At 31.6% G+C, this 72,089-nt stretch overlaps 2 protein-coding genes across 2 annotated transcripts in view; both read right to left on the bottom strand.

Moving 5' to 3' along the window:
- Positions 1 to 3,819, bottom strand: part of p (WD40 repeat domain-containing protein pink) — a 15,421-nt gene extending 11,602 nt beyond the window's left edge. Inside the window, exon 1 of the mRNA XM_088234938.1 lies at positions 3,619 to 3,819. Within this exon, the coding sequence (XP_088091064.1) occupies positions 3,619 to 3,717 (99 nt within the window). The 5' untranslated portion in view covers positions 3,718 to 3,819. The remainder of the gene's footprint in view (positions 1 to 3,618) is intronic.
- Positions 3,820 to 11,752: 7,933 nt separating this feature from the next.
- On the bottom strand, positions 11,753 to 70,552 carry Sox102F (transcription factor Sox102F). Its single transcript, XM_088234939.1, has 5 exons — positions 70,409 to 70,552; positions 22,971 to 23,186; positions 17,696 to 17,935; positions 15,930 to 16,074; positions 11,753 to 13,489 (listed from the first exon to the last, which is right to left on the bottom strand). Exons 1-5 carry the CDS (start codon positions 70,550 to 70,552, stop codon positions 12,840 to 12,842), a joined length of 1,395 nt encoding a protein of 464 aa, XP_088091065.1. The 3' UTR covers positions 11,753 to 12,839.
- Positions 70,553 to 72,089: the final 1,537 nt, after the last annotated feature.

The following is a 72,089-nucleotide window of genomic DNA, read 5'->3' as shown; positions in this document are numbered from 1 at the left end:
ACAAAACATTTGTAATTTTATACTTATTTTGTCAACAATTTTTTTCGATAAATAAAAAATATATACAGACAAAGTCATTCTTAGATTATCCCTCTTTCTATCTATTCAATAATATAGAAATACTGTACTTGAAGTTTTCATACATGCTCTATTCATAAGAAAGGTTGTAAAATTTTTATTTACACAGCTGCATTCTGCTAATGCATTTTAGGCAAATTATTAAAGCGCTCTAAAATTTTCTCTTTTCTTGAAGAGATAAAATCCACAGATCTTTTTTCATTTTGTCTGTTATGATAAGTATGTAGAGTTATTAATGATGAACTATATATTTATAGCCTTATAATTGAACAGGTTATGCCAAGAGATCACAATATAAATAGTCATGTCTTATGGCAATAGTTATGCTTTAGGTTAAAAGCCATTTACGTATCTAGCTATAGTCTAGAATTCCATTGTTGGACGCTTATGTCAAGAAAGTTTATAATAATAAAATCATTTTGTAGAAATTCTTAAGCATTTTAATTTGTAATGTCCATGTTATTATCCATATTATTATTAGTGATAACATTAGGCGTAGTCTGATAACAATAAATATGTGGATTTATATAGATCAGAGGTTCCCAAACTTTTTTGTCTCGTAGAGCATGTGTCGATTTTTTTGTTTTGGGTAGAACTCTTACTTTCCTAATATTGATTTTAGTTTTCAAATTCATCAACTTTACATGTGTTTTTAAAGCTACACAGAATTACTGACATTGACAAGATTTACTGTAGGTGAAAAAATATAAATATTATATAAAAATATAAATATAAAAAAAACAAGGCAAAATGCAAATCTAGTAACATTTTTGCACAAAATAAATACACAAAGAAATCAAAGCATGACACGAAAGGATCTGTCTTAGGAGGATAATTACATTTACAAAAGTAAAAATTTTCGTGACGGTTTGCCTAAATGGGATCAACTCTTGTGGACCCCCATTCACATTTCATGCACCCACAATTTTTTTTTTCATTCTCATGGATTTCTTGCAGGTTGGAGTCAACCCTTGGAGGTCGATATAGACCACTTTGGGAACGACGCATACCGTATTAGTCCGAATATAACGCGATATTTTTTACTCAAAACATTTTTCTAAAACACACATTCAAATTATATTATGGGTTATTCTTATTCTTAAAGGAGGGGGTCAGTGCTATACAAGCTCCTGACGTCACTGCCACGTGTGAAGATCTATTGTGACGGGTCCCCGTGAATAGTTCTCGCCCTCCAAGCCCAGGCTTTAAAGAGCCTGGCTACTTTTTATTTTTTTAGGTGGGAGTTGCAATATTATGTACAAGGTTTATATTTCTTAAGGTGGAATTTTTTCGCTTTTTTCGGAAAGCGCAAGTTCTCATTCTGTTCAATCTCCCTCTCCAAGCCCAGATTCGTAAAGTATCGGGCTATTAGGTGGGGGGCGAGCTCTTCAACATCTTCAGGTTTTACCAGTGGTCCCCGAGGATGCAGCTTCTTTTATGATGTAAAGCATCACATTAACATAGAATGTGTATAGGTGTTTCTTCATCTGCACTGCAGAACCTACATCTAGAAGTTTCGGTAAAGTTCATTTTTTAGCAAGGTGTTTGTTCAATTTGCAGTGCCCCTTAAGGGATCTAGTGATAACCCTCGCTTGATTTCGGCTGAGGTTTATTAGGCCAAAAGCAAACCTTTGCGAGTACCTTTTTATATATTAGGGGTTAATATTAGATAATTTTTCTCTTCATTCCGGCTTTAAATATTTAGGTCGCATTATATTCAGGCTAATATGGTAAATGATTTCTGTACAGACTGATTACGATAACAGTAACAGATTGATAACAATAACAGATTGATAACAGTGTCGGTAATTCTAATATCCGGATTCCACTGTATATGGGTTATCAGTGGATTTCTATGTGACTACTATCACAGTAATTATAAAAACAATAAATAATTATTATCTTTAATGGTGTTGCATATTAACATATTCTGACACATATTGATAAAAATATTAAAATGAGAAGTGAGTATTCAATAGTTTCACCTATTTAATTAAATAGTAAAATTTAATTAAATAGGTGCTCTCTTGGTCCTTTTAATGATGCTATGTTTGTTAACAAATGCTGATTATTTTTCTAGATAGAACACAAACAAACAAACCATCACGCCGTTTCCTGTGAGGGTAGGCAGAGAGGATAGAACGCCACATTACTCTATCTTTGCATACAGATCTCACTTCCTCTACATTCATACATCTTCTGACTTTTGACAAGTCCATCTTTCAGTATTTGTTGAATTTGGTCATGCCATGTCGTCCTCTATTTATGCATCCATCAACATTCGCACAGTAAATGTTTTTAGCCATTGTTTTGCTGTCCATTCGCTCTACATGTCGGTAATGCATATCTCAGCCATAATGTCAAATCTCAACATTTGTGCATCTATCGTGCATAGTTTTACCACACAATTCACCTGAGAGATCGCATTTTGACAGCATTCAGCCTTCTTTCATCCCTATTTTTCCAAGTCCATACTTCGCTCCCATACATCAGGGTCGGGACCAGGATTCCATAGTGAACTGCCTCTTGCGACAAACATTTATTTGCCAAGGTTGATTTAAGTGCACCGTTCACTCTGTTCCCGGCACTCACTCTCCTTTCAATATGTTTCTCAGTCATTCCATCCCTAGTAAACATACTTCCCAGATACGCAAATTCCTCTACTTAAACAAGTATAACCACATTCACCGTGATTTCATATTTCCTTTCATACTTTCATCTCTTTCAAAAACCATCACATTCGATTTATTGACATTCATCAGCACATCGCTTCCCTTGCATGCATCGTAGACCTTTGTTACTAAGAATTGCAGTTCCTCTTTGGTGTTAGCAAGAAGCACGGCATCATCAGCATACAAAAGACAATTGACAGTTAAATCATTCATTTTTGCTCAGCCTAATGTTAAATCAGCCTTTCAGTTCATTCATACAGTTATCGATATACACATTGAACGGCCATGGTGACACCACACATCCCCGTTTGACTCCTTTATGAATGTCAAACCACGATGTGTATGATCCATTTACCCTAACACATGCTATGCTGTCTTTATACAGAGAAGCAATAGCTCATGTCAGATTTCCGCTCACTCCATACTCCGATAACACCTTCCATAATTTTTCTCTGTCAACTCTATCAAACGCTTTTTGCAGATAGACAAATGTGCAGACAAGCTTTGGTCTGTTTGGTTTCTAGATAGAGAATTTAATATTCTGGGGTAGCAACTGGTAATGATTTCTAGTTAATTATATAATAATTCAATAATTTAAAAATGATTCATATGGAGTTAAGGTTATTAATAAACATAAACAACATGTATGTATATTTTTAGAGTTGGGAATTTACAATGAATTTAGTGTGGTAAAATTTCAAGATTATTTGTAGGTATCAGTGAAATTGTATTCAGAAAGAGTGGAGAAAAACAAGTACTATATTTATAATTGATTGATGGTGTTTTCTATGTATCTGAAAATACAGCGTCGAAAGTGGGCTAGACGGTATTTGGGGTCAAAATTTTATTTGAAATATTTTCGCCATACCTTTATTCGTTGGGTGCATTTAAGCGGATAGCTTATTATTGATGTAATATCGGGCCATTCCGATAAAAGATACGGTATTTGCCCGTCTATTTGGTCCATTGTTCTATTTTAGGTTTAGGCTTAGGCTGACTACACTAACTTGACTTGTATCTTGTATTCTGTCAATTCTTCATGACAGTTATTGGAGATTGGAGCTGCCATAAAAATGAAAACTTTTACCTTCCTTATTTATTTCATACGAACGGCTAGAACATAACTAAACGAATGTTTTATAGTACTTACCTAAATACCAATAAAATATTTTTACCACGAAAAAGTATTTGATTATTTATTCTTTTTTTTCTAACATTTTAAACAATAATAAGTAATACAAATTATGTTATCCTACTGGGGTAACCCGTGCTGAGGATACTTAACAATATACTTTTTTTTACGTATTGTGAGAATATTATACAAAGAAGACATATAGAGAAACATAACAAAATTTTCGGCTGGTTTTTAAACACTACGTATTTATTTCTATATTTTATTTAAGTATGCATTCATTATTTATATTATAAAACGCACAATCAAAGAACAAAAACATAAAATAAACTATACATTTGTGGAGCAGGGCTGATATTCGGACTGTTGCGCGCTTTTGCGTTCAAAATACCATCCCAAGTGATTCAATATTAGTTTGGGTGAATAAGACTATCTATTTTTTTTCTATCCAGCCTATTTCCCCTAAAAATATAAAAAAAACCGATGTTTACTAGTAAAAAAAATGCGCCATTGGACATTTTCGAGATAAGTAAATAATATATATGTATGTATATATATATATATATTTATCCTATATCTTTTGGTTCAGATAAATCAAAATCACTCAGTGTTTAAGTGTTTAATTGTTTTATTGCATCTATTTATTTATTTCACACTTTATATATAAGTACAAATAAAAGTTATTTCTTCCTACCTACCCAAACCGTTCAGTTTGAGAAAATTATAAGTATGTGGACATACTTTATGTTAAAAAATATTATAAAGTATGCAAAATTTGAAACAAAAATCAACTAAAAATCTACACTATATTATAAAAAGTAGAAAGGGGATGGGAAAGAAGAAAGAGAAAAGAACAACTCAAATAAATATTTGAACAACAACACAAAGCTAGTGAGATTTCAATATTGATTTATATATAAATAAAGAAGAGGACGTCTTTGACATAAGTGGGTATATTATTTTAAAATCGATCAGCTACTGCTGTGAAAGAGGAGGCAAAAATATTAAAGTGGTAAATGGGTATTAAAAGGGTTCTCTCGTTACTAGAAATATCTAAATTTAGTAAACGGGGTGTAGAATTCAACCGTCCATGCGCTCAGTAGCTGCAAGACTTGTTGTAATCTAAGTTCTGTTTTTATCAATTTGTTTTTTATTTCATTTTTTTAAATATCTAAACTTCATTGTCAGATTGATTGCGCACGGATTGATGAGTGAATCAAGCCAAATAGGTAAAATTTGTTTACTGTATATGAAATTTGGTCTACAGGTCTTTATAAATTGGTTATGTTTTTTTATGATTATTTTAGTTTATATTGCTCATTATGTTAATGATAATTATGTTTAATAGATTAATTACGTTTTTCTGTATTTTATTATTATGTTGACTTTGTTAAATAACTAATTTAAGGGATGTTTAACTTTTTGTAAAATGTTTCCCTCGGCACACCCCAGTGAGGGAACATTATTCTGTATAAAAAAAGAATACAAACACTGTAAAAGTATTAATAAAAAAATAAAAAAACATAAATAGGGGCTAGATTTCTTATTGTCCATGCTCTCTGTAGCTGCAAGACATGCTGTAATCTAGCTCCTATATATCATAATTGGAGACGGGGAACTAGAATCCCAACCGTCCATGGGCTCTGTAGCTGCAAGACGTGCTGGGACATTTATTTATTGTACAGCGCCCTTGAGTCGATTTTCACAAAAATGACACATTATGAATTATCCAAATAATATACATATTTAGAGAAAGAAATAACAAATATTTTTTTTACACAATATAATTAATTTATTAATGTTATAACTGAAATTGAGATATACGAGGGTAAAGTCGATGGTAAATGAAATGAAATTATTAACATATAAACAAAGAATATTTTACAATACAATGATATTTGTTCATAAAATTATAAACTCTAATAAAAAAACAGAATTTTGGAAAAAAATTGATCGGAACCAGCATGAACACAATCACAATACTAGAGAAAAGAACAAAATTAGACTTCCATTTAGGAAAAAGGCAAAGTCACAAAATTCAATTTTATTTAAAGCTAATTGCTTTTTTTCGTAATACTTTTAATTAAAAGTATTACGAAATGGAAAAAAATATTTATGAAGAAAAAAACATATCAAAATTTAAAATAATGGTCAAGACAAATGTGATAAACAATTTATAAATTAAATATATTTGCAATGTTATTATTAGAACACACATAACAATATGTACGATATGTGTGCCCTATTTTAAGATTTAAATAAATAAATAAATTTATGGAAACTACTATTTCATGAGACTTCAGTGATCTTTGGTGATCTTTGATCAATGAGTGAATTTCGGTGACCTTAAGAAATTTGTGGACAAACTGCAGAAAAACTCGGCTCATCTGTATCGCCTGGAAAGAGTTCACAATCCGCTTAGGAATTGCTGGAATAACGAGATAATAATAATAATATTTGGCTGATTTATAATAGTGCCATTTTTGAGAAAAATCACCTCAAGGCATAGAAGATATAAATATATGAATGCCTCAACGGCGCTTTACAATTGTATTATACTTAAACTTACATTCTAACTAAGCTTAAGTGACATATTATTTTCACATTATATTTTCTGATTCAAAATTGAGGGAATTATAAACTAAAGTAGTAAAATTTTAGTTGGGATCTGAACTGACTGGGACTGTCGATCATTCGTAAGTTTGAAAGCAATTTGTTCCAGGCAGAGGGGCCGGCGAGATGTGGGAATATTTTTTTACTTGCCTTGCTGCTGCATTAAAAACAGATTGAAGTTTATCAGTTTGGTATTTTGGGAGATTTGCATATAGATTCCATTACAGTAATCTAGACACGAAACAATACAAGCATTCACAAGAGCTTTGGTTGCATCTATGGGAGTATTCGAGAAAGATGCGTGTTTTCCTGTTTAGTCTAGTCTAATCTAGACTCTAGTTTATACTCGGTTAAAATGAAATACCGATTATTGAACTCTTATATTAATGCTAATACTCCTACATGGGTGCAAATTTTAGTACCTTACCAAAACTCAAAACACCAAACTTCTGAGTTTTGAGAGTAAGTGCTCGAGGGGAATATCAGGCATAAGGTGGTTTGATTTCATAACTTATATTGAAGTCCGAGAACGGATTCAGCATATATATATATGAGTGTTTTGAGGATGCGGCAGTGGAATTGGCTTGGATATGTGCTGCGCATGCCTCAGGAGAACCTAAGCCCAAGTTGTCCCTTCTTTACACCTACAGGCTCTCTGGTCCTGGAAGACTGTCAATGATGATCTTTCGGCTTTATTCGGCGGAACTAAGGGACGCGGAACTGATGGGGAGAAGGCAAGAGTGCGGGCTAGTGATAGGATTTCCTGGAGAGGTCTGGTGATGTCCATATTTTCTACTTATGTGTGGATGGATTACAGCGGATGTGGAAAAGAAGACGAATTGTAAGACTTCCCTTCCTACTTACTTGCATCAATTTCTTTCAGTTTGGATATCTAGATAGAAACCTATTCTTACGTCTCTAATGCCCCCAGAAGACGTTATCGCTTATCATTGATAAATGAGTCTTTAATTTCCAAAACCCGCCATCTCCTTACCAGATCACAAGGCATTGACGGATTTTGGAAATAGACGACTCAAATAAAAATGCTGTTTGGTGTTAATCCTGCAACCTCACACATGCAAGTCAAACTTTACTGCTGAAGGTATTTAGTTTCAATGTGCTCTTTTTTAGAAAATGATGGTTATATTCCAAATTGTTGAATTTATTTATTTACTTAAAAAATATCCTGTATTTTCAAATATGCATACTAAATAGTAATTATTCGCTGGGTTGTAGTAGATTTCTTCCATTTAATAAATTATGAAATTTATGATCACCTAATCTTTTACAAGTAATGTTACTGAGAATACCACGTTATACAGCTATGGAGATGCCATTTTGCTCTATTGCATGAACAAAGGCGTTGCTAATTTTTGGTTAGTGCTTGTGATTCTCGACCAGAGTAGCTATGGCTCATTGTTTTGCTGTAAACTATAGATTACTTCGTGATTGATAATCCTAGAATGATTAATGTTTTTAACCGACAATACAAACTATTGATGCTTTATTGAAAAAAATCTGGTATTTGACCATGAAAAGGTTCCTATTCAAGGTAAAGTTAATAATTGAAAAGAAACCGTAAATAAGGTTTCAACAGTTTACTTGAAGCTGTAAACATGAAAATTGTTGAGTTTAAACCAATTGGTCTAAATACTTTTTGTCAAATGCTTAAGTGACTTTGTGTGATATGAATTGAAGATATTATAACTAACTAACTAACCATCACGCCATTTCCCCAGAGGGGTAGGCAGAGAGGATAGAACGCCACACCACTCTGTCCTGGCACACTTCCTTTGCTTCCTTCACATTCATACATCTTCTCATGCACGCACGTCGATTATTCCGACTTTTCACATGACCACTTTCAAGAATTTGTTGTACTTGATCATGCAGATATTATGAATTATGTTTTTCTATTTCTGGGAATTTTCATAGATCAATGAACATGGATGTGGGTTATTACAAAATGTAGTAAATAAAAGAAGTAGTTTTTTATATTGATTATATTTCGTTTTGGCACGATAGACAATTAATGAGCCTTCAAATATTACAATAATCATAATAAATCCCTATTCTTAGACTATATTATATTCTACAACAATATCAGGTCAAAATAAATAGCAACAGAAACATTCTGACTATTTCCAAATACATAATAATAATATACTACATAATTTTTAGCAATAAATTGGAAAGGTGAGGCAAGAAGGTATGTAGATAAAACATATATGTATAGGATCAAATAATTTTTTTTAGTTTTCATTTCCTTTTACAAACTTTGAAATCAACAACAAAACAAAACAAAGAATAAAACACAAGTAAGTAGTTTCATTGTGTAATGCAGAATGTTTTCTTCCATTCAGAAAACACTATTTTGGTAGGGTTTGGAAATGCATAAAAAGGTTATTTAATAAGATATTTTAAAAATAACTCTAAATTTAACTGAATATTATTGGAATTCAAAACGGTAAATAATTTATTTGTAAAGTGTGATATTGTCATATTCTTTTGTGAAAGTAGAAATAACCTTAAATACACATTTATTTGAAACAAAGAAGACAAAATTTGTCAGTGACCTGTATTTTAAGTAGTTTAAAAAATGATCTTTGATAAATAAAATGTTTCTCTTTTTCTAAGAATATTTTGCAGTAAGCCTGGGAAGAATAAATGTTTACAATTATATATATTATGATTATGTATGTACAACTAACATAACTTTTCACTATGGAATTTCTTTTCGCAACCTTACTGAATATTGTAACACCGAATGCTTTTATCAACAATTCCAGATCTTACCAACTAAGTTCTAAAGACTAATTAAATAAGTTGACATTACATTCTACATTTGAGATAATAATCGCACAAATACATTCACTTACGCCTAAATATTCGATAACCCTAGTAAATAAGGTAGTGTGTTTACAAATAATAACAGTGCATAATAATTTTAGATTATTTACAAGAGCAAACTATAAAACTTGTACTCACTAAATGCATGAATGCACCTAAGACTTAATATTTTCTACAGTTAAAGACATTTATTATGCAGAGATCTTGCATATATTATACCTGTAGGTATTAAATATATATTTATATATTTTTATTGATGATTTATCTTTTTTATTTGATAATTGTTAAGAGTTCGGTGCATTGTATTGATGACAATGTCACTTTTGCTATAACAATTTAACATGGCGTTTCAATAGCAATCCATTAAAAAAACTTATTTTAAAATACAAAAAAAAGTTTCTCATTATAGAAAGCCATCTCGTTTCACATGCTGCTCAAAAGTGATAGATTAAAACAAAAAATATCATGTAATTTTAGCAAGTATATTTGGTGATTACGGGCCTTATAAAATAAATGCTTTATTTAGCAAGTCATAAAAACTGGCAAGTGATCACATTTTGGAAACGCTTCCTATATTTTATACATAATTTCTCACTTGTATTATGGCAATATTACATTACATGGCTGCCATACAAGGAATCATACTGGCAAACAAGAATTTATACTGATATAATATTTTTCATCAATAACTATTATTGAACTGAATATGTACAAGAAAATTTCTCAAGAGAAAACAAATATAAAAACTGATAAGATGAATAATTTTTGCAGCAAGTCAAAATTAAAAATTGATGCATACTCAATATTAATTACACTTTATTTTTGTGTAAAAGGTCGACATCAGTGTCGGGGTTTTTTTATACGCTAAATATTTATGTGATCGCTGTTTTTTACAAACAACAAATGAATTATTCTACAATATATTTTTAACAAATCATTCTTTCATACACTAAATTTGTTTCTTGTAAAGTCTACTGCATATCAATATTAAGATTAATAACATCTTAACCTATAAATAAATAACTTAACACATTAACCCAAATTCATGTGTTAATATTAATGAATTTAATAGTTACACGATACAAACTTCTCATATAAAATTCATGATAGTGTTTTACATAATGTTATGTAGAAATTATTTTCAGTAATTACTGGCTTCAAACAATTAATATATTATTTACATCCTCCTTAAAAAAGGCATCGCCGTTTGAAATATTATTGATATTACAGAATACGTCGTATTATTTTTTATTTTTAAGTGTTTTTAAGGTAAATTAAAATACCTAGTGAGGTATTTTAATTTTTTGCAATCAACTTATTGACATTTAATTGTAATCCCATTTTGTTTAAAATTTAAAGTGTCTGCATTTACACCTAGAGCCTCCAAAAAATAATTTGTATTGTTAACTTTCAGGTTATGAATTATATTTCCATAACACAGATAAAACTTTTATTAAATTCATTCTTTTAATATCTCCTATGCGTACTTAGCACAGGATACTGCATTGGTTATATTTATGGCACATTTTCGGGTTGAACGTAGACCCGTCAGGGGCCCTTGGGCGAACAAAGTTGACCTGGGTTCTTGCCCGACGTGCACATGTCATGAAGACTGCCCTGGTTGAATAATCTATATTACACTCGAAACATGTGGATTAGTGATATGACACAGTTATAGAAAAAGTCCTGAGTTCTATTTATTTTTGGTTTAAATTAACCATTTAAGGGACTGTTTTTCTGGTCAAAATTTGACTGATTTCAAGAATAGGCATCTGATGCGTAGAGTAAGTTTACCGTGTTTATCGTTTTCTTTAATTTGGTGAACCAATGCATTATCTTGTGTATAATTTTTGTAGATAAATAAAAATATTTAAAAAAATGATTAGTTATCAAAACATAATTAAAAACAAACATTTTAATTAATAAACTTTAAAAATCAAACATTGTTTAGAGGCCCCACTTTCACTATTGTACATTGTGTTATTATTTTTCTATTTGGTAGATTTAAATTGCACATTTTAAAGCAGATATAGTCTTTAATCTAATTATTTAACTCTAAGGTATAATATTTGTGTAACATTATATTTTTTTGTAATATTTTCTGTAAAATCAATATCATTAGTAAATTGACAGTGAAGTACAAAGTAAATGTTATTTTTTGTTTCTATTGACAAATTTATTAGATACAGCGAAGATTTAATGTAATTTAATTTATAATTGAAAGAAAAATGTGATCTGTATTGTGAAAATTCACACATTTTAAATTATCAATTTCTACGTACATTTATATACTCTATGGTGATGTTAATTTTTATCTTGCTTATGGCATATAAATTCGATTAAAGTAATGTATATCATGTAATTAAACATAAATGTGTGGTCTATTTGGAATGTTTTCAAAATAATATTTTCAGATTATGGTCAGTTTATGATTTGTTGACCAAAGATGCATAAATATTATGTTAATATAACTACGTATATTTTTCTAATCTATGGCACTAGAATATTACTTACTGGTGTTGAAAATCGGTAGCTTTTACATTATTATAAAAAGTACTTATTTGTGAGACCTTTAATATATTATACACCGTAAAAATTATTTTAATTTTCTGTTTGTAATCCTACTTAAAAATTAAGTATTTCGATAAATTATGTACAAAATTTAACACTTGTGAATTTATTCGCGGAAATAGTTAATTAGAAAAATATATTAAAAATTCAACAAAATTAAACAAATTATTTACATAAAAGGTACTTTCATGATTTAAAACACAATCTAACTTAAATAACAAACAGAATCACAACCACTTATATTAAGTAATATAATATAATGAGTATTCTTCAATGAGAATAGAATATGGCGGCAGGTTAACTCATTCAAATTGGAATTAGAACATTTTGCGAGTACTGTCCCTACAATATTTATTAACAATTTGCTTAGTTTAAATGTTGATTACAATTTAACAAAGACATCTAATGTGTCCAATAAGTACGGGAGTTATATACAGAGATTTACCGAGGCAGTGAAATTTATAGATTAATATTAAGTATCTAGCTTTTAAGGGTTATTGTATACATCTATTTGATTTTACCCAGATGGGTCAAAACTATTGTTATTACAAATAATATTACATCTTAATCATACTAGTGCTTACATTGTACGCGATCTAGCTACAATGAAAAGCATACTGCGGTTTGAAACCAATTAACACAATAATTATTCAATGGCAAATACTTGGATCAATAATTTAATAAAAACAAATCGATCATTTCGAAGAACTAAGCCTAACACACCGAGAACTTGTCAAACAATTGGAAAAGTAATAAATATATCTACTTATTATGAAGAATTTGTTGCTAATATCGAGCGCATCTCTTGCGAAGGTCTACCAAGGTTCGGGTCGTGGAGGAAGCTGATGCCCGAAGGCTGTGAATGGTCCGTAAGATCCGGGAAAGGGGAACCAAGGCTGGGGTCTCTCCCGGTAGGCCTCGGCTCAATCGTCCTCTCTTCCCGGACTCAAGTCATACGCTGTACCATTCCCTGGGGAAAACGCCATGGCGTCAGGAGGGGAAAGACTATCAGTCGGGTAGTAGTACGGCCTGTCGCTCGGACCTGCTCCGTTCATCATTCCGGGTGGCGAGGCAGACGGCCTTCCGGATCCTGATGTACCCGGAGATGTCAATTCGTTACCGGGAGACAAGAAGCCTAGTTCTGGAGCGCCATCTCGACACCACAGCTGTCGCATTTCTTGTCGCCGAGTGCGCATCAGAGTCTTATATTCTGATATTCTCATCTTCTTTCCATCTACGATGCATGTTCTTTTTGGTCGTGGTCGATACCTGTAGTCGGGGTGCTTCTCCATGTGGAGTTTTGACAGCCGTGACTGTTCTTCGTAGTATGGTTGCTTTTCAGCATTAGACATTGCCTTCCATCGTGCCCCCAATATTTTTGATATATTGGAGTTGTGCATGTCTGGGCACGCTTTAAGAATCTTCCGCCTCTCGTCTTTTGCCCAAACCATGAAGGCGTTCATTGGTCGCTTGATGTGCGGTTTGTTTTCACCATCGCGTTTCTGCTGTCGCACCATTTTCCCCTTTTCGGCAGCTTCATCATTTGATTTGTAGGCTGTATCAGCACCCCACACTGGAAAAAAGTTAAGGTTAGAAAATTATGCATAAAAATTTCAAACCAGGGTATTGTTTTATTTATTTATTGATATTTTTTTCAATTTTAACTGTGAATAATAAAAATAATGTGACCTCACTAAGGTTACCCGTGCCGAGGATGGTTTATTCGGTTGTTATCAATATGAAACAATATGCTACTTTTTTTGGACCGTCAACTCAAATATTTAAAAACCTAAGCCTATATATTTATGTGCATAACAGAAAGATTTAATATAAAATATTCAAATGAGAGTACAAACGAAAATTGTATGTTTACTTGGTTCACTGACACAAGCACAAGCTATTAAACATTCGAACAAGCTGTACCTACATTATATTTCAATATTTTTTTATTGCTATTATTATCAACTCTTGGATTATTTTTTTTTGAGATGACTAAATTTTTTCCATATATTAAATAATTTATTTTGATGGATGTAATAGCAAAACTTTTTCTACCTACCGGTTACAATGCTAACACAAGCTTCTTTATCTAGATATACTTAACTAATGAATCTTATCCGATTTATTTTATCAGGGATTGCCAAATATTATCAAACAAATATAGATTGAAACATATGAAGCCAATAAGTCAAGTCTTTTTGTCATGTTGCTTTAGTAAAGATGTGAATTGTAAAGTGAGATGGATACGATCATTAAAACTAGACAGGAGTGGACTACAGAAAAGTATTTTTTTTCTTATTATGAATCACATTTCTAATTTCTTAGATTTTCAAGTTGTATAATTTTAAGCTTAAGCTTATAATAGGATAACATTCATTACTAGAGTATTACCTTGATAAAGAAGCTTGTGTAGCTTTGAAACCGGCTGGTAGACAAAGTTGTATTATATTTATTTTATTTTTGATTGAAACAATACTTATATGTTTTTTTTACAGATGCAGTGCAATTAAAGCATTTTTTCGCTACACACGACGACATATTTCTGCGTAGCATCACGTCTAATCACGATAAAAAGACTGGTAAGAGAGCGAAGGCACGTAAGGCAATTACCCACCAAATCAAATGTCAATGCTAGTAACGTGTCTATTTAAATATGCATCACAAACAAACAATGTTTTTTTATATTCACAGAAAAAATATTCAGGGTCGCAAGATTTTAATCTTTTTTTCTTTCTTCAAACTGAAGGAGAATCTTTTTTCAGAAATGTCTGCATCATAAAACATTACATTCTTTGAATTATTATCATCTCGATATAAATCTTTCGCAATACCTCGAACTATTAGGTACAGCTTCTTTTTATTTTTGTAAATAATTGCCACTCTGAATGCACTGCTGATTTTCACCGCTTCAATTTACTGATTCATCCGTATGTATTTATAGGTGGTAGGCTCCAAGCACACGAAGCAGTAGGTATACTTCGCAAGCAGTGAAACGTTTATAGGTCCAGTCGTACGACTGAGATTCGCATTTGATTTATAGTAGGGTCCGTTTGTTTACAGTCCGCTCCGACACCGGAGCGTTCATCTCACATCAAAATAATATGAAATGCGGAAACAGGCCTTCAAAGCAGCGGAAAACGATGCGGCGGACGTATTTCGTAAATTAATATTACTCGCCGTTCGGTAATTTATTACGTCCTACACGCGCAACATCGAGAGTTATTATTAATCGCGCAAACTGCCATTTTGTATAGCATCGCTTCCAATATTGTGACGAACGCTGGAGATGTCAAATTTGCGCGGGGAAATTCAAATTCGCCCGCAGAATGCATCATGGCGGCGCATAACGGGTAGATGCGTCAAGACCCGAGACCATAACCTGATCCGAAATAATATGCTAGGTTTTGTAAATTCAGACTAGAAAGTAGAAAGCGAAGAAGCGTAGACACGTCAATGTATAATTATTTTTGTGCGCACGCTCCCGAGGACAATTTTATAATTAAGAAATACCTAACAATGTTTTCTTGTAATAATTAAATTGAACGCATCGTGGCGGCCAATGTCAACAATAATTTTGTGCTCAGAAAACAGAATTACTGTTTTCATAATGTTGACAACAGAAATTTTGTGAAAAGGCGCGCCGAGTCAAAAGTATGAATATGGTAGAGGTGACAAAGAATTACCCATCTATTTTTTTATAAAAAACTTAGATGGATAAATCATAAATACAAAAAAGTCATTTGTATTTTTCGATTCTTCATGATACAATCCAGTTAAGAGATTGTTATTCTTTTTTATGTAATCACTACGCAATATTTGTATGAATTTACGCAATATTCTTCTCTTGAACAATCTCTCCATCTCTGTTAGATTAATATAATAAATTTATTGGATTTGAGTTGAGCATTTTTGACTAAGGAAGCGAATTTTGCAATTGGATGGATCATTTTATAAATAAGAATGATTCTCACGGATGACTAGACAAAATTGACGTATTGTGACAAGATACTTACTGTTAAATGGTGCCCCATAGTCAGGGTCCTCTTTAAGCTGTTGGGGCACTGTAGGAGCTGGTGCTGGAGCCTCCTGGCGGGGCGTAGGCGCCGACTGCAGGGCATACAAAGCCCTTTGGAAAGGCTCAAACTCTGGAACCTGGGGCTAAAAAATACAATACTTTAGCTTGAAAGATTCGCAATAATCGTATGAAAAAATAGTGCAATAATTATGATGTAAGAAATCAAGAGCATTTCAGTAGGTATGTTCGAATCTTTGTAGATAGGTTTATTCAATCCACTAAAGCGTTTATCAATATTGATAGACGTTTAAAAATACAGAATATGAATATCTAAGGTCTGGGACCTGTTATTGGATGGTTAAGTTGATCACACTGCGTAACATTTACCATTCGGAGAATGTATGAACATCAATGTTTGTTGATACAATTTTTTGTTTCTCAAACGATTTTACGTCCACCCTGCTAGGAATCGAATTCAGGACCGCAAGCATGGTAAACAAACGCACCAGCCACTAAACTACTTGGCAAGATTTTTTCTTCTTTCTTTCCTTTTTAAGGGGGCCTGGGACCATATTACAATGAAAATTTATCTTTATAAAGTTAATTCGAAAATTCTATATGAAAAATGAAATATTCAAATATCCATGTTTTAACATTTTCAATTTCAATAACAGGTTACAGATAAAATTATAGGGCGTTGAATCCAGTCCTTGTCTACAAAAATTTGGACAAACTCAAAACATTGTTGATGAATCCACCTTGTCCAAGAAGTATAACAATTAAAAAATATTTTCAGGCGTTGCCCAGTATGTAGGTGAAATAACTCAATCGAATAAATACAGATGCAACAATAAAGGTATCAGATCTTCAACTTCACAAACGTCAACAGATAGAAGAGCCGAAGGAATGTAGGTGTTCAAATATAGGCAGAATGGTGAATGTTACACAGTGTGTAAAGTAGCCACTTAAACCAGCCAATGACAAGTCGTAAGCCTTGTAGATGCCTAGACTTCTATAGTCCCGTCTGTAAAATGTTATTCATGTTTGTTGTAATACGTTAATAATATTTTGAATTTGCATACAAATATAATACTAAAAATGATAAAGTGTGTTTGTGTTTCCTTCACATCACGATGGAACGACCGATTTACGTGTTTTTTTACATAGGTATAGACGGAGATATGAGAATTGAAATAGGCTACTTACTTTTCATTCGAAATTTAAAAAAATACAATAGAAAAAATTAATAATACATACATAATATCACAATGAGCAACATTATTTGAATATGAATAGGAGGTAAGGTGGGATGTCAAAAATAATAAATTTGAAATAAATAATTAAATTTTTTGTAATTGGCTTTCTCTATGGTCAGTTTGGTTCGCTTTATTTTGGATTTGTGAACAGATTAAAGACGCTTCCTTGCCATAGACAAACGGATTGTCGTATTTTTCCCATAGCTTGCATAGTTGGAGGACCGGCAATCGATACAAGCTACTTTCTATCTGGAAAAAATATATCATTCCACCCGAAAAATTCTTGTGGCAAAACCACAAAGCTAATCAGTAACCTAACCAATTTCTCCCTTATGTAGTAGAAGGAAGTAGACAATAAATAAATTAAAGTAAAATAACATTGCTAGCTTTCTTTGGTTTGCTCAGCCCTTGGTTCTATTTTACACGCGTGGCCTTATTCTTTACAAGCCCAGATACATAACGTTGTTGTAAGTTTAACATAGATAGGTATATTTGAAACAAAATCTACCTGCTGTTGGTGTTGTTGGTGTTGCTGGTGTTGCTGATGATGCTGCTGCCGTTGCTGGTGATGTTGCTGCTGCTGTTGTTGCTGCTGGTGTTGCTGCTGCTGCTGCTGCTGCTGCTGCTGTTGCTGTTGGCGCGGCTTGCTCAGGTTCAGCGGCGTGTCAGGGTCGCGGGGGGGAGACGAGCGTGGGGCCGGCGGGGGGCTGGGCCGGGGCCGGGGGGGTGCTGGCCACGACGGAAGCAACTGCAAGTAAAATAACATTAATCATGATATCGCAATAAAATAACATAACTGTAGTTCCGTGGCTAGTGTCGCGGACTCACGGGTCAGAGGTCCGAGGCTCTAATCCCACTCTCCCCCAACGTTCAACTCTCTCTCTCTCTTTGATTTCTACTGTCTAATAAAATGGCTTCCAAAATTGAAATGTTTGGGTAAATCATATAAACGCAAATGTTACTTAAAAAAAAAAAACATTTGACATGTGCTGCATTCGGTGCGGATGATTATGATCTACAAAAAAATTTAATTTTACGAAAACATCTCTCGGTTCGCTAATTACGTTTTTAGTAATTTAGCTTTTGAAATTTCTTTCCTCAAAATTTTTTTTTTAATTTTTCCATAAACTGTTTCATTTTTTATATCCTTCATATGATACAATCTGGTATTGGATTATAAAATATTATTTGAAATATTTTAGGTGATGTTTCGGAAAAAAACCCACTTGTTCTCTAAATCAATTAAATAAATCCGTAGCACGTGCTAACAAAGTAGATTGTTTTGCTTAAATTACGAATTAAAAAAGTTAAAATTAAATTTATTTATTTTTATAATTACTTTGTATAGCGCCCTTGAGCTGTTATAATACGAACATTGCGCTATCTAAGTTATCTATGATAATAATAATTAAGCTAGAAAACAACATTCCAGGGGGAGTGGTTTTGTATTTTCCGCCTTTCTTTTCGCGAGTGGAAAGCTAGATTCCGAGGACTGTCCTATTGTGAGCCAATCCATTGTGTTCCAGCATTGAACAAAACGCCCCCGCAATGGGACGGATCACTTTGGCAGAGGGAATTGTCTATGGCCACGCCCTGCCGAGCGATTATTTATCGTTTCTCATTAGAAATCCAACAGTAACGGCCAAAAAATATTGGCACGTCACCATTTTATTCTTTCTCTGAACTAGATACAGAGATTATTCTGTTATTCAGGTACTTACTTGCCGGCGTCATAGTGGCGAGATCGCGGAAATAATTAGAACAGTATTAAATATGATACGTCTTTTCTGATAGCTCTAGTGGATTTTTTAACTTTTATCAAAGCAATGGAGAGTATATACAACATAATCATTTATCCGCACAGAATGGTGCGTATTATACCAAATGTAGAATATTTTGATAATGCGTTACATCATAATTGATTATCATGTGATCAGTAAAAACAAATATTTCATCTATTTCATTAAAATTATTTTAAAAAACTGAAGATATTAAAATTTGTAAAACGAATTCCCTCTCTAATATAGTATATATAAACATATATATAGTAAATACAAATATCTACAATAGAATCCACCTATCGTGATCACTGTGGAACCTGTAATCTTTTATGACAATAACTGATAACAATAAGATATTATGAAATAACTTAATAAAGCATAAAAAATAAATTAAGCAAGTTCACAGTACAGCAAAAGTACCTCCACTGTATTAAAATCTTTAATACTCTCTGCCTTATGAATGCGTTAAAATATTTTTTTATTAAATAATTTTAGTGTGCTTTCTAACACAAACGAAATTCGAATGTTTAATTGGTTCACCAACAGGCACTTACGCATTAAATTAAAAGGTTTATTAAACACTTTATTTATTTTTACACAAACCAACATAATATAAACTTATAGAATTGAAAAAAAAATACGAAATTAATTTTAATAAATTAGTTATCGTTGTTTGCTTTTTATTGAAGTTTATCAACTCCCAAATGAGGGGGTTAAATATAAAACTGCCACTGTTTCATGATCACTGTTCTTGGAACGACCAACAAAACCAGCAGCAAAAAGACTTTTTCTTTTTTAAGTTCAATGTGCAAATTGTGCGTGGTATAACAGGTGCCAAAAATACTATTCATTTTAAGTTGAATGCGCACATGGAATTTAAAAGAAATAGTCATTTGGCTACTGTTTTGTTCGTAAAATTTTATGACCCAAATTGGACTATTGTTGCGATAAATTCAGGGCTTTCTTTTCCATAAGGGTACGTGGGCACGAGCTCTGGACCCCTTTTTAAAAGCCCCATCCCCAGGTGCCCAGGGCCCCAGCATGGCTCTGCCTTAATCGTATTGCTGGACCTCGGGTTTAGACAATACTGAACAATTGAATCATTTTGTAGATATTCCTATTTATTTACATGTTTTTTATCTATGTATAATTATTATTATAACTAATAGAAAAAACTGAAATTGATAGCAATTTGCAGATTACTACAATTATTATAACGCCTTTTCCCCGTAGGGGTAGGCAGAGAGAATGGACCGCCACACGCGTCTATCCTGGCATACATTTCTAGCTTCTTCCACATTCATACATCTTGTTATACATGCCCTTCGGTTCTGTCTGCTTTAGACATTACCAGACTTAAGATTTTGGTTTATCTGATCATGCCACGTCTTCCTTGGTCGTTCTCGTCTCACGTTACCGTTCATTTTCACCATATATACTTGTTTTACTATTCTTTCGTCGTCCATTCGTTCTACGTGACCAAACCATCTCAGAGACCCTTTCTTAATCTTATCAATTATACTTGACTTTGCGATTAATTGTAAATATATGGTTTTAGGACATTGGGACTGACAGATTATGATAACAATAACCGATTGACAACATTATCCGGATTCCACGGTATTATAAATGTAATATTTACGCATAAAACACATTGTATTTTATTTATTTTGCCAGGATTGATCCTGGGACGTTAAGCATGGTGGGCGAACGAGCCAGCCTCTACGCCATGAGGTGGATTTATCTTCATTTTATTAAAAAAATAATAATTTATCAAATTTTCGTAGGTAAGCAGGCACTATAATGGAAAATAACTGGTAAAGATATAAGGTAGGTACTTTTTTTTGCACCACAACAGGCCAGGAGGCCCAATTACATTGGTAAATTACATCACAAAACACCCAGGCTTGAGAAAAATCTCATTTATTTTTTTTGTTCTCACCGAGAATCGAATCCGGAACCTTTCGCGTGTGAGTCAAGCGTCTTGACCGCTACACCACTTTGAACTACTTATATAAAAATAAATCAAAGTTTTGTTTAATTACTAATTTATCCATTATTTATAGGATAGTAGTTATCAAAATATAAAAATGTAGTAGCATAATGGAAAACGGCGTCGGCAAACAAAAATTAAGAGTTGATTTTACTGTTTCAAACATAAAAATAAATAAATAGGTTACCACGTCTAGAATAATTTCCAGCAGTTAAAAAAGTTTTATTTACGTAGGAACATCAATAATAAAAATTATTAGACATGTATTCTCAATCATTCTTTCCACGATTATAATGCGCCTACCTACGCAAGACAATCTTTCTGCGGGCAACACCGACATGTCAAGAAATATGACAGCTATTCAAATTTCATAAGGAACATAAAAGTATTATATCATAGACTAGGTTTATGCGACAGACGATAGAAGATTTTCACAGCGTGTTTTAAAAAATCAGCGACTCGTCTTGCGTTTTTATTTTTTATCGCGTAAAATATGATACAACGGCCACAATGACAGGTTATATTAGAAAGTTTCTTCTAGCTGTGGTGTTTTCAATTAAGTTTTGACAACAATATTCATTATGAAAACACTCTTAGACACTAATTTCCCCGCGTAAGTTGATTTTTTTCAACAATTTTGTGTTGTGAACTGTAAATATTACTTGAAAAAAAACTCGCCCGTTTCTATCAAAAGATGTCGCTAGTTCTCTCCATATGTTAATTCTCTATATTGGCACTCGCATGTGAATGTAATATTCAAACCAAGGATATATACCTACCCTACCTGACCTCTACGACTGAACTGTACAAAAAAACACACCAGTTTGACATAAACTACTTGACTAAAATTGAGACCTTAAAAATTGTGCACAAAATAACTCTGGGAAACATACAAGACGACGACATAATATTAGTCAAAAATGCTGACATACATAAATATAACCCCAGACAACAAAAACACTATCATATTGAAAAAGCAAAGACAAACACAGGACAGTCAAAAATACTACATAATGGACTTAAACACTACAACGACCTACCTTACTACTTGAAAACTTTTAATGGAGACAAATTTAAAATCAATCTGAAAAAGCACATGATGACTGAACTAACTAGACTAGACGAGACATAAAATGACTAGACAATATTAAATTTCTAATGTAACCCTAACGGGTTTTTTAAAATTGTAAATAAATAAAAAAAATATAGATAATCTAAAAATTCAATACGTAGGCAGAATGGTGAATGTTTCACGGTGTGTAAGTGATCACCTAACCGATGACAGATCGTAAGCTTTGTAAATGCGGAGACTTCGATATTATCGACAACTCCATATTTTGAAAAAATACTTAATATTGATATCAATCCCATCAGGGAAAAATTTATAAATCGTTCACTAAGATTTGGACTTATGTGAAATACTGTTAGTGTTTTTTTTTTCAAAGAAATTTTTGCGTTCTTATGATTAATCTAATATTTCAATTTTGGGGCCATTAGAGTGGGGTTCGGACTTCGGAACTTTGATCCGTGAGTCCGCAACACTAGCCACGGGACCACAACCTGATTCAATTTGTAGATATTTGTTCCTTTGTGTGTAATTATTTATATGCAGACTTATATTGTAATATAAATTTATGTAGGTATATCAAATTGACACTTTTGTAAAAAAAATATTTGGTAGATATATTTTTTTTTAATTTACCGCGACATATCGGCTTCTGAGACCTGGCATCATATTGCACATGCGATAAAATAAAGTTATATCTCAAAAAAGTAGAATTTCTCGGAGAGAAAAAAACTAAATTAAAACGTTGCATTGTCTTAAATCCATGCTCTTTTCATTAAGAATTATGTACATTTTTATAAAAATTGATTTGTCTGTGTACTTAACTGAAAATCAAATTTTTACGAGTTATGACCCTTTGGATTTTGAATACGTTTTTTTAAATTGGATACATAAAAAATAAATGAAAGAAATAAACAAAATATAAAAGGGTGAATATTCTTACGTTATGTTGTTTGTTTTGCTGGTGGTGGTGCGGCATAGACCTGAGGTGTTCGAAGAACGGCAGGAAGACGAGCTGGTTATCCGATGCTGAGCCGGCTCCGGGAGCCATCGCGCCGGCGGCCGCCGCGGCGTACTGCGCGGCTATTTGCTGCTGCAGCTCCAGGGCGCGCCGCTCCTGGGCGCGTCTCAAGTCGCTCCCGGCCGACAGCTGTGCCGCCTGGAAGGATTAGAAAACCAAAATTAATTCCGTAAGATATAACAGAATATCCGATCTAAACCTGTTAATTGTCAAACTCACAGAAAGGGACAGTGGTAGCAGTATAATCAAATTAAATTAAATCGCGGTTAATTAAACTAAAATAAAAAAAACCACGTATTAATATAAAAATACCGTTCGTGCACAATCACAGATGTTTATCACGCCAATTAAAATACCCTAACCAATACTTATCCATAAGAATTTTTTATCACGTCGGTAATTACCGACAAGTGCATCTATTGTGATTGAGCTGCTGGTGTGTAGAGGTAGTTATTTTAACGCAGATGGATAATATTTTGTAAGTGTATATGGAAGTCCGATGTACATGGGTTATGACAGGGGTAACATTGATCACTCTTCCCATATTTATTTAACGGACTTATGCAGTTCATTTTAACGATGGTAAATACAATTTCTTATAATAAATACAGGCACTAATAAAATAAAATACAATTAAATAAAATTAAAGCTAGGACAAAAAAAATGAAAATTACTACATCAAGTCAAGATCCGGGCCATGTTAGTGATTTTTTAAATGTATAAAGACTTACACCAAAAAAGTCCAGATCTTGTCTCGAGGTTACAATACGACACAATTGGGACATTGGTGCATGCAAACCATAGTTTGTGCTGTGTTGATCGAGGAACAACACATTATTATTTCGCAACCGGCGGATCGGAACATTGAATGCCACTTGTTCCAGTAACGATGGTTCATCAATTAAGCCATTCAGTAAATTAAGCATAAATATGGAGACAATGTTATTTCTACGTTTTTGTAGACTTGAGATTTTTAACATTAACCCCATTTCTCCGTAAGTGTAGTCACCCCTCTCGAGGCCAATCATCCATGCTACTTTTTTTAGCAAACGATGTTGCACAAATTCGATATGATTTATTCGGCCTACATAGAAGGGAGACCAGATCACAGATGCATATTAAATTATACTTTTTTTTTCACCTGTTGATTTTTTAAATGTGTATAAATATTTAAACATGATATTTTTATTTATTTTTGATTTCAAAAAATCCTCACGGATTATTGCATTCATAAAAAAAGCGATGTTCCTTTAACACACCTGCATGAGTATCTACATAAGCTCAAAAAATTGTAAAAACACCACCGTAAGAAAATTTTAATTACTTTCGAACTTTTCGACTCGTAGTTTTGTATTAATAACTATTCTTAACGGCGACAAAATACGAACGCCCCGAATCAGCAGATGAAAGTCAAAGTCAAGAAAATACGGAAGAAGAAATCATACAAAAATGGACCATTTGCATATTCGTGTATAACCTCGAAAAAAAAGCGCGATTAGAGCGCAAGCATCATTATGTGTTAAAAAAGATCTTAAGAGTTGAAAATAGAATTCATATATGTATTAGTGGCATAAGAGTACTCACAGAGAAGATATAAAAGTGTTAACGGCCTAGTATTTTAAGAAAATCACGATATTTTTATCTACAAGAATTTTCATTGATTTTTTGTAATATAAAACTAAAAATTATTTAGGTATAATATTCGAATTAATATAAAAGTAGGTGTTATATTTATATAAAAGTAGCCCATATAATTTAATTCCTGTGACTGGGTTGCCGTCTTTTTTGAAGTTTCGATATATCGCACACCCAGAATTAGGTACATTGTCGTTAGTCAAAATTGGGCTGGTTTGAGTTAGCAGTTTTTCATTTCTTAGGCGAACATTCACGTATCTCTACATTTATTTGGGGGAGGTAGGTATAACACCAACTTTTTCTTTATATCGAAATCAATTGAGTTAAAGATATCAAAAATAACACTGCAGTAATTTTTTTTAATTGAATCGGCATTCACTTCGTAACACTTCATTATAAATTATTATGAAAATAAAACTTTGTTATTTATTTATTTATTTAGTATTTCACAGTTTTAAAATGTACAGAGTTTATTTGTTTCAGGTCCCGACTAGCTAGGAAATTCCTGTGTTTAGGAAGGACCTTATTTTTTTCATGTGATTTTTTTTATTTTTAATTTCATTAAATGATGCTTAATAAATTCAAAGAATAATAATAACATTAGAAAAAATCAATATAAATATAAATTAGAAAACATGCAAGTAATAATAATAAAAATTGAATCATAAAAATAAATTAGAAAATATGCCATTAATAGTAAATAAATGAGACATAATTATTATAAATTATAAAACATACCGATAATAATCAAAATTGAACCACAAATACCCATTTAAAATATAAAATTAGTAATTAAGAAATTAAACAAAAATATAAATTGGAAAACATACCGATAATAATAAAAATTGAAGCTTAAATACAAATTTGAAAATATATCGTTAGTAATTAAAAACTGAAGAACAAAAATAAATTACAGAATATACCATTTATAATTAAAAAAAAAAAAAAAGATACGGTTAAAATACTAGTATTAAAAAGAAAAAAAAAACGTATGTAAATGAAAAAACATAGAAAGTAAAAATGAAATATACATAAAAACAATAAGAGATTTTTTTCAATTAAAAGCTGCACAATTATTAGTGTTACACAATTTTTATTATTTTACAAGAACACTACTACAGTTTCGGGAGAGCACTACTCTCATCGACGGGTGATATAAAACTAATATAGTAAATACAGAATATTGTTCAAAATGTCATAGAATTTAAACAAAAAAAAACAAATTAATCAGTGAAACTTAGAGCAGGGGGGTTTTTATTTCACTTATCTAAGATGTTAGCATATGAATGGATAGTTATCTAAAGTACAGATATGAAAACATGATCAATGAGGGACAGGACATGAAGTAGAATTTATTTCTTAAAATTTAGCACATAAGTGGAAGTTACAATAGTTGAGTATAAGATTTAATGTGTAGGAAGACATTGCTCGGCTAAGAGAGTGTTAACAGACGTATGTCTAAGAGGGTGAGTGGGTGAGTGGGGTGAGGGGGGTCGCAAAGGGAACATAGTCAATAAAGGCTAGGGGTGATTATATGAGTGATTATTAATTAGATTGTTCTCAGAATTTAATTTTTTATGAATTTCCATTATTTCTAGATTATTCATATTACTGCCTTTGTTATTTACTTGGTGCAGGAGTTTTAGGGTGGGATTATGAAATGTGTGGTTTCTATCTATTATATGATTCGCAGTAATTTACTTATTTATTTCTCAGTTTTAAAATGTACAGAGGTTCGTTGTTTCAGGTCCCGACTAGCTAGGGAATTCCTGTGTTTAGACAGGACCTTCTTTTTTACTTGTGTTTTTTTTCATTAAATGATGCTTGAAAAATTCAAATAACAATAATAATATAAAAAAACGGATTAAAATAAAATAATACTATGGTAAGAGATAGTTTTTGAAGACATAACCATTCTAAAATATGGTGTTGCGGCCCACCTTTTTAAATGGTTTTTTCGAGCAGTTAAAGAGCTTAAAATCTAATTGATGTCAGGATATTTTTTCGAATAATTTCAAGATCGATTCAAGAAATCCCTTAAAAATACTTGTCAATTTCGATTCCTTTAATTTCACCAATTATTATTTCTATCCGCCTACGTTTTAATATTTTTTTCTTAAGGAGGTCGTTAATTTCAGTTAATACATTAGCCAAACCTTGGTGAAACCCCAAAAGGTTTATTTTTATGTACGTCTCCAAAAAACTACAGAAAACATTGTTAATGATACAATATTTCTTTACTGACTGACATGTATCAAAACGTCTTGTTAATGTTCGTCATAAATGACGATAATTACCATTAAAGATTACCAATAATTAACACATACTTTTAGTAATTAATTAGTAAATCAATTAAATTCTCAATTTACGATTAAGAATTAGCATATTTATTTTTATAGCTCGGTTAGTTAAACTTGTTTTATTAACATTTTTACTATTAGAAGTTAGCGAACGTTACGAAATAAATCAATCAATTAATTAAGATAATTATTTGGTTTTACACTATCGCATCACTATAGTCCTTAAAATATAGCTTGATTAGAATGACAGTTGTCACACTAATTTCATGAGTGATGGGAAATTACTGATCACGGATCAAATCGATTTTATCAGTTATTTCATGCAATCATGAAACTCTGTTTCCGAAAATTGATATAAAAAGCGCAAAACAAGGCTATTATAGTGTGTTCAACACAATTATTCACCAAAAAATGAGACATTTATACTTTTTTCATGAACAACATTGTTCGATCCTTTTCGAAAATGTATTTTTTTCAATTTCTTTACTTCTTCATGGACCAGGTGGATTTATCAACAATATTTTGAGTTTTTCCTAGTATGTAGGTGAAATAATTCAATTAGATAAATCTCACCTGCGTAAATAAAGGTTTCGGCTCTTTAATTTCACAAACATCAACAGATGAAAGATTTGAAGGAATATAAATGTTCAAATATGGGCAGAATGGTGAATGTTACACAGTGTGTAAAGTGGCCACATAAACCAGTCATTGACAGGTAATAAGCCCTGTAGATGCCTAGACTTCTATATTACCTTCTCTTAAAAGTTCTTCATCTCTGATGTAATATGTTAATTGAAGTCTTGGTTTTTGATTCGATAACTGAGGATAGAAATGATTTTTCTTCCCACCTGATGAACAAATGATGGTTTCTTATTTGATAAAAAACGTATTTTGGTTCCTGTTCGGTGGTCTAAAAATAGTCTTCGGTGTAAACAATTTTTTGGTGTGTGCATGGGTGTCGCACACTTTAATACAAAAATGTGTTCATATATTTGTATACGCTGTATGCTTAGCCAGTAAACTAAATAAATAATTATGTATTATGTGTGTTGCCAGTAGTGAGTATAATAATAATAAATCTGGAAACCAACGGGATATTAATAAACAATGCGTTCCCAGAGTGATATTTTAAACGATCGTGTAATGATGACGCCTGGTATTCTATTGACGTAAATGATCCACTAAATGTGGAAGGGTCTGCCTGAATCAACAGTTTATAATAAAATTACTGGTACATTGTGGTCAAATCAACACAAATATGATATATTTTATAGTTTTAGATGACGTACGATTAATTTAGATAAGAAGATAAAATTCAGTATTTGCTTGGTTTATATTTAAAGCACTGACTTTGTGGTTATTCATTATAAAATTAAAATTAAAACACATTCTTACAGACCACTTTTGTTTTCATTACCGGTTTGTTTCGGAGCTATATTTTCGAGAAAAAAATCCGAAAACGGTAGATAATTAAATAGATAATTTAAGATATAATAACGTATATTTAAATATAAGTTAGAAATTAAAAATACTTGGTACACTTCCACTTATTAATTTGACCAATTAGCGCTTTCACCCTCTAATAGACATCTACAGACTGGCAAATATTAAACAATGTAAGTGTAGTATTTAGTAAACATGATAAAAATTAAAAAAAGGAATCAATTCATTAGTTACGTAAACCTTGACGAAGAAGCTTGTTTGCTTTGAAACCGGTCGGTGGAAAAAAAATTAATAAAAAATTAGTGATTAAAAACAAAGTTGTTTTATTTATTTTATTATAATGTAAGAATCGTTTATATTAAACTCAATATTATCTAAAAAGTGTAGGTATATTTAAGAAAAGTTGAAAGGGATTTATACATAAGATTTCAATAAAACAGAGTGGGACAAAGTTATTGAAAACATGTGTTGGCGGTGTACTGTAAGGGAGGATTCTATTCTATAAAAATATTTATTTGTTTTATAGCAATGTACATGTGCTGATTTATTTAAATTCTATGGCTATTATTTTTAATTTTTTCAATTTCCAAAATTTCTAATCTGTCAAACTTTTATTTTCTAGGTGAAAATTTTTAATTTCTTTGATTCGTCAAAATTATGTTTTAATTCATTTAAATAAGATGCTCAGTTTGATATATCGTTATTTAATATATGCGAAGCTAAATGTTCTTTTAGTCTATGTTTAATTGCTCTCCCGCTTTGTCTTACCTACATATATGAACCAGGACAATTACATGTTAATTAATATATTCTACCTTTAAAAAATTTGTTGACCCGATCTTTGCAATTACTTAATGTTTGCCAAAAGATTTTTTATTTTAAACGTGACTAAAAAATTATATTTTGGTAACACTTGTTTTATTTTATTGCTAGTATTTCCGATTTAATTTTATTTTACCCACTTTTTATTCTTATTTTTATAAATAAATGTCCTGTACACGATTGAAAAATTCTATTTTTCTTTTTGTTTTTGACGTATTAAATTTTATTTTTATTTGATTTGTTTTTAAAGATTTGGCATACTCTTTATTACTCCATATTTTTTAGGAAAACGACCAAAAAAGGAGTGTGCTTATCTACCCACGTAATTATATCAATTAAGGTTTAATTAAGTTATTTTGTGATCATAACACCGTTTGTTTGTTTGTCTTAGAATGTTTATTACACATACTTAAAAATTAAAACGCTTGCCGTTGTCTAGCTTTAAATCGAATCCGATAGAAAGATTTCTGGTCTCTAAAAAACTTTGGTGACTGACCGAAGTTTTGATTTCGGTTCCGGCCAGTTTTGGCCGCGGCTTCGGTTTCGGCCGAAATCAGACCGACATCTTGACCGGCTGAAAACTGCTTTGGGATGCGTCGGATTACGTTCGGCTGTACTCGGATGAATCTTATGGCTCGCGACTATAAGTTATAAGATCTTACATACCTATTAAAATGTTTGTAATTCCTTTATAGTTAATAAGTTAAACTTCCTTACAGTAAAGAACTGTTATTTATAAGTTATTTATGTATTACATAACAACGTACCTCTTTTACTTCATTGTGTGATTCAACACTTACTCGCAAGGTTTAAAAATAAATACACCTAATTTTAGGCGTTTTGAAATGATTGAAATAAGTCTCGGTTTTGGCTATCGGATATCGCTGGTTTTCTCCATAGCTTTTCTCTTTAGTGGGCCAACACGCAAGCGAATGTAATATTCAAGCCTAGTATATATATTAAAAAAAAAAAATAACACATTGTATCCCGGAGCCGTGTAAACACGAGATTGTATAACCACGCGTTGTATCCCGGAGCCGAATTTTTACGTGGTTTAGCGGCCGTCTAAAAATGTGCATTTTATTCACGTCAAGTGACTTTTATTGTAACTTGTTCGTAGTTCCATGAATAGCAAATACTCGAACCATTCCAAAGCTGTCATCTGATTTGCAATATCGATAAATATAGGGATCTCCTTTATCGATTAAAATATTATTTTTTTACGGCTGATTGTGGCCATTCGCCGTTACGGTTTCGCTCAGTTTCGCTTGCAGTTGACGTTTGGTTTTGAAGATTCAGATTCAGTTTCAGTTGATTTAACCGAGTATTTTCATAATCATAACGCTTTTAAGAAACCCTTCATAAAACATGAAATCTCACAAAAATTTGCGGGGCACAGGGTAAGTTTTATGTATTAGGCCGGTGTATGTCCAAACGTTTGTAAATATACTGGATTTCCTCCCATAGGAGTTATTTAGATCTAAATTTGTTTCAAAAGAGAGGGAAAACATTTTTGAGAAGAGGATATGAAAGTCTAGCCAAATTTAGACCTAAATAACTTCGTAGGGAGAAAATCCAACTTGACTACAAACATTTAGACATACTCAAAACATTGTTGATTAAATCAACTGGTATAAGAAGTATAAAAGTTGAAAAATTGCTTTCAGGCGTATGATATTTAAGTGAATTGGTTTTGCCGGATGAATTTTACCCACGTGACGAAGGTTTCGGCTCTTTAACTTCACAAAAGTCACTGATGGAAGAGTTGAGGAAATACGAATGTTCAAACACAGGCAGAAATTGCCATTTAAATCAGCCAATAAAAGGTCATAAGCCCTGTAAATGTCTAGACTTCCATATTCCCTTCTCAAAAAGGTTTTTCCTCTATGTTGCAACAAATTTAGGGAACGTCTTCATTTTTTTAAATTTATAAATAGTGAAAAGAAAAATTAAACCATTTAAGACTTGACAGAAAAAAATTGGTTGAAACTCGTCCATACATATTTTCTTAAATATATGTACAGTAAAAACACGCGTTTAATATTTGTACTACGTGAATTCCAATCGCAATTGCGAATTTATTTACAACAACAACTTATTTTATTTAATATATTAAAATAGTTTAAGTTCTTTGTTTGCAACGATTCATAATGTTTATTGTTTATGGGTTTGGCAGAAACATAAGGGTCTTAAAATAAGTTTGGTCATGTATAAGGATTAGCTTGAGGTACTTATGTTTTTGAATGAAGGAATAAGGTCAAAATATGTGTAATATAAATTCTTAATAATTGTAACATATTGTTTACAGCACACTTATTATGAAAATTATTTTCATAACGCAAATTAATAACGATTTTTAAATCTATTGTATATTTTTTATCACGGTACAATTAGTACCTACAAACAAAAAACAGAATATGCATAGTGGAAAAACTATACATAAATATGTAAATTTTTTAGACAGCGTAAGATAAATACATAAAAAACAAATAAAAAATATGGATTAATGAATCGTTTGATTTAAACCACGAAAGCTAGCGATGACATTTTGAACATTCCTATTCTATAGATAACTAGCTTTTATTATTCCCTTTTCAACGAGGCTTTCAATCTTTTTTGAAAAATCTATCAATATTTAGAGCTTACTTAATTACTTAATTGAATCACCAGACAACCTGTTTTGATTTGCTCGGAAGACGAATGCGTTCCAGAATTAAACTGCGGTTATGATATTTTCTATTTTCAATATCATCTTGACGATCTAGCCGAGCAGCTGATGTTGGATTCCGGTATTTCAGGAATCTGTCACTCCCTTTATCCCCAAAAAGATCTATCCACCAGATTTCTGGACTGCCGAAGATTTACGGAGAGATTTGCCCATCTAGCTGATTTATTTGGCTCTCTGCAGCTTGTCAAACTTGTGTTAGAAACTACCATTTTGATCCACTTTTCTCTATTCAAACACCGTTTTTTACGATTCGCAGCTTGTCGTTTTAAGAAGTTTTATTTTATTTTGTTCTCCATTATTAAATTTAAAATGAGAAAGTTCAGTGCTACGGGAAATTTGATGTATACGCGGTAAAAATTAGAAAATTTATTCGTGCGGCATAGTTTCTTTAAAATGTATGAAAAAAAAAAAAACTACTTTCAATCAAGTCACAAGTTCGTAAATAATGGAGTTTACTTGCAAAAGGTTAGGTATTCTGTTTTGGATTTTTGATATATTATATGTACCTAGGGTCTTAATAAAAAAAAACGTTTTCTAATTTGGTAAGCCTGTGCGCGCGTCAATATGACCACTTTTGGGTGTTTTTTTTCAGATTTTTTGCTCAGCTCTTTATAGGTGCGTTCTACAAAAAATACTTAAATACTTGTTTGTAGAACATGAAATATCCTACAATTTTAGTTGAAAAAGATGTTTTTCTAAACGTTATATTTGCTGACATACAGAACTTCCAAAATCAAAAACAGCATGACCTTTTGCAAGATAAAACGCACTCGGTACTGGACTAGACAAACCCAATGGGGAAGTTTAGAGCTGTCCAAAATTGTACTGTATCTTTTTTCTTTGACATAAAATTTGTATTATGAGCATTGAATTGTTTCTAAAATGTAGGAAAAATACTCACATACTTCAAAACTGAACACATACGCGTAAACAAATTAGTTCGCCAATCAGGATGTTCGTTTGATCAAAGTAGAAGCAATCCACATATTTCGTCAAACAACCAGAGAAAAGAGTGACGTCAAAAAAGTAAATAAAAAAGGTAAGTAAAGTAAAAAGTAAAAAGTAAAAGTGATATCAAAAATATTTCGAGTAAGTCTAAACGTTTAAAGACAAGGCTGGATTTAACTTCCTAGGAAGTCATTAGGATTGAATTTTTTTTTCCGATCATTTGGAAAAAAAGTGATTATTAAAATCGCTGTGACATCAAAACCTTTACGTAGCGTCGGTGATATTATATGTATATCAGAGATATTTATTTACTGGGAAACGCCTAAACATAAATTTCAATTGTATACTTTAATACTAGTTTTATTAATTTCCAGTTTCTTATTCTTAATGCAGAAATATTGACAAAACGACATTTAAATTTAAAAATAAATTAAGTGGAACCAATTATTTAACAAACACAAAACTGTACACTTTTCTGCAAGATTTACCATAAATATTTTTATAATTTGAATAAATTATTTCTTAAATTGTTTTTCATTATTATTAATGTAGGAGATTAAGCATGGTGTAAGATTTAACTAATGAATTTAATTCCGTCGAAACAATGAGCCTACTCAAAACGTAATTTGGTAGCTCTTTGGTAGAAAGCGATTTATTATGACACGATTTTCGGTAATTTAGAGTTCTGACGTTACTCGATAAAGCTAGACAAAGATAATTATGTACACACTGGCCCATAAACCGAGACCCACACATTCTATATTTACCGAAAGACATTATAAATATACAGTTCCAATCTAAATTTAAGTAAAATACATAAAACAACTTACTTTTTATTTAGGCGGACATTAATAACGTCACAAACCGGATTATTACGTTCTCGTATGAGTATCACTAACGAAAAACACACAACTTCCAAAAATAAATAAATGTTTTTGTTTATACCGGAACCTCTTTTTATTCCGTGGATACGTTTCACGCAGTTATATGTGCAGTATGTTTGTGGCCGCAAATCTCGAAAAGCAATCAAAGGATTGACTTAAAATTTTGACGGAACGTTGCATTTTAGCAGAAAAGTGTTTCTAAATAATTTTTATTCGGAAGTTCCAACGTAAACGGAAAGTTATTTGCGTTTTAAATTGACTCATAATTTGTCATAGTTAACAAGTACTGAATGACAGTTTGACAATGACAAGTTTATCAATTTTAGCCAACAACAACAACAACAACAAACTATCTTGGCATACAGACCTCGCTTCCTCTACATTCATACATCTTCTTATGCACGCACGCCGATTATTCCTACTTTTGACGTGTCCATCTTCAAGTATTTGATGGACTTTCCTTGTATTCTACAGCAACGCTAATTAATATATTACTTTTTACTACAGTGTGGATATCTGTTAAGGATATTCCATCTTTCCTGCATTCTGCTTCAAGATTATGGCGTTGCAAACTGAAAAATGGGCACTGAAATAACAGATGTTCTATACTCTGTGAAGAAATATCATCGCATGGACAATAGTCATCATTCCTGAATTTAAACCTATATAGATAACTTCTTATCACGCGCCATTGTTCTTGAACTTTGCAACAATGGTGATTGGACTCATAAAGGTAATAAACCAAAATCAGTGATCGAACATCCCATTTCCAAGACAAACAAAAACTTTTTTTTTTCCGAGTACCTTAGCCTTGTACATGACACGTAAGGCTACTAAATACAGGGGTCCAAATATATTTTTAAAAAAATAATATATTAAATTTAGCAATGCGTTTTCTCGGTAAATGCATATTTGCTAGATATTTTTTTTTATTCTCTCTCCTTATAATTTAGCCCAGTTCAGCTAATAATATATAAAATAATTTATAAATCTGTCTTTCCCAAAAAACCCACTACCTAGCATTCATATTAAACAATGAAAATAGACCTAAAATCTCACGAAAAAAAATGTGGGACTATACAAACTGTTCTTCTCAATCCCTGACCGAAAAATCTTAGATAAAATATATGGGAATAATAATCGACCAAAATATTAAATTGAAAGAACAAATAGATTCAATGTGCAAATGACTAAGAAAATTATTCCACATATTTTTAAAGCTTAGAGGTATCTTATCGACGGATCAATTGAAGACAGTTTATTATACTCTAGTACAGTCAATCATTCAATATGGAATAGTTGGATGGGAAGGGGCTTTTAATGCTCATCTTAGACCCTTAAATGTTCTACAGAAAAAAAAGATTAAAATAACACTATATAAACTATCCTTGTTCTCAACTACCGAACTGTTCAAAGAATTAAATATTTTAAGAGTGAAGGATATCTACGGAAATTGTTGTATGCTCCAGGTGCATAAAGAGAGCCTCCCAACAGAGAATTAAAAATTCCACGGTCGAACATCATTATACTTATATAGGACGGAAGCTTTTCAATAATTTACCATAAAATCTACGTCAAGAAATAAATTACGGAAAATTTAGGGATAAATTAAAGAAACGCTTCCTGACATAATTAACATTAACCGTATTTTGAACATAAAGATGTATATGTGCCTGTATATATCAATTTATAAATTTTGTGTTTTTATTTATTTGTTAAGAAAAAAAATATTAGTGTTAAATTTTCTCAATGTTTACAATTGTTTAATTTCTTATTTATTGTATTATTTTGTTTTGCATTTTTTGTTTCTTTTTATAATATTTTGTAAGCTTGCCAAACATAAGAGCAAGACTCTTTTTTGGCAAGTTCGACCTTAAGTGTTCCATTTTTTTAATGTATGTATTGTTTTTTTATGCTAATAATAATAATAATGATTGGATAATTTATATAGCGCCATTTTTGTGAAAATCACCTCAAGGGCGCTGTACAATAAATAAATATCCCAACACGTCTTGCTGCTACAGAGCGCATGGATGGTTGGGATACTAGTTCCTCGTCTCCAACTATGATATATTACAATTATGATATATATGAGCTAGATAACAGAACGTCTTGCAGCTACAGAGCGCATGGACAATAAGAAATCTAGCTCCTATTTACATTTTTATTTTCAAATTTTGTATTTGACAATGAAGTTTAGAGTTTAAGTGCTATTTTAAAAACGAAATAAAAAGCAAAATTATAAAATTAGAATTTAGATAACAAGAAGTCTTGCAGCTACTGAGCGCATGGACGGTTGAAATTCTAGACCCCATTTACTAAATTGAGATATTTGATAGTTGATAACTAAATACATAATATGATAAAAATAATATGATAGCTAACATCGCAAAAAGTCTTGCAGTTTCAAAACGCGAAATGGAATTTCAACAACATAAGAATGATTTAAAAAAAATAATATTTAAAAATTATTTTAAGAAACGCAATAATAATTGAGCAAAAAACTAGTAAGCATGGCAATTAAGTGAAAATGTAACAGCACAAAAAGTAAAATATAAAAAACGAAAACAAAGATACGTTCCTTAACTTATTATTAAGGTTAACAAGACAATAGACAATACTCAAACTCAGACAATAGACGATACAAAAAAAAGGGAGTTATCAAGGTTTTTATTATTAAAAAATCTAGATAACTCCCTTGGGGGTGTAAACTAGCGTTTGGGCATATTCAGAACATTTTTGAAAAAAAAGTAAGGATGTCTATTTTGATAAAATACAAACATCGTTCGAATATTCACAGAAGTGTTTTGAGTAGTCTTTGCTCTATCAACGCTACGATACTTTCAGGAAAAATAAAGAGCAAAAAGTTTGATTTTGTTAAAACGGCTTTTGAATGTGGCAACATACCCCGCTTAGTAGGATCACAGAGCATAATAGATGAGACAAGGGTTGTGTTGTACGGTGGTTGTTTATGGGGCTAGACATTAGGGGTTGTTTTATTTTATTTTATTTTTACCGGGACGGGGGAGGAAACAGGTAAACCAGAGAGTACTGGAAGGGTGAAAGGTTAATGCGCTGTACTCAATTCGATTATCGGAAACTCGAATAAAATTGTTTCCTTTGATGACAATTGAATTAGATTTCAGTTGCAGCATTGTTTAGAAATATTGATTCTTCTGAAAGGGGTAGCAAGCGGAAATATTCATTAGAGGGCTTATGAATTGGCAAATATTTGGCGGTTCAGGGTTGGATTCCCGGTAAGATCACGATAAACCTACAAATATATGCACTGTTAATGAATTTTTAAAATTGGTCTATATAAATTAGTTTTGTTGTTTATGCTTATTTTTGTTTTTTATTGTTTATTATGTTAATTATAATTAGGTTAATTGGATTAATTACGCTTTTTTTTATTGTTGTTATTATGTTAACTTTGTTAACAGCTAATAATAACAGCTAGCTAATCTTAGGGATGTTTCACATTTTGTAAAATGTTTCCCTCGGCACGAGACATCCCAGTGAGGGAACATTATTCTGTATAAAAAAAAGAATACAAACAATGTAAAAGTATAAATAAATAAATAAATGTGATTTTTCTCAAAGCTGTGTAATCTGTTCTGTAATATTTTTTTGGCCAGCTATGGTGATTTATTTTGTTATTTTCTGTTCAATTTTTATCTCAAACACTTGACTAATTTACTGCTTTGAACAATGCTTATTTTTTACTTAAATCACTCGTAGGTTTTTAGAATTTCATTCGTCCGTACGCTTTGTAGCTGAATGACGATCGTTAATCTATATTTCGTGTGTAAATACTGGCAACTATAAAATCACATCAGATTTAAAATAAGGAAGTTCAGTACTACGGAAAATCGGAATTTAATATTTTTTCTTGCACGCGGTAAAAATTTGAGCATTTAATTGGCGAATACGATACGGTGAAGTATTTCGAAAATGTGTGAAAAAAATAATAAAAATGAACTACTTTGAATTACTTCATACGTTTTTCCGAATTAACCAAAGATAAAACCCTGATAGAATTCCGGTTTCTGGGATGCCAACTCATCAATCAGCAGAACTCACTGACTAGAACTTGTGACGTAACTGGCGGAGTAATTTCAAAATTACAAAACTTAAAAAAATCATAACGCTGATAATACGAAACGTTTTTTTTAAATGGCATTGTTTGATGGTAGTTTGTTAACAAATAAAAAAATTAAACCACCATTTAACTTCCCCATTCATAAATATGGTCTAGAATTTCAACCGGTCATGCGCTTTGTAGCTGCAAGACATTTGTTAATCTAGCTTCCGTACGCGTATCGTTTTATCAACTATTAATTTGTCTCATACCTAAATTTTGTGAATGGGGTCTAGAATTATAACCGTTTATGCGCTCTGTAGCAGTTGGACGCGTATCTGGCTGCTATTTTTGTACATTTTTTTTTTTTTTAATTTAAACGAAAACACTTCAAAATCAATTTTTTAAAAATGTAATGGAGGTTAGATTTCTTACCGTCTATGCGCTCTGTAGCTGCAAGACGTGGTGGGAAATTTACTGTACACCGCCCCTGAGGTGATTTTTACAAAAATACCCCTATATAAACTATCGAAATGTAAATGTATGGTAAAAGTACCTACTTAATAGTGAAATAAAATTAAATAGTTTTTAAATAAAATCTTAATTATTTTTTAAAACTTTTTTGTGTGACATAAAACAATGTAGAGATGAAACCTTTGAATTGAATAATTATATTTATTTTACTGTCATATTATTTCCCCTTTATTTGCTAAAGGTTTTGTTTTGTATATCTGTCGGCCATTTATTTTTTATTCATTATGAAAGCAGGGACGTTCTTTTGAAGTCGTTTGTTGATTGTTTACTCTAACGAGTAGCGGGAAAAGAAGTTACAATTTTGAAAACCAAACAAGAAATAATATTCCATATACAAACAAAGTAGCTCCATAGATAAATCGTTAAAGCGGGCCAATCGGGAAATGGGGAACATTTTAACAGACCGCGTGTAGCTTTGATTGGTTATAAAGTTTGAATGTATTCTATTCTAAGTTTGAAAACAACAGTTATCCTACAAAACAGACGCTATCTATATTGTTGATTCAGTTCAGTCATTAAGGTTGAGGATTCAAGTTACGAGGCGAGAAAGAGTTAGGGAATAAATCTTACATGAATGTACTCAACAGGTTAAATAAATAATCAAAATTGCTCACAAAGAGACCGAAATACCTGGTCTTATTATTTGGGTTAACCTTTCGCGACGTGTGTCTCAAATCAAAACTTTAATTCAATTTAAAGTACGTAAGGTACATACACGTTTGTAGTAACGAGGATTTCAGGACACATTGCAACTCCATTTCGCCACAATTCGAGTCCGGTTCAAAAAATTTCGTAAATAGTAAAGATAGGAGAATTGAAATAATTATATATAACAATTCAATTCAATAGTTATGCAATTATTTATTCGGATGAAAATTAGAATTTTATGATTATTTTGGTTTATATTGCTTATTACGTTAATTATAATTCGGTTAATTAGATTAATGGCGTTTTTTATTATTATTATGTTAACTTTGTTAAAAAAATAATTTTAGGCATGTTTCACTTTTTGTAAAATGTTTCCCATGGAACATTATTCTGGATAAAAAAAGAATACAAACATTGTAAAAGTACAAATAAATAAATTTGAAGTCTTCATTATTATTTTTTTATGTAACACTATACGTGTTGATTTGATTTTTATAATCTTTGAACTACGTCACATTATTTTCCAAATCAACTAATGAAAAGAGTGTTGTGATAGATTTCCAGTTTCCGGGAAGCCAACTCACCAGTCAGCAGAATTTACCGACGAGAACGTGTGAGGTCACGGCGGAGTAATTTCAAAATTGTAAAATATCATTGCGCTAGTAAAACGACATATATTTGTTTTTTTTAGTTGGTTAGTTTGATAGTTTATAAACCAATAAAAATAATTTTAAAAAAACACCGAACTCTTTTATTATTTATTAGTTCGCAAAAGGTTTGTCTCGTTTGGGCACAGAATTAAGCGACTTACCGACGCATGCGCATCGGGTTCGAGTGTATGTATTACGAGTTCCGAATTACGGTTTCCCGCGCTTCCGATGACAGATGCAGAACAGAAAAATGTACCGGCTGAGCGGATCGCGCCGCGTGTGAATCTTTTTATTGACCGCTCGATGAATCGTAATGAATTGTGATGAAATGATAATTGTCCCGAGCTGTGATCAAAGGCAGACGAATGGCAACAATGTCGGAGGTGGAAGATGTATGTTATATGCCCAGACCTATGTTTGATGACGCCATTATGGACTGCGGGGAGCGGTATTAGACACACTCAATCGACTTTTTCGCAAAACGAACATTGAAGTTCATAAAACGAAAGAACGCCTGTCAAAATCAGATGTAGTGGAAATAACAGGATGTGTGGTACGGTTCGCTTTAGTACACAATTCAAATATTTTTAAAAGATTTCTTTATTAAAAAAAATACTGAAATGTTTCTCACCACAATTAACTTGTAAATATAAGACTAAATATATGATAATAAAACAAAAAAAACAAACACCTCATAAAACTTAACCTAATAATTAAAGATGAGCAAATTAAACAAGCAGAAAATGTAAAGTACTTGGGTTTGGAAGTGGATGAAAAATTAGCATGTACAAAACATATCAATGCAGTTAAAAAAAAACTAGGTCCAATTATTGGAATAATGAGAACAGAGAACAGATGTCTTTGACAAAAGTACAAAATTAATGATATACAATGCTTTTATACTTCCACACTTTGTATATGGATTAATAAAATGGTTGCAATGTAGTAAACATATACAAGAATCAATACAAAGAACAATGAATAAAGCACTCAAAGTAACATTTAGTTTGAATAAATATACTAGAACCACAGATTTAAATAGAATAACAAAAATGCCCAATCTAGAGGAATTAATCTAGACAGAAAAAAAAAATATATTTAAGGTGAAAAATAATAAAATAAAGAATGATAAAAAATTTAATTTTAACTACAACATACATAAAATAAATACAAGAGCATCAAATAATTTAACTTGCGAACAACCTAGGATCAACAGAAAAAGAAACAGTTTTTTGTATACAGCAATCAATTTTTACAATTCACTTTCTAATGATCTAAAAAATATACAAAACATGTACGTACTTAAAAAAACCTAAATAAAACAGTTCTTACAGCCCGTGTAACGAGTGATATGTGATGTTATTTTATCGACTTTTTATTTAAACTATAGTGTTATTATATATAATATCCTCTCATACCAGCACTTTTGCTGATTGTGAATATTTCGTACAAATAAAATATGTAATAAAATGTATTACGTGTAGTTTAAAAACCTTGTATTTTGTCATAAATAAACAAATAAAAATCTTATTTTCAAATGTACCTGTATATAAACATGATACTAATACAACTGTAACACAATTAAATTTTTATTATTATTACCTGCATATTTTCTAATTTATATTCATATTGATTTTTTCTAATGTTTTTATTATTCTTTGAATTTATTAAGCATCGTTTAGTGGAATAAAAAAAAGCACATGGAAAAAAGAAGGTCCTTCTTAGGACACAGGAATTTCCTAGCAAGTCGGAGCCTGAAACAAACTAACTCTGTACATTTTAAAACTGTGAAATACATAAATAAATAAAATAAATAAATAGATTTCCGGTTGCAGGGCCAGTCATGTTTTTCAACGTTTTGCGTATTTCGGCATTTAGCGAGTACAAATTACCGGGTACGAGGTTCTACTTTTAAATGTCAGAAAAACTCTTTGACTTGAACCTGTGACGACGTGAGTGGTATTATTTCAAAGTTTCGGTGAGAATTTAAAAAAAATACAAAGCTTTAAGTCACAGTGATGAAAATGCGATACATAAAAATATCGTTTTCTGATTAGTTAATAAATAGTCCATTAACATTTTTATAAACCACCGAACTTCCTCTTTAATTAATTAAATGGAGTAATGGATGACTTGCACAACTCAATTTTCACTATCTTGTAAATAAAAACAATTGATTCCTGTTTCACCAATATATTTTGGTGTGAAAACCGACTTGCCCGCTAAAAGAACTACCAAATAATATACATGCTTGTTTTGTGTTAAAATGGCTTTGCTTAAATCAAATTGCTGTGAGATCACTAAAATTACATGTGATAATTCTCAAGCCTGAGAGTTTTGTACTGTAATTCACAACTGTAATTAGATCTCTTGACCTGTTGTGATGAAATATACAATACATAATAAATGCGGACAGTTTTTAAGTGAATTTGTAGAAATGTTGCCAAATAAAACCGTACATTTAATATCCCAACACGTCTTGCAGTACTAGAATTCTTTATGAAATACAAAATCTATGGGAGCAACACGGATCATAGACAGATTGACAGGTGATGCCCCTATTAGGCAAAACGGCTGTAAAAAATAATTAATTTTTTCGTTAAACCAAAGTACGTTATGAATCGACTAATATAGAATTAATCCATCTATTTATTAACAAATTGCTAACGAGTATAACGTTAGCAATCTAATTACAAATAGTCATTTTTTACAGCTGTGATCAAAGGCAAATGAATGGCAACAATATTGGAGATGAAAGTTGCATGTTAGATGCTCGGACACGTCTGACGTTATTATGGCCAACAGAGGGGCGGTATTAGGACCTATCTCCCGACATTCGTATGTAACGAAAACTCCGATACCGAATTCATTAATGCTTGTATTACATGGGTTAGAAAATGGATCAAAATCTTGTGCATGATTTGACGCAATTATTATTATTATTATGGATAACTTATATAGCGCCATTTTCGTAATAAAATACCTCAAGGGCGCTTTACATAGTGATTCTATTCTTAAATTAATTTAATTGAAGCTTTTAAATACTTGTAATTTAGTTAAAACAATTAATTTTGTTGTCACATGCTACGGATTTGTTCAAATGATTTAGAGAACAAGTGGGTTTTAAGTTTTTTCCGAAACATCACTTCACTTTCACAGCCTCGCACCTCTGCTGGGAGAGCATTCCATGCCATAGGGCCTGCGACCGCAAATGCGCGTTCACTAAATTTAGTGCGCTGTTTGCGTAGAGGTATAATAACTTTTCCTCTCGCCGTAGACGTAGCTGATCTAAGCGTGAGACGCCTGTCAGCCAGTTCATCTGGAATGCATAGTTCCCTTAGATATTCCGGAGCAGAGTTGTGCAGTGACTTATACATAATCCAACAGAGTTTGTATTCGACCCTCTGTGGAAAACATAGCCAGTGTAGTTCCCGAAGTAGTGAACTTAGAGATTCCGAAAATAAGTCTCGCTGCGGCATTCAATTCAGATTGTAGGCGAGTCATTTTGTTCATTGGTAGATCTGCATAGATACCATTACAATACTCGACTCTAGACACTACAAACGGATTTATTATCAATATTGTTAATACACAAATTGGGCGAAATCTGTGGTTGAATAAAAAAATAAATTAGAACGCTTCCTATTTTTAAACAAATGTTTGAACTAGATCCGCGGGCATAAAATAATGTGCGCGTGCATCTCACGCATGTGATACTGATATTATTATTATAGTTGGATAATTTACATAGCTACATTTTTGCGAAAATCACCCAAGGGCGCTGTGCAATAAATAAATATCCCAGAACGTCTTGCAGCTACAGCGCGCCTGGACATTTGGGATTCTAGTTCCTCGTTTACAATTAAGACATATTTAAATTAAAATAAATAGAAGCTTGATTACAGTACGTCTTGCGGCTACATAGCGCATGGACTGTAAGATGTCTAGTCCCCAATCACACCTTTTTAAATTGACAATGAAGTTTTGTACACAAATTATATATAAGAAATAAATTTAAAAAATACAAAAAAAGTTGTAAGGTTTCAACACGTCTTGCAGTTACAAAGCGTATGGACGGTTAGAATTCTAGACCATATTTAAAAAAAGGCATTTTATACACTGTTAACATGGCGCAGAAAATATCTACGCACTGCAAATGTTTACGCGCAATTTTGAATCTGCTAAAATAAAAATAAAAGTTTTGATCAATAAAAAAATAAAAAAATTGTTGTCTTTCTTTTCAGAAAAGCTATTTTTACTAATGAAGAAAAGCGGAGAATGATCGAAACACTTTGTTAAGACAAGAATTAGTTTGAGATTCCGAGATTAAACGGCCTATTAGATTCGTTGAATATTTTTGAGTGGCGTGTATTAATGCAGAGATTCGTAATCAGACAATTAGTTCCACAAGAGAATGAGAAAATAGTTTAACAGTTCCCCAGTTACACTGTTCCTTTTCCTCCTCTGTCGGCAGATCTTGATCAAAGAAAATGATAAAAAATGTTTACTTTTCCCCTGTTAGCGGGAAACTTGATTAATCTCGCTGACAAATGAATTGCAAAGATGGTTCATTCATTTGTTCTTTCATTCATAGTCTGAAATAGACGAACAGATTGTATCGTAGCCTTTGTAAGCCACATAAATATACATTTTGTAATGTGGAATCTTATGTAACAAGGATGCACAAGAATACATATTATATATACTTATATATTTGTATTTATTATTTTTTTTATTAATTTTTCACGCCCATAAGGCTTTTATATACATGGAAGTTATAATAATAATAATTATGGATAACTTATATAGCACCATTTTCGTAATATAATACCTCAAGGGCGCTTTACAAAGTGATTAAATAAAGATATATATTTTATTTTAACTTTTTAATTTAAGAAAAATAATGTACTTTGTCACCACATGCTAAGAATTTATTCAAATGATTTAGAGAACAAGTGGGTTTTAAGTTTCTTCCAAAACATCACTTCACTCTCAAAGTTTTGGACCTCTGCTGGGAGAGCATTCCATGCCGTAGGGCCTGCGACCGCAAATGCGCGTTCGCCAAATTTACTGCGCTGTTTGCGTAGAGGTATAATAACGTTTCCTTTCGACGTTGATGTAGCTGATCTAAGCGTAAGACGTCTGTCAGCTATTTCATCTGGAATGCATAGTTCCCTTAGATATTCCGGAGCAGAGTTGTGCAGTGACTTATACATAAGCCAACAGAGTTTGTATTCCACCCTCTGTGGTAAACGTAGCCAGTGTAATTCCCAAGGTAGTGGATTTATATGACTGAACTTAGAGATTCCAAAAATAAGTCTCGCTGCGGCGTTCAATACAGACTGCAAGCGAGTCATTTTATTCATTGGTAGACCTGCGTAGATACCATTACAATAATCGACTCTAGACACTACAAACGCATTTATTAATTGAATGATATAAAACATGAGTATAAAAATAACATAAAATTTAAAAAATACAATATAAAGCAATAAAATATTGAACAATGTTTAGAAGTAAAGTTGATATAAAAAAAGAAGATGAGTATATAAACAACTTTCAAAAAATACAATATAAAGAAATCAAATATAGAACTGTGTTTAGAAGTTTAGTTGGTTTTACAAAAAAAAAAAAAAATTACAAAAAAAAAAAAATAAGCTAAAGAATGCAGTTAAAGGTTTAAAGCAGCTAGGTACATAATGTTATAAAATACAATATAAACAGAATATTAAGTTCTATTTGATATAAAACGTATACATTGATATTTTAAATTTAAAAGACTCACGTAAAAGACATCGATGTTGTTAGCATATTGGTTCGCAAGTACATGCATCCGCACTACTGGCGAATTCGCGCTGTAATTGGTCGATGATGGGCAAAACCCACACTTGTACACTTCTCTTGAAAATGGCATTCGTTTTGGATAATTTAATATGTTCATCCAGGATATTGAACACTCTTGGGGCCACAATAGAGACATTTATCTGAGCGTACGTGTTTTCGGTATTACATAATTCAAATTACAGGAAAATCTCGTACGAGCATTCTGCTGGAATCTGCTCTTGTAGCCACATGACCAGAAATGTGTCAATGACTCTTTTAAAAAAAGTTGTCTAATATCTAATAATTTACTGTCATATTTCATTAACATATTTCTTGACTGTCTGACACAAATATTTGAATTCGCTGTCTTTCGTATATTTTAAAAATTACTGCAACACATTTTTTTACTTAAGCAACATCCACATATTAATGTTTTTGTCAGTTTTTATCTGCTACAGTTTTACTGATTTACCGACTTAATACTTAAACAAATACGTCATGGAAAAATCCAGGAAAATATATGTTCAAACGAAAGCAGTACGTTAAAATTAGTACAGTGAAAAAACATATAACCGAGCCACAAAAGGCTAAGGGTTCGTATTCTAATCGGAAGTTAACATTTATCCTCAATTTTATCTACAAAGTAAAATTAAGTTTTCTGTATGAAAAAAAATTTGGTGTACAATTTTTAATGTATAAATATGTTCAGTTACAGGTTACCAACGAAGATGTATTAAATATTCATATTTTCGTACATAATTGTCGATTTTATATTATGCCGTCTCGATATGTACTGATGAAAAAAGCATTCACAATCACGGCCCAGAAATGCCTAGACATTAAAATTCCCAGGTAAAAATATTTTTCCGTATCTGTTAATACATAAACATAATAAATTAAAAAGTTTATGTTATGTCGTTCATTATCGACCTTTTACAAGTCGGTACACCGCTAATTTTAAAGTACTCTGCGCGCGGTCAAACCACAAGTGCTCTACTGCACGTGCCCAGCACGCGTGCAGATGTAATGCGTATTATGGTCGGTATATCGTGCGATCTTCAAGCCACACGTGCACGGCGCGTGGCGACGCCTAATGACGTCACTTCTACGCAGGGCCGCGACGCCGACGCGCGTGTTTCAACGTGATTGGCAAATCTGAAGGACACCTGAGAATCTAACCGCGATATTTTTATCAAATATGCATATTTGTATATATTTTTAACTTTTTGTACAATATGCATTGTAAATTAGCCGGCTTATTGCCAAATGGCAATTTCTTCCAAGCATCAAATAAAATAAAAGGTGTATTTATTGTTAATTTTTCAATGCGTAAGCAAAAAAAAACGAAATAGCTATTTTGAATAGAACTAGCAATATGTGAATATAAATTAATTCATATTAAAATCAAAAGGGAATAAAAAGCGAACACCCGTATTTTTTCTTTGCTATGGGACCTTAATCGATCTACCTTTTTGGCGGAACCCCATCTCGAAAATAGAAAAGTAAATTGAGAAAAATGATTTTTTTAAGACCCATCACAGCTTACTGTTTGCATTTTCTCATGTTCGACATAAAAGAAAAGACTTTATTAAAAATCTTTACTGCACGTATTCAATTAACTATAAAGAACGAAATTTTTTCAAAGTTTTGCTTATAATAGCAGTAATGTCCGATAATTGAATACGGTGATCTAGAGTGGCATCCGGTCCAGTTAAATTCAATTAATTTATTTTAAATATAACATATACATTACAAACATATATTCAATACGTATATATTATAAAAAAGAAAAAATACTATTTGGATACATGGAACAGATCAATATCCAGAGCGATGTGGCTCGGCATAGCGGTAGCCCTTCCAAGAGGCATAACTATAGGCAGATTGGTCCGGTATATCGGAATATGAAATAATCTATGCTGACGCTGTCTTAGGTAATTATCAGGAACATACAAACCAATGTCTATCATAATCTCAGAGTTATCGATCATACCGCGCAACAGTTCTGAACTTGATTTTAGTGTAGGCGTAAGCTGAAAAGTCAGTCTCACGTCGGTAAGTCGATACAAACGGAAGTAGAACCATGATAGCTTTCTCAACAACTGCAGGGTATTCATCTTTAAGTCCAATCCATACCAGTTTCATACCATACCATCATACCAGTTTGAATCAGCTGATTCGAATGTTTGCTTTAGAGAGGCTGAATTCTTAATATTGATCAAATTCTCATAATCCGACGCAGTTAATATGAGTATTAATATTTTGGTCTGATTTTTTAAGGTTTAATAAATTTACATTTAAAGCTTTCTCTCGGATTCCCTGGGAACTGAACTTCAGGGGACGGAACTTCAGGGTTCCGCGGAACAGCTTTTAGGAACCGCTGATTTAGAGAACAGTTTATTTTCGAAACGTACTTTACACTCATAGTTTTGCACTTCTGCTGGGAGAGAATTCCATACCAGGGCCATTGACAGCAGATGCGTGTTCACTGAATTTAGTGCGCTGGCTGAGTAGAGGTAAATTACTTTTCTGATTGCGGTGGATATAGCTGATCTGAGCGTTAGACGTCTGTCAGTTAGTTAACCTAGGATAAATAGTTCTATTAGATATTCCGGTGCAGAGTTGTGCAGGGACTTATACATGAGCCAACAACGTTAGTATTTCACCCCCTGTGGAAAACGTAGCCAGTGTTATTCCTGAAGTTGTGGAGTGATATGACTCAAATTGTAGATTCCAAATTATATAAGTCTTGCTGCGGCATTTAATACAGGCTGCAGGTAACGATTTTCTGTAAAAAAACTAAGTTATTCTACGATACTTACGTAAGAACTTAAAATATAACCTGTTATTTGGTTGAATTATTAATCTAATACTAAATTGTTACCTATTCGTTAATTCACTAAAAAATTTACATAAAAAATTATTCAGTGATTTAATTTTTCAACAATGTGTAGAGTACAGAGGCTGGATTTCCTTCAAGGGAGTAATTAAGATCTAAATTTGCTGCAACGGAGAGGAAAAACATTTTTGAGAAGGAAATGTGGATGTATAGGTATTTACAGAACTTATTGACTAGTTAAAGATGCCCTTTTACACACCGTGTAACATTTATCATTCTGTTAATATTTAAACATCTACATTTCTTCAACTTTGGCCACTTAAACCAGTCAATAACATGTCAAAAGCCCCGTTGGTTTTTATTATTTTTTTATCTTTGGGCGTTACTCATATTGTCATGATTAAACAAATTATATATTTGTAACACAAAAATACAACTCAAATATCTGTTTTAAATTATAAAAATAAAATTTATCGTAATCCTATTTGATTTGATTAAAATTCATTCAAACGTAATGCATCGGTACAAAGAGAATAACCAGTCGTAATTTAAATCGCTAGCCTTTTTTCCCGCCACAGGAAGTAGACAAAGGGTCCCCTGAGAGTAAGGGTGGGGCAAGGAGGAGGGAATAAAATCAACAACATAACATTTGTTGAGAGTAAAATAATGCAGACGTCACAAGAGATGAAGATCAAGGACGAACACAGGAAGGGAATGTGTAATACAGGAAACACGTGTTGGGTTCATCACACGTGGGATTTAAGACGATGCAGCGGTTGACAATTACAAGGGAGTTGGTGGTTGGAAGCAAATCGTTGAATTCAGAACACAAAACTTAGTAAGTAAGAAATCATCAAAGTAAAATAAATAATATATCCGTTAAATTATGCTAAAAATATATTAAGCGAGAAATCAAAATCAGGCTGAAGCAAATTACCATAGAAGATACAATAAAATAACACGAAAAGCGAACAATGTAAATTAATTTATGAACACTGCAAAGTCCTCCTAAGAACAGATTTTTCTACTGAGTACGACTTTTGAGTTATTTTTTTTTTTAACTATATCGTATGGTAAAAAATATTTAAAAAAGCGTCATATTCAAATAAATAACTTAAAGCTTAGTAAATAATAAGGGAAATGTAAACTTGAACAAAGCAGTAAATTCAGTTTATAATATGTTCATTTATTATGATAATTGAAAAAATGCACTTAATGGTATATTTTTCATGAAATTTTTTTTTTTATTTCAAGTAAAAAATTTTTTTACAGTTGATATAATTTTTATATCATGACTGCAAGAATAAATTTACGATTTAAAAGCACGTCCAGGAACTAAAAAAAACATTGTTGAAATAATCATCAGTTGTAGAGTTGAATTTAATAAAAATCGTGATTAAAAATTGAAACTTTTAAAAGAGTAACTATTAGTATTAGCAAAACCGATAGGAAGGCCTACGGTCTCCTTAACGGTTTTTTGGGCATGTAGAGGGAGTAATTTCACTGAAATCATCATGTCGTTCTTGTAAGATATCGAATCCGGGACCTCACGTATGGTAACCAAATATGCTAACCATTTTATCACAAGGCGGCGTGATGGTGTATACAATCGTTAAAAAACATAAATATATATTTTTTCCATAGCAAAAGCAATGCTTATAATATCAAAAAATACAATAAACAAATAATTCTATGAACGGTTGTTTCGTAGATACTAAATTTTTTTAAATACAAATATTTGAAGTCAAATCAGATATTCGATTTTTTATATCTACCAAAGACAACGGATGTAGCCAACAGCGTTAAGTTACCGTTAAGCATGTGTTGTACAGAAGCGCTAGTATTATTTGTGGATATGTTTAAATTATTTCTACAAAAAAAACAACCCTTTGCTTAAGGTTATTTTAGCCCCTTGTTTTCAAGGGAAACAAATTATAGGATACCAGTAAAAAAACATACGAAAGAACATAACTATTTGGTTCGTTCTTTGTTTATAAATTGAAACGATTGTATTTTCAATAAAATAAGCATAGTAAATACCGCGGTAAAACATTATTTGCCATAAAGATGAGCGCATTGCAAATTTAATTCCATTCACCATTCACCAAATATTTAGTACCTAGAATTTTTAATTTATTACCAAAAGAACTTAAATTTAACTCACATTGTAACAAGAGCAAAATAAGAAAGTGGCTACTCGATCAAGAGTTTATATATGAATAGTAGCTTAGGTGTAAATATTTTATTTTTTCATATATTTTCTTGTATTTAAAAATTAAATTTATATATTATTATTTGTATAAACACGTTTATTCTGATCTTTCCGGCTGTTAATTTTTTATATGTTATTCATTGTTTTTATAAATGTAAAAAATATTATTAAGTCAGTATAAATATAATCTTCACCAACAAGCTACAAAAAGTGGCTTGGTGGGATTTTAGTTTTAGTAAAAATATAACAAGTGAATTTTTTTTTTTGAATTGTAAAAATGTATAATTATGCTATTAAATAATATAATAAAAAAAAATAAAAAAAAACAAATTTATATAAAAATTAATGGTATCTTTTGTAATACAATATATTTTGCCATTTGTATCCTTGAAATGCATACACCTTTACTAAAAAAAATATATGTATCCATGTTTGATTTGTACCATTCTTTCATAATCTATTTATTAAAACCGAATCGAGCTGTTCGAGGGTTGTGGTATCATGGTGTTGCTGAAACAGCCCTGTTAATTGGCCTGCGCGATCGTGTGATTTGATGCCGTTGGATTATTTCCTATCAGGCTACGTTAAATACAATGTCTTGTTGGTAGTAAACAAATGTATTCAAAAGTGAATTTTTCCACACTTCCTCTTTTCAAAATAGATGGTACAGAAATTCCATTCATGACTTCAGTCAAAAACTTAGGTATTATCATTCATAAGCATTTAGAGTGGCACGATCAGGTTAACGAAGTTAGTCGTAAACTTTATAGCAGTTTGCACTCACTTAAAAGATTACAGAATTTCTTGCCAATTAATGTTAAGCAAACATTAGTCCAGAGCTTACTTCTTCCACTCCTTGACTACGCGGATGTATGTTATCCAGATGCTAACTCTGAATTGCTTGATAAGTTAGAACGATTGCAGAATATTTGTATTCGTTATATCTTTAATCTTCGCAAATTTGACCACATAACCGAGTATCGCACGCAACTACACTGGCTCAGTATCAGGCATAGAAGAAACATTCACATTCTATCACTTCTTCACAATATTTTAAACAATCCCACTTCGCCTGTTTATCTGAGAGAGCTCATCCAACCTCTTTCACAACACGGACTATCTCTTCGTTCTAGTAACGAGAGAACTCTTTTAATACCCCGTCATCGCTCTAATTTTTTTGCCTCCTCTTTCACAGTAGTAGCCGCTCGATTGTGGAATAATCTACCCACTAATGTTAGAGACGCCCCTTCTTTATTTACATTTAAGTCAAGATTGAAATGTCACTATCTAAATATTTAAATTGTTCCTTTATCCTTCTTCTTTCCTTCCCATCCCCTCTCCTCTCTTCATTGTAAAGTGTTTTTTTTTTATACATATATTTATTTTTGTTAATCTTTGCTTTTAATTTTTGTATTAAATTGTAAGATTCAATATGTCCATATATTTATAATTTTCTCAAACTGAACGGTTTGGGTAGGTAGGAAGAAATTGCCTTAAGGCAATATGCCCGCCCTTATATGTATATTTATTGTATATGTATATAAAGTGACAATAAATAAAATAAATAAATGTCTATGGAAACAGACCAATAACTCGTGAAGCATTGGAAGCCAATATAACAGGCACAATTTCAGAAATAACGCTTGATTCGTTAGAAAAAAACTCGTTGACCCCAAACTTTCATGGAGCCACCAATTTGAGCATGTAAAATCAAAAATAGCACCCGTAACTGGCGTATTGCATAGACTTCGAGGCTTGCTTCCTCATTCCGTTTTGTTTGCCGTCTACTACGCTTTGATTCAGTCCCACCTATCTTGTTTATCATGCATATGGGGTTTTGCCACCAAAAATCAGATCTCGGAAATACAAGTTTTTCAGAACAGAGCTCTAAGAAACATTCTTGGACTTAAACGGGATTCCCATGTCAAGGATATCTACCGACAAACAAAGATACTTCCTTTCAAGGTAATGCCACTGCGTGACATAACCAATACTATTTTAAATATCATCAACTTTTCTTTTCACTCAAATTTAAAATACACATTTGGTCATAATATTCATAATTACAATACGCGTTATTCAGGGAATCTTTATGTGTCTAAATTTCGCTCAACAAAGTTTAGCAGTAGGTTCTTAGAAAATATTGGCCATTCCGAATATAATAAACTGCCTGATGAGCTAAGACACGAAAAACTGAATAAAAAATCCAGAAGTGTCGCAATTAAAAAATATTTCTTAAATATTTTTGATATTGATAATTATTAATGTAGTTTATATTAGTTGGTGTTTTATGTTTCTTATACAATAATGTTTTCTTTTTATTTCGGATGTATTAATTTGTATGATATTATGTATTGTCAAAAAAATGTTTTTTCTTATGTACGGTCCCAAATGAGTTTCTAATAACTCCTGGGAGTATAATATGTAATTTTTGTATTATATATTTTATTAATAATAAAAAATAAAATAAAAAAAAGTGGCTAAAATTAGACAAAGAGAATGCGTTACGTAACTGCTAATAAAAAAGTGTATATTCCCATATTCATTTATTATAAAAACAAACTCATTTTAACAAACTAGAATATTTTCTTTTATTTTAATTCAAAGTCTATCACTTGTCAAAAATCAGCCAACACAAATATGTTCTTAGTATGCCTGTTATGCGAATCGTGAATGAAACACACCATGTTTTGCATACATCAGTAATTATTAAGGTTGTATTGAGGAACTTCTTATGCATTCAGAAGGCTTTGCGAAACTTTCCAGGACGTGTGTAAAGGATATACACCTTAGGTAAATGTAAATGATCATACTCAAATACAAGACACTCCACTTCTATGATCAAGTTAAGTTTAGAATCCTCCCTGAATTCTGCATACAGTTGAATACAAAGTTAATACTACGACAGAATTATTTCAGAAAGACTAGAACTGGAAATATAATTAACTTTTATAAATGATTTATTATTATATATACGGCTTGAACCAATAACAACAGTCATATGAAGAAACGTATGTACGTAAAACAGAAGAAAAATTAACATAAAACTTTGTTGCAAAGGCAAACAAGGGCAGTTGTCAGCAAAAGAGATGACAAACTTTGTAGTAACGTCTATGGAGTGATTTATATTCACCCACGAAAAATCATTCGTATCATGTTAATTATTTTTTTTGCTTCAATGCTCGACATATAAATCAATATAATTGTATAAAATCAGCTTTAAAACTAAAATATACCTAATTATTAACGACGTTTTTACAAGGTTATGTCATTTTGCAAAAAATGTTAGAGATGAGACGGATTGATCATCGTAAATCGATCGAATAAAAAATAATTCATTTGTTGTTATTCATAGTAGCTGCTTCAATAGGTAAATCAACTATTAAATATATAAATTTAGTAAATGGGGTCTAGAATTCCAACCGTCTATGCGCTCAGTAGCTGCAAGTTTTGTTGTAATATAACTTCTATTTTAGTAAATTATTTTTTATTTAGTTTTTTAAAATATCACTTAAACTCTAAACTTCATTGTAACAAAAAATAAAAATTAAAAATGCAAATAGGGGCTAGATACCTTAATGTCCATGGGTTCTGTAGCTGCAAGACGTGCTGTAATCTAGCTCCTATATATCAGAATTGTAATATATCATAATTTGAGATGAGGAACTAGAATCTTAATCGTTCATGCGCTCTGTAGCTGGGAGACGTGCTGGGATATTTATTTATTGTACAGCGACCTTGAGGTGATTTTCACAAAAATGGCGCTATATAGATTATTCAAATATTAAATGTTTATACAATGTTTTCAAGAACACTATCTCAACATATAGGACTTCGACTAACCTAACCCATGCCAATCCATCTTCATCCCATACTGTGTCAATGGCAAAGAAGGCTATGAAAAGCGAAAAGATCTATCTTTAAGAGTCCTAAGTTGTGCGTCGAATTGACTAATCTACTCGTACACATTCTGAACATCGCATCGGGGCATAAAAACATGTTTTTAGAAAATATGATAAATAGCAGATTTTGACTTCTGGTGACACGGTTGCGGCCATGATAAGAAATTGATTGCAGTAGAGATAGGACATCACTTAAATTATCAAGTATTTTGAAAATGCATATAACGGTCCACCTCTGTTCCACGTTTCTTCAATGAAGATACATTAAGGATTTATAAATAAAATTTATTGCAAAAAAAATAATATACATACTTAATAACAGGGAATCTATATAAAACCAATCAATGTAAAATGAAAACGGAGTGTTCTCTGTTTATGATAGTCTCCATCTAACATGGCACAGCCTGTTCTAAGATGGAGATTTTCTATTTTTAGAGCATAAGTAGTCCTATACTAATAAAACAATAACATAAAAAAGAAAAACCTAAACTACTTAATTATAAATGCCTAGCTAATCAAATGTAAGAAATTAAAAATCATTATTATACAAATATAAAGTATATATATATATATGTGCCAAGAATACATGTTACTTAAACATAAATAATATGGTATAATATATAATAAAACAAATACAAAGCAATGGAATACATAAAAATATCAATAAAATGTGTAATTATATAAAGTACTACGTTTTTTGATTTAGATATATTTTTCAAAAAAATCTCTCGCTAGACTATTTATATGTGAAGTTATTTTTATTTTAAAACTTGTTTTACATTTTGAGTCTTTTATATTTGGCAATAAATCATTGAATATGTTTGCAGAAATTACATTGTATTGCTTTTTACCAAAGGCGGTTGATACAAATGGGACAATGCAGTTAATTTGTGTTGCTGAACGAGTGTTTATATTTTGTTGGGTTCTTTTGACCTCACTTAATTGCATGCTCCATTAATTTTTTTTTTAATGTTCACCCCTTTGCAATTCGAGCAACCATGCCACTTTTCCTAGAAAACGGTGTAAATTCTTCTTTCCGCACCCAGTTTTGCATACGGCAGTCCATTGAAGGTAAGGTGATGAGTCTTACGCTTCAAGTGCTTGTCTGGGAACAATAAAATATTGCAGTTCAAACCACCTTTGAAATCAATATTTCACTCGACCCCTTCAGGAATTGAACACAGGATTGATCCAATCATTGAAATGATTGATCCAATATTTTTTTTACCAAACATTATAACTAACCAACATCCTTTTAATTTCGAAATTGGAATTAAATAAAATTTTCTGAATACAGTTATGAAGTCATTTTTGTACAACTTAAAAAAATCGTTTAGAACTTAATCAATTAGGTAATAAAATTTGAAATCGAATTTAAAGATCTTAAGACAAAATTCCTCTTCAGTCAGACAAAACAGAAATTCTTAATAGGTGAAGTTAAATAGAATCTCCGGTAGCATCCTCCTTTCTGATTGGCTGCTTTGTTCGAAGGTCTCGGCCAATAGAAACCTTTCATTATTCTATTCCATTTTCAAAGGAAATTAAACAAGACCGAACCATTGAGGCAATGATACCTTTATTGGGAGGGTGGTTTAATTTTGAAGGGAGATTCTGCTTTGTAATTTTTAATGAATCGTAATAGGAGGGGAAGTAATGAAGGTGGCTCATTATCAAATTAAAACTGATAAAAATAACTTTTTTTTTGCTACCTTAATAGGACCTAAGTAAGAAAATGAATCGGATTTTCTACTTGCGAATACGAACAGTCGTTTTTTTAAAAATGTAATAATATTTATTTCAGTGTCCGGGCAAATGAATACAGTTAGGTAGGTGTGTGTTTTTTTTTTAAAAGGAATAACCCGCTAAACCTCTATTTTGAGGCTTGTCAGCAAGTGAGATAAAGAGGATATGTAAGTAAATTATAATAACGAAAATATTTATTAAAAAAAACAAATATTCATATGAGAGAAAGAGACGTTATCTAGTTAGATCAGTAAACAAGACACAAATATAATTTTAATTAAAAAAAGTATGTTAAATTAAAGGTTAAAAGTGTTCTCTAGAGTTAAAGTATTTATGCGGATTTATAATAATTTGAATTTTTAAAAAACATTTTATTTTATGTTCGCAAAATGGCGGTTATAAAAACAGAAACATATGGTTTACCGAGCGGGAAATTAATATGGAAAATAATTTATATTCTTGGAATGCCAAAGAGTTGTTTCAAAATCAATTCGCCTTAAACGATCAAAGAAAATGTTATAAAATGTCAAAGTAAAACAAGTAGTTGTAGAAAGAAAACGAAAATTTAGCGAATAAAGTATATAAAGTATGAAATCAAAGAGACTGATTTCTTTCCAAATTTCACTCATTTCTGTTTGTATATTATTTTTTGTTTTTCATTTCGGATTCAAATCACTTTGTCTGTTTGTGTAAATTGTTTTCGATCTCGACTTCGCGTCGAACATTTTTCTTGCCTTTGATAAACATTTGATTGCTGGGAACAGAATAAATAAATCCAACAGGGGGTTGTGCCAATCTTTCGGTACTTGTTTGTTCCCCTCCCTTAAATTTCGTACTTTGATAATTAGGAAAAATAAACAGATTCCGGAAAGTTCACGGAAGCAAAACTGACAAAGCATTTGGACTTTGTTTGCAGAAGACAAAATTCGAACAAGAAACATTTACCGGCATTTGTATACAGATCATAAATTTTATTACTAAATGAAATTCACAAATTATTTTTTACACATAATAAATTAACCGATGTTTTAACGGAAAAGAAAAACTTCCAGGCTTTACAAAGCTTATGACCAGTCGTTGATTTTTAAATCACCACTTTACCACTCATAGGCGCTTTGGTGCAATTGGTTAGACGGCTAACTGTGAAACTGGCGTCGCGGGTTCGATTCCCGCCAGGCGCAAGTAAAAATCCAAGAATTTTTTTTTCTCAATTGGTCTGGGTGTTGTGGTGTATTTTTCATTACCTCCTTCCATATCTACTCTATCCCATTTGCTGACAAGCCTCAAAATAGAGGCTTAGCGGGTTATTTCTAAAAAAACCGTTCTGCCTTTGTTTGCTTGGCAAGGAGGACAAATTATACAAATGTCAATGATACAGTAGCCATGGGCACAATTAAAAATCTTGCAAGCGCGTATACTTATTTTTCACCATAAATATATGAAGAAAATTATAAAACCAATAAAAAAAAAATTAAAGTTCCGTAACTTACAATATCCATTCTTAATTTTTATCAATTATCCGGTTTGCGACTTGAGTGAACCAAATGAGTAAATTTATTTTCTATTTAATGCAAACTCGAATAAAAAAATTAAGTCGAGTTAAAAAACATCTTAACTGGAGATGCAGGTATACCGATCTCAATTATATGTCTTCCTGCAAAAAACACCACTTGCTTACTTTAGAAGATCGCCGTCTACTGTTGGACATGGGGGTGCTTCATGACATACTTAGTGGACGCTTAGATAGTCCGGGTCTTTTGTCGGAGTTATCATTAAATGTCCCCGGCTACCGCACCCGTCACACGTCGAGCTCTCTATTTCATGTGCCAGCAGTTCGTACGAACTATGCCCATAACTCTCCACTTATACGTTTTGCTAGTAAATATAATTTGAACTTTCCTCTTATTGATCCATTTGATTATAAAAAAATAACATTTAAAATGCGTGTCTTAAAACATACTTTTTTGTTTTATACTTAGTTTCAATAATAAAGTCTTATTTTATCTTATCCTATTTTATTTTATCTCTAATTATTAATATTTTATAATTATTTTTATTCTCGACACTTGACACTTGTGCAATATTTACACACATGTCCACCCTCATTCCAATACAACACCCTTTCTCTCACTCACTTACACTCACACAAACACACGAGTATGTATTGTACGCGTATTTAATGCATTTCTGTGGATATCTATCATTAGTTTTATTCTCGGTTTATTTTATTTGTTGTATTTTTGTTACATGTATTACTGTTGATATCCCCAATTAAAAAAAAAAAAAAAAATATTGTGACCGGACGGATGTTGCGTTACTTGAGGTGTTATTGATACATCTACCTACGAAAAACGTGTTTTTGTGAATCGTATAAAATACCTATGTAAAGAATATGAATGTAAATAAGACACAGAAAAATACATCAATCATACTATTATAATATACAAATCACCTAAACAATTTTGAATTAAAATTATGGTGTATTTTTTAATTCACAATTGTTGTCACAATTGCTTAAAAGACTTTATGGTCTTGGAAAAAAATGGTATCAAAACAGAGTTGATTGCAATCTCAAAGTTGCAATGTTATGAGTAATGAAGTTATCGGCTCTTACTAGGGAATGTATTACGCAGGGTTATTCGGTGGCGACATAAAATGATGTTCAGATCAACCTTCCACCCTCGTCCAAAGGAAAATAACTTTACTTTATTTACTGCCTCTTTCAGGGCTGTCGATTTAGTTTTGATCTTGCGACCGGATTAAATGACACATTAAATTTCAAATAAACACCAAGAAGACTAGAGATATGAAGACGATAATGCCATAAATTAGAAGTGAATATTCAAAAGCTTACTGTTTTAATAAAAAGGAAGTCTTTTGTGACCCTTTTCGGTGAAGTTATGTCACCAAATACACCCCTTGATAGAAAATTAAAATTACTAGGGACTTTTTAAAAAATACATGTAGAGACTGATAAACGTATTACGTACTTTAATGAATTGGTAGACATATTATTTGTATTCTTATGTAATACATTACTTTATACTTATTTTGTATATCAACTTTAGTACATTAGTTTTGTTTAGGTAACATTATGTATTCTAAGCATTGAAAAAATAAATTATTATCAATATAATTGTATATTTTTAGTGTTAACATTTCAATTTTCATATTTTTACTAAAACTAAAATCCCACCAAGCCACTATCTGTAGGTTGTTGTATAATAATTATGGATAACTTATATAGCGCTATTTTCGTAATATAATACCTCAAGGGCGCTTTAAAAAGTGATTATATAAAGATATAAATTTAATTTTAACTTTTTAATTTAAGAAAAATAATGTAATTTTTCATATTACTTTTCCACCACATGCTAAGAATTTATTCAAATGATTTAGAGAACAAGTGGGTTTTAAGTTTATGTACTATGTTTATAATTTAATTGCAACAGAGAGGGAAAACATTTTTGAGAAGGGAATATGGAAGTCTAGGCATTTACAGGGCTTAAGATCTGTCATTGCCTGGTTTATGTGGACATTTAACATACTGCGTAAAGTTCATCAATCTACCCATGTTTAAATATCCACGTTTCCTCAAGATCGGTTGACTTTTGTGGAGTAAAGTCCAGCTTTTCCACAAACATTTGGACATGCTTCAAACATTATAAATACTTAATATTTGTGTAATAATAATTATTAAATTCCTATATTTAGTTAGCTATGCATTTATAATGAGGAAATTTAGCCCTACGAGAAATTGGATAAAATAAATGATTTATGGAGCCCGGTTAAAATTGTAACTTTAAAAAGATTACAGAGCGAATAATAATAATATCCAAAACTTGAAAAAAAAATATTTCCAAGTTTAATAATCTATTGACAAATAAAACAATATAAAAAAAACACTAAACTTCCTTATTTTGTATTTTATTTTGTTATTGTTATATTAGTATACATTTATCTACTTATATCTTAAAACATAAAAAAAATCTATATCTTAAAACAGGCTGAGCTATGTTAGATGGAGACTATCCTAATAAGAGAACGCTCCGTATTAATTTTATAATTCACTAGTTTAATATAGATTACCTGGCATTAAATATGAATACTTATTTGTGCAATAAATTTCTGAACGTTTCTTGAATCATAAACGTTATTGACTCGAATATTGTATTTTTTTGAAAAAATATTCGAGAGAACGGTTTGCGTATTTATAGGGGTGCGGCAACCCTGTTAAATTAAGATAGGTAATATTATGTAGGTAGTCGGGGTTGGAGGGTGTGTGGGTAAGCTAAGGGTGGAAATGCAACAGGATTGTTTGGATTATAATACCTAAGCAATTACCTTCTGTAATTTATTCCTTTGATCTTTCTACTATTGGGTACTATGGTGTGGGGGTAAAGGAAAACTCAAAGGAAACTTAGTTATTTTGCAAAGAAGAATCAACATTTATTATAACTAAGTTTGTATTGAAGCATAAACCTCGACGAAATTCAATGCGGGGAAAATATAAAATATTGAAAACCATTTTATTTTATTTTATAATTATTAATCTTGACTTAATTTAATGATAAATAATGCATAACTTATATTCAAAGCATTAATTTTTCGGCCAAACATTTTAATTAATTTTAGTAAATATTCGTATTTAACAACATACCGACTAAAAATCAAAATTACTTTCAATTTAATAAGTATTATAATCAGACCTCAGGTTTGGTCATGGGCCAGCCCACAAGTTCTTTGGGGGGGGGGGGGGGATGTATTTTTAGATAACATCAAAAACAACATTTTCGAAACTAACAAAATTAAACAAAAAAAAAATGATGGAAGAGATATGTCGATGTCATTTTTTGCATCTAGACTGGGACAGTACGCCAGTTAAACGAGTTTCTAAAATTTATCAATACTTTTAACGAAAAAATTAAATTTACTTACAAAAAGATAATCATAGATTTTTTTATACTTAACATTAACATTAAAAAAACAACCAAATATAATATAACATATGTATATCGGAAACCAAAAGACACAGGTACTGTCATTGATAATTCATAAAACCATCCAATTTCTCACAAGCATTCCGCGTAGTCGTTCAATAAATAAAATAATAAAGCTAAACTTGGAAATTTCATTGATATAAATAAGTGCATGTATTTTTTTGAGTGTGTAAAATTGGAAATACATCAAAATTGGACATTTCAGTTTCATATGAAAACATCAAATTTTACAATAAAGTATTTTTACAAATACCATTCTTAAGTCAGTAAGATATTAAAAATAAATATAGCGCTCAACTGAAAAACTTACACACTACCAAGAAAATAGTATAAAATAATATTTCGAGTAATAAAAATTAAAAAAAAATTATTTGAAGGATAGAGAAGGCAGAAAACAATGCTTTTAATATTGGCTCCACCTGTACATTAACCATTAATTTTATTTATCTTTACTTTAAATTTGTACCTTTAATTTATTTATGTATTTTCATTCAGAGCATTTTGGATTCTGATCCCTAAGTTCTTTGCCTAAATAAGGTTATTAATTTATAAATGCATGTTTAAACTTCAAGCTATTTATACTCTCATATTACCAAAGACCATAATCATTCCTTCAAATTCGTAAATTGATCTACTTAACCCTTAACTCCTCTCAATATTTTCACAAAATTCCACAAACAATTTTCCAGTGCAATACCTCCAGAAGATCATTACGGCTCACTCGACTAGTTCCACTTCCGAGACGGCCAATTATTCCTCCACTATTTACCCTCACGATTCCACAAGAATTTTCCACTAGACTTTCCACGGAATTGTATCCTAAGGCAGTATTCTGTAGACCAACTCGTTTCTCTTATTCCGCCCTCTTGGCTCGTCTTCATTTGAGTACTGAACTTAAAAAAATTCAACAGGTATTTTGATCGTTGGAACTGATTGAGTTCCGCAAATAACTTTTACCTTTGTGTTTAAGAACAATCGAAATTTTCTCTATTCTTTGAATCGTATCAATAGAAAACGTTCGTCTGGCGTTCTGTTACCATTTCATACAAATATATACATATAACATTTTGGTGTCTAATTTGAATTTATTTTTTATGTATTGGCCACACAACATATTAGCAACTTTCATTTATTAATTTTATTTCCTTTAGTTAGTTAATATTACATTTGCATATCAACTAATAATTACAATTATTTTTATTGAATTCTCAAATCGTCAGACTACACCGACTCGGAAACGAGTAAAGAAAAATCGATCTTCCTTTTTTCTCTTGTCATTTTTTAGATTAAAAACGATAAGCTTAAAATAATTTTCATTATTCGGATGCTGTAAAAACCATTTTGACTTTTTGTATTTTGCTTACCTACACATTAATGAAACCCACTGTAAACTTAAATTTTTGACTTAATCTATTACAACTTTTCAAGCACATGAAATTATGTGTCTACCTACTTTTATGAAGTATTATATCTTTATTTACATAAATCCATAAAGCACAATGTAATTTAATTCTTATAATTTTTTAAAATATAATTTCTGTTCATTAGACACATATGTATTAGACCCTACATATTGAATTGTTGTACCAGGAAACGCCTTCTGGAAGTATGTATAAATAATAAATAAAATATTAATGTATATTAATTGATAAATCTAAATTATATAACATAATATTATAATCCCTTCTTTTAAATAAAAAAGTTTTCTCAGATTCCTTTTCCCTTCTGATATCTCGTTATATAAATTCAACCCTTGATACATTAAGCTATTTTGTGATTTGTACATGTAGTCATTTCCTATTCCGTATTTTTATAAATATATGGATAATTTTTATAGCGCCGTTTTTGTGAAAATCGCCTCAAGGGCGCTGTACAATAAATAAATATCCCACGACGTCTTGCAGATACAGAGCGCATGGACGGTTGGGATTTTTGTTCCTCGTCTCCAATTATGATATACAGGAGCTAGATTACAGCCCGTCTTGCAGCTACAGAGCGTATAGACAGTAAGAAATCTAGCCCCTATTTACATTTTTTGTTCTGAAATTATACACATTTCTATTTAATACAATTTCACTTACAAAATATTTCGTCACAAGTGTAAATGGATTATGGAATGGTGTTTTTTTATTCCCATCCAATCCAAATCTTGTCTTTGTTTTCAGGAATTTTGTTTTATAATATATTCAAAATGTGATGCTTAATTTAATCTAGAGTCAATAATTTTTCCTAAGTATTAAGTTTCGTCAAAACTTTCAATAATTTCCCCATCTAATATCAATAATACTATGTATTGTTTTGCCAGGTGTCTTCTTTGCATATTTTGTTTAATTAACATTTACCCTGTGTAATTTTATTTTAAAAAAACTCATTTAACTAATCAAATATTAAAAATAACCATATGAAAACATAGTTGTCGAGTTTATTTTGTTATAATTTATATAGTTTTTGAATTAGAGAGGATGGTAATTAATTATAATCAACGATTTCATTATTCCGTTTTGTGCAAAAGTCTTCTATGAATTTTAAACCACTGAGTTTGGAATACAAACAGACAATGTGTATCTAACTCTATACTACTTCCATTCCTCTTTTAACCATTAAATCTTCATATACCGAGAACTCGAGCGATCTCTCTCAGAGCGGATCGTCTTTATATTTACTTTGGCAAAAATTCACAAAGATCGGTTCAGACATACTTGTATATAAGTTGAATCGATCCAACAGAGATCAGGCAGGAATTGTAAAGATAAATCACGTCTTGATATTAAACAAGCAGAAGATTCATTTATTAGAATATATTCTGGAATAAATTCAAGAGACAATGTATGGTTATTTTTATGAAATAATGTATGGTACGAAAACTGAATTTTACGAAAAAAAAACACTAGGTAAATGTTTATAGGAAACGTTTGAACAGTCAATGTTTTAATAAGTTTTACTAAAATTTGTATTAGGCCGCTTACCTACTTTGTCTTTTATGTCTACCGGTTTCAAAACGTATCCGTCCCTCAAACGAAACAATCAAACCATCACGCCGTTTCCCCGTGAGGGTAGGCAGAGAAGATAGAACATTCATATATCTTCTTATGGATGTGCGCCGATTATTCCGACTTTTAACAAGTCCATCTTCGAGTATTTGTTGGATTCGGTCATGCGATGTCTTTTTCGGTCTTTCTCTATTTCTGCATCCACCAACATTCGCATTGTAAATATTTTTAGCCGTTTTTTCACTTTCCACTCGCTCCACATGTCCAAACCAACGCAGAGCTCCTTTCCTGATTTTGTCGATAATGCTCATTGTCAGCCTTACATAATGCCCATATCTAATACATTGATAACACTTATTCAATTGATTGCCCACAAAACTAATGATTTGTATTAATTTGTTTAAAGAAAATTTCGATTTATTATGATCTACTCAAATATTTCGATGTTGAGGGCTATTTTTATTGAAGTAGAGTTTGAACCTTGGATCTCTGATCTCTGAGTCCACAACAATAACCACGGGACCACAACCCGGTGCTATTTAGTTTCCAGTTTTATTCAATAATGATTTCAATTGAGTAAAGACTACGCCTTCAAAATAAGTGTAGTTATTTAAACTTTAACATACTGTGTGAAAAAACTTCCTCCAGTCACAGTGTGTTAATCTGAGGTTAGGAAATTGTAGCCTGATAATCACCGTCTCTTTGTATCTTATCAAAATTATATGTGAGTCTTGCTTAGTGATCAAACTAGATTACATCTTTCTCTCAAATGAATTTTTTGTATATTTGTCTCCGGGTACTCGATATTTAGTCATTTTCGTAAATCTTGATGTACAAAATTTTTTATTTAAAATTATCTAGTATACATAAAAAAGGTGACCTTAATTTTTTTTTTATATGTTAAGTGTTACTTGAAAATTACAAAAAAACCTGGGAATATTAATTTATAGTTAGCGAGACATAAATTATTTAAGTGCGATTTGCACCCGGCGCCGGTTACATAATGGGAACGGGCGGGTTAAATCAATAAATTAGGAAAAATATTTCTTAATGTAACTACCCATGTGCTGGGTAAAATTAAATAGAACATTTATACGACAAATAAATATCACAATAATTGGATACAATCTTCAACAATTTTTTTAATAATTTAAATGAAGGGAGGAAATCCAGCCAGTCTGCAAGCATTTGGTCATACTCAAACATTGTTGAATAAACTACCTGGTAAAAGAGGAATTATCAAAATTGCAAAATTGTTTTCAGGCGTTGCCTAGTAGGTGATTTGGTTCAGCCGGATGAATCTCACCTACGTGATAAAGGTTTCAGCGCTTTTACTTCACAAAAGTCAACAGATGGAAGAGTTGAAGAAACGTGGATTTTCAAACATGGGCAGAATGGTGAATATTACACAGTGTGTAAATCGGCCACTTAAACCAGCCAATGACAGGTCATAAGGCCTGTAAATGCCTAGACTTCCATATTCCCTTCTCAAAAATGTTTTTTTTACGTCTCTGTTGAAATAAATCTAATTAATTGACATAAATTACAGCAAGTATAAAGCCCGCCTTTTCCTGAAAATAAACCATCGATATTTTAATTTTTCCAGCTCTTTGAAAGCTTTTTAAAGCCATCTCAAAATCGAATAGCCTGCCAGAATTCCTAAAGCGAAGTCACAAAGATAGCAATGTACGCTATTAGAATGAAATATTCGCCGTACAAAGGAGATGGTTTAATGGAATTTCACCCCATTTTAAATAATGGAAGTTTTTCCAACACTTCGCCATTTTCTGTTGTCGAAGGAACGTGATTTGCTTATAAATTATAACGAAAGACTGATCTTATTTATTGGGAAAGTGGCCATAAATTTACTTTTAAGAAGCATTATTTGAATCTTTTATTATCAACAGTTATTTTTTAAATATAATACGCAACTTTAATTTTATTAATTTTCTACCGATGAAAAATAACAATGTATGGATAATTTATATAGCGCCATTTTCGTGAAAATCACCTCAAGGGCGGTGTACAATAAATAAATATCCCAACACGTCTTGCTGCTACAGAGCGCATGGACGGTTGGGATTCTAGTTCCTCGTCTCCAATTATGATATATAACAATTATGATATATATGAGCTATATAACATAACGTCTTGCAGCTACAGAGCGCATGGACAATAAGAAATCTAGCCCTTATTTCAATTTTTATTTTTAATTTTTTTATTTGACAATGAAGTTTAGAGTTCAAGTGATATTTTAAAAACGAAACAAAAATCAAATTTATAAAGTTGGAAGTTAGATAACAAGTCTTGCAGCTACTGAGCGCACGGACGGTTGAAATTCTAGACCCCATTTACTAAATTTAGGTATTTGATAGTTGATAACATTTACATAATATGAAAAAAATAATATGATAGTTAACATCACAAAAAGTCTTGCAGCTTCAAAAAACGCATCGACAAATGGAATTTCAACAACATGAGAATGATTTTAAAAAGTTAATATTGAAAAATAATTTTAAAAAACGCAATAATAATACATTGAGCAAAGAACTAGTAAGAATGGCAATTAAGTGAACAAGTAACAGCACAAAAAGTAAAATATAATGCTTCACTATTTTATCACAAATCACATAATTTTTTTATTTGCTGTGCTTTCCTTTTTTCCGTTTAACCGTGTAATAAATTCATGTTTTCCCTTTACCATGTTCTACTTTGTTGTACAATTTGAACAAATTCAGACATGGCACGACCAAATTCAACAAATACTTGGTGATGAACAAGTCGAAAATCGGAATAATCGGCGTGCGTGCAAAAGAAGATGTTTGAATGTAAATAAAGCGAGGTTTGTATTAAAAAACAGAGTGATATGGCGTTATATCCTTTCTGCCTACCCCTTCGGAGAAACAGCGTGACGATTTGCCCCTGTTGTTGGCTCCGGCCGTTAATAAATAAATATTTGGACATTTTTGAGTGGTTTCGGTCATTTTAAATGAATGAGTTCGTAAAAATGACTCCTGGGTATTAGTTTTGAGTCTGTCACCCGTTTGATTGAGTTAAATTATAACTCCTTTACAAACTTCAATATTGTAATGAGGAAGTTCAGTGATTTATTTTTATTTTTATTTTTTGTTAATAGACTATTAAACAAAGCCAAAATAAAAAAATAAAACAATTGTTTTTAACCACTCACATTTTTTTTCACCTTAGGTGTTCTTTTACTCTAATATTAAAGTTTTTTTTATTTTTTCCAATGTAGCATCCTTTAAACCGGTTGGTGAAAAAAAAAATTGTGGTTAAAAACCTAGCTGTTTTTTTAATTTTTATTATAATGAATAACCATAATATTAGTGCTTCAAACATAAAATTTATTAAAAAAATATTTATGTGTCGTATTATAAGCCGATATAATTTTTAATGTTTTGTTTTTCTTAAATTACTACGTGTGTGACGTCTTAAGTTCTCTTCCGCTTCTTTTCAGTCAGTTCTGCCGTTTGGTCCGTCGACTTACCGTAAACCGAAAACCTTTCACAACTTTTTAAGCATTGGTTTTTTTACTATTTTTTTTATTACAAATTTTTTTCTTTTCATTTTACAATAGGTATACATTAGTTGTCGACCTTGTAGTGTAATGGTCAGCTCGTTAGCCTGCCATGCAAGAGGTCCCGGGTTCGATTGCCGACACGGTTTGTATGAAATATTTATTTGAAAGGGTGTTTTTACACTAGAATACTTCATAGTCCCTGGACTGGTACCTGAAGCGTCAGACTGATCATCTTACCTTCTTGTAACAAAAAAATGATCAAGATACGCTGCTATTGATGTACCAATGCTGTGCCCTATGCACCATTAGTTGCGGAAAGGGAATGATTATGATGTATGATGATACATAAGTTACAAATACAAAAAAAAATTAACATTAACATAAAAAAAATTGCACGGCCTGTGTGTGGGTATATATTTTGAATTGAATTGAAATAAAGGCTACTAGAAGAATACGATAGATATAAAAAGTTAAAAAATGATTGCTAATATTAGAACACAATTTTTTGTCGCTAAAAATGAGAAAATTATAATAAAAGTAATATGTGCTATTCATTAAAAAAAGAAGCTATTTAAATTTGCTTTTTTTATCAACAAAAATTTAAATCGAAAAAAAAAAAAAATCAATCTCTATGTTGATTTATATGAGCTAGTGACATTGTTCAAAGTAGTTTGTTTTAGTTTAACTATTTTTAATTATTTTTTTCATATGTTTTGAAGAAACTTAGCCGTAAAATTTAATGCTGCTTAACATTTTTTATATCCAATTAGCCGTATAGCTTCAGTTTCTCATTATGATAGTTAGTTCTACTTTAAAAAAATATATTCTGATTGTAATAATAATAATAATAATAATGTTTGGATAATTTATTTGGCGCCATTTTTGTGAAAATCACTTCAAGGGCGCTGTACAATAAATAAATATCCCAGCACGTCTTGCAGCTACAGAGCGCATGGACGGTTGGGATTCTAGTTCCTCGTCTTCGATTATGATATATAACAATTTTGATATATAGGCGCTAGATAACAGTATGTCTTGTAGCTACAGAGCGCATGGACAATAAGAAATCTAACCCCTATTTACATTTTTATTTGACAATGAGGTTTAGAGTTTAAGTGATATTCTAAAAAACTAAATAAAAAGCAAATTTATAAAATTAGAAGTAAGATAACAACAAGTCTTGCAGCTACTGAGCGCATGGACGGTGGAAATTCAAGACCCCATTTACTTAATTAAGATATTTGATAGTTGATAACATTTGCATAATATGATAAAAATAATATAATGCGGGTTTTTCATTTATTTTTGTAAATATGTTGTATTGGAAAAAAAAACAATTTATATTGCTATTCGCTAACGGTACTTATTTGAATGTCTGTTTTTATTCATCAAAAAAACATAAAAAATATGTAATTATTTTCTAGCTATAACGACACAATTCAAACATAAAAGTTAAAAAAACTACTAAATCTACGTTCGGCGATCAAAGTGTTAATCACATTTATTTTGTTTTTTTTTATAAAACATGTACACAATTTAATTTATCTTATTATCTGAAATCTGGATGAATGGTTAAAATATACAGAATAAGACATCCGGTATCCGAGGTAGAATGAAAACATTAGAACAAGACGGTGCGCGGGAAAAGAGCTTTTTGTGATGAAGTAAATCTAATAAAAAATGAAACGGTAATAATAAAACGATCGCTTTGAAAATGAAAGGTTTATTGGCGCATGAAATCGGAGCATCTGTTTGGTACAACAATATTTTTAGCTGAGACACGAACAAATAATGGACCCATCCTAATGTAATATTACTCGCGCTTTTTACGCCTAGCGGAACATAAAATTATATTTTACAAAATTTCTTTACTTACGTAGTGTTCACACGAGGACAGGTTATTATGTCCGGACTTATTGCTTACGTGTGGACCAAAAATTAGAAGAGAAAAATGGACTGAACTCAAATTGAACGTAGTTATGCGTCCACAATTTTGAAAAAATGAGATTTTGGTATTATGTTAATGTCTATTATATGTTCTGCTAAAAAACTGCCAGGTCGCTTTCGTACAAAAAACTGTTATAATCACCTTCTGAAAATAGTATTGATCACAAAATTGGCATTTCTCAATTCGCAGAAAACACCCACAGCACTAGAATGATGTTACGGTATTTTAAAAATCATAAAAAACAGGTCAAATATGTAATTAGGTTCTTGTTCGTAACATCAAAAAACTAGTGTATTCATTGTTTGAGTTGTTCTGTTGAGTTGTTGAATTGAGGGGGCTCAAATTTTGGTAGGGCCGCGGTGGTGCATATCTTGCTGGAAAATATGTACATATAAAATGCCGTGTAATGCCGCAGTTGCATTCCATCAGCAACACTACCAATAGTCCTACTCCCTAGCATCCATGAGTGGTCTCTTTGACCCCGCGAGCCCTGGGCAATGTGGCCACTGGCATTAACATCAGTGCCATAGCAGATAGGGAGAGGATGAATGGCAAATGTGTCCGGCGCCATAAAACGGGACCCCTCCAGCTAAGGGTAGGTAACCCCGACAGAAAATTCCACCGAAGAAGGCAACGGGAAACCACTTCGGTCAATAATTCCCAGGATATCACTATGAAGAGAACCAAACAATGGCCCCGAGTCCCGGGCGGTAATAAAATGGACCAGGGGTGCGAAGAATCTCCCGGCTCGACATAGAACTGCGGAGGAGCTGTTTCGCACTGCTCAGGAAGCTTTCTACCAAGTGATCTTCAACGTTGGGGGGACCCGACATGACACGTGAAGAAGAATTCATTGTTTATCATTTGCCAAAAGTCAAAAACATGTCGTGTAAATTCAATTATTCACCCTTTTCACAAAAGTGCTATTATCTCAGTTTCACTTTTCTATGGCTGGCTGCTTTCTGTATAACTACGTTCAATTGTCCAAGAGATAGACGGTTGACTATCTCCCCAGGACAATGGATAACTTTTATCACCACGCTCGGCCAAATGACTTTTGTGTGACCGTGCACGCAAAACACAACAGGCACTATTCGGCGTGAGCGTGTCGCTCCGGCGATTTTTTTGCCAGAAATGTTGGTGGAAAAAATGTGTTTTCATTATTTAGCTCGTCCTCCAACAAATAATAATATCTTTTTTTTCTTCGCGAGCTCTCTCGTAACACGCGTCGTCGTGTATTTATTTTCACAGCGTTTGGCATGTGAACTAAAGACGAAGTGTTGTATTGTCACATTGTTTTGTCCCACGCGGTCGAGATTGTTTACGGAGCATAAACAGAAAAATATTTTCCTGTTTATTGCATCGTCCTTGTGTGAACCAAGGGAAATGATGCTTACTATATTACAAAGATGAGCACCGATACGCTGTAAATTGGCGTTATTATTTATTTTATTTATTTTCGATATCAAAACAAAAATTAAAAATAATAAGATAAACCAAAATCTTTAGTCTGATCATGTCAAAAGCAGACAGAACCGAAGGGCATGTATGACAAGATGTATAAATGTAGAAGAAGCTTGGAATGTATGCCAAGATACACGTGTGTGACGGTCCATTCTCTCTGCCTACCTCTACGAAAAAATGGCGTGATGGTAGTAGTAGTATGAACAAAATACAGATAATTAAACCTATGACAGATATCCACAGAAACATATGAAATATGAATGGTGTTTATTTTAAATTCTGCGATGTCCTGCCGGTAAAACAACTTTGTGACTACAAATTTATCGTAGGTCACTTCGATAGTTGATTAACTAAGGGTTCCCTGGTCGTTCCTCGAATTACAAATGGCTTCTTGTTAAAAGTTAAATTGTTAAAAGGTAATTAAAAAATTCGTTTTATATGTATATGCGTAAATAATTCACCGAAAAGTCTATGAACTTACTGTGGTATTAATTATAATGTTACTTAATGTACCAAATATACAGGGATTGAAGCTGTACAATGAGTTACCTGAAGAATTAAAGGAGATAGAAAATATTGAAATATTTAAAATTAATTTGAAAAAAAGTGTTATTGAGAAATTTTGATAAAAAAAATTGTAATGTTATTAAAGGTTTATATTAGTTTTTAGATGTTATGAACTAACTTAATAAAGCATAAAAAAAACCCACTTCTGCAATTAGCAGCAATGAAACAAAAATCTAGATCAATGAGCAAGATTTGGTGTAAAAAAGTAGATGATGATGATAATGATTTTGTATCGAGGTTCATATTTTTATAGCCGCTTCTTTGGGTTGTTTTGGCGGGAAAAAAAACAAAAAAGAAAACAAGATGGATGCCGTAACAAACGAGGAATTAATCCTGAAC

Source organism: Micrasema longulum, unplaced genomic scaffold (genome assembly GCF_059751315.1).
Source record: "Micrasema longulum isolate JH-2025_06_02 unplaced genomic scaffold, ASM5975131v1 h1tg001305l, whole genome shotgun sequence".
Taxonomy (NCBI): Eukaryota; Metazoa; Arthropoda; class Insecta; order Trichoptera; family Brachycentridae; genus Micrasema; species Micrasema longulum.
This window is presented reverse-complemented; position numbering and strand designations above follow the sequence as displayed.

Excerpts from the sequence above, each read along its gene's own strand:
- Sox102F (XM_088234939.1), bottom strand. The coding sequence starts at position 70,552 with ATGTCGGGTCCCCCCAACGTTGAAGATCACTTGGTAGAAAGCTTCCTG. Across the intron at positions 23,187-70,408 it reads GCCCGGGACTCGGGGCCATT|GCGGCACAGCTGTCGGCCGG; the intron begins GTTTGGTTCTCT and ends TAATCCTTCCAG. Across the intron at positions 16,075-17,695 it reads ACCAACAACACCAACAGCAG|CCCCAGGTTCCAGAGTTTGA; the intron begins GTAGATTTTGTT and ends TGTATTTTTTAG.